The sequence below is a fragment of the Equus quagga genome, chromosome 13 (assembly GCF_021613505.1).
Source record: "Equus quagga isolate Etosha38 chromosome 13, UCLA_HA_Equagga_1.0, whole genome shotgun sequence".
NCBI lineage: Eukaryota > Metazoa > Chordata > Mammalia > Perissodactyla > Equidae > Equus > Equus quagga.
The window spans coordinates 84,431,629-84,503,403 of NC_060279.1; the positions used below are offsets into that span (position 1 = coordinate 84,431,629).

At 43.1% G+C, this 71,775-nt stretch overlaps 3 protein-coding genes across 3 annotated transcripts in view; 2 read left to right on the plus strand and 1 right to left on the minus strand.

Moving 5' to 3' along the window:
* RDH13 (retinol dehydrogenase 13) overlaps positions 1 to 4,046 on the plus strand; it is a 15,107-nt gene extending 11,061 nt beyond the window's left edge. Inside the window, exons 5-7 of the mRNA XM_046684172.1 lie at positions 42 to 254; positions 1,100 to 1,201; positions 2,660 to 4,046. Coding sequence (XP_046540128.1) covers positions 42 to 254; positions 1,100 to 1,201; positions 2,660 to 2,904 — 560 coding nt within the window. The 3' untranslated portion in view covers positions 2,905 to 4,046. The remainder of the gene's footprint in view (positions 1 to 41; positions 255 to 1,099; positions 1,202 to 2,659) is intronic.
* A 17,393-nt stretch (positions 4,047 to 21,439) lies between these two features.
* On the plus strand, positions 21,440 to 35,311 carry GP6 (glycoprotein VI platelet). The gene is made up of 8 exons (XM_046682097.1): positions 21,440 to 21,473; positions 23,704 to 23,739; positions 23,856 to 24,113; positions 29,686 to 29,970; positions 30,879 to 30,932; positions 33,573 to 33,632; positions 34,478 to 34,528; positions 35,076 to 35,311. Exons 1-8 carry the CDS (start codon positions 21,440 to 21,442, stop codon positions 35,309 to 35,311), a joined length of 1,014 nt encoding a protein of 337 aa, XP_046538053.1.
* Positions 35,312 to 39,110: 3,799 nt separating this feature from the next.
* On the minus strand, positions 39,111 to 59,534 carry NLRP2 (NLR family pyrin domain containing 2). Its single transcript, XM_046682098.1, has 11 exons — positions 59,255 to 59,534; positions 57,355 to 57,399; positions 55,581 to 55,658; positions 52,438 to 54,034; positions 51,545 to 51,715; positions 49,576 to 49,740; positions 47,795 to 47,965; positions 47,304 to 47,474; positions 45,430 to 45,600; positions 41,474 to 41,644; positions 39,111 to 39,246 (listed from the first exon to the last, which is right to left on the minus strand). Exons 1-11 carry the CDS (start codon positions 59,532 to 59,534, stop codon positions 39,111 to 39,113), a joined length of 3,156 nt encoding a protein of 1,051 aa, XP_046538054.1.
* Between the last annotated feature and the right edge of the window lie 12,241 nt (positions 59,535 to 71,775).

The following is a 71,775-nucleotide window of genomic DNA, read 5'->3' on the forward strand; positions in this document are numbered from 1 at the left end:
AGAGTTCAGTAAAAGTTATTTTTTTGTCATCCTTCACCCAGGTCACTTTCTTTTGACTAACTTACTGCTGGACAAGCTGAAAGCCTCGGCCCCCTCGCGGATCATCAACCTCTCATCCTTGGCCCATGTTGCTGGGCACATAGACTTTGATGACTTGAACTGGGAGAAGAGGAAGTATGACACCAAAGCAGCCTACTGCCAGAGTAAGCTGGCCATCGTCCTCTTCACCAAGGAGCTGAGTCGGCGGCTGCAAGGTGTGTGTGTGGTGAGCCTCGCTGGCCCCCCTATTCCTTTATGTCTGAACCTGGAACAGTCCTGATGTGACCCTGGGCCGATGGGAGGTCAAACATTGGCTCCAGGACGGAGTAGGCAAATGTATGACACACATACCACCATGCTTCCTCCTGGTGCCTGAGGCAGACATCACTAATCAATTATGGCATTAGCAGACATCACTAATCAATCATGACATTCTTCTCTGCTTATCCTGGACAGGCATCTGAGCCTTTGGTGCTGTAGGCTAGTGGACATTTGGCGATACCTGAAGGCATTTTTGGCTGTCACTTTGGGGAGTGGGGACAGGGTGGGTGTTGCTACTGGCATCTAGTGGGCAGAAGCCAGGGATGCTGCTCAACATCCTATAAAGCACAAGATAAAGAATGGTCTGACCTCAGGGTCCATAGAGGCAAAGTTGAAAAGTCTAGCCTTCACCCTTGCTTCTCAAAGAGGGTCTGTGGACCAGCAGTGTCAGCACACGTAGGAGCTTGTCATAACTGCAGCATCTCAGACCCCACCCAACCCACTGCTTCAGACTTGCTGGGGGGAGCCCAGTGGCCTGGGTTTCTCAAGCCCTCCAGGGGCTTTTCCTACACACTCTGGTTTGAGAGGCTCTGCTCTGGGCAGCCATGTGACGGAGCTGCCCTGCAAGATGAAACCACTTGACATGGAGGTTTCAGAGCAAGAGGGTGATGTGGATTCAGGGGTAGGAAACAGCACGGTACGGGGGAGCCCCAGAGCTTAGGGTGGGCAGCATCAGCCTTCTGGGTAAGGAATGAACCTGGCGCCTGCCCCTCCACCCCCATCTTCCCTTCTCTCTCAGGTACGGGGGTGACCGTCAATGCTCTGCACCCCGGTGTAGCCAGGACGGAGCTGGGCAGACACACAGGCCTGCACAGCTCTGCCTTCTCCAGTTTCATGCTCGGTAAGTCTCCCAGCCTGGGGTCCCTTAGCTGAACCCCTGGCCTCCCAGTTTGGGGCCCAGGACCCTTCCTCAGTGTGTTAGTCAGGGTTCTCCAAAGAAACAGAACGAATAGGATACATTTATATCTAGCTCTAGCCATAGGTATCTATAGATACAGATATAGATATTTAGATTAGGAGGGATTGGCTCACACATTTATGGGGGCTGAGAAGTCCCCTGATCCGCCATCTACAAGGTGGAGGCCCAGGCATATTGGTGGTGTAGTTCCTGTCCAAACCTCAAGGCCTGAGACCCAGGGAGCCCATGGTGTAAGTTCCAGGTCTGAGTCGAAGGCCAGGGGCTCCAGTGTCTGAGGGCTGGAGGAGGTGGACATCCCAGCTCAAGCGGAGAGAGAGTGAATTCGCCCTTCCTCCACCTTTTTGTTCTGTTCTGGCCCTCAACTGATTGCACGATGCCCACCCACAGTGGGGAGGGCACATTTTCTTTACTCAGTCTATCTATTCAAATGCTAATCTCTTCTGGTCACACCCTCACACACACACCCAGGCATAAGGTTTTACCAGCTTTCTGGAAATCCCTTAGCCTAGTCAAGTTGACACATAAAATTAACATCACACCCAGAGACTGTCTCAGGGGCTTTCCTTCTGCCCCCTCCCCGTATCTTCCTTGGTACTGAGAACAAGTCACTTTTCTGTGTCATTGTTGATCTGGCCTGCAGCCTCAGAATGCCCCCAGGAAACAGGCCAGAGCCCATTTGACTGATGAGAAAACCATGTCTCAGGGGAGCTCCCATGGAGCTGACTCCTGGAGTCCAGCTGTGTTCAGGGGAACTCCGGCTTCACCCAGAACTAACTGTGCCACCCAGGGGAGTGACTTCACCTCTTTGAGCCTCAGTTTCCTCATATGCAAAGTGAGTGCCAGAACAGTATCTTGTATCACATTCTTTGGGAGGATTAGATGTCCTTAAAAGGGACAGCACAGTGCCTGGTGCAGATTTAGGCTGAATAAATAATTAGAACTTTATAACTAGTATTTGTAACCATAAAAAACATTTAGTGGGTGGGTGCTGGGTATCAAGGATCTTAAGCTGAGGCTGGTGCCACAGACATTTAATAAATAAAAGTTATTTTAAAGAAAGATGGGCTAGGGTGAGGACTTGGGGCTGACAGAGGAGGGAGAGCTTCCATTTGCCTAGGAAAAGCCAAGAGGCTTCCTGGAGGAGGGAGCTTTTTTTGGGGGGGAGGGTGGTTCCTGCATCTGGAAGGGTTCAACTGGGCAGTACCAGGGAAGGGACCTCTTGGTGGAGGGAACCACAGGGGCACAGGCCTGGGTGTGGGCTCTGTGGGACTCCAGGCTCACTTCTGGCCTCAGTGGACCCTGAGACCCCTGGGGTGGAGTAGGCCTTTTTGTGTCCTCTCTGAATGTGTGTAGACTGAATCCTCTGTGGGCTGTTTGCAGGGCCCATCTTCTGGCTGCTGGTGAAGAGCCCCCAGCTGGCGGCCCAGCCCAGCACCTACCTGGCCGTTGCGGAAGAATTGGAGGGCGTTTCTGGAAAGTACTTTGATGGACTCAAAGAGAAGGCTCCAGCCCCTGAGGCTGAGGATGAGGAGGTAGCCCGGAGGCTTTGGGCTGAAAGTGCTCACCTGGTGGGCTTGGAGATGTCCCATGGGTCCTCTGTGAAGGGACAGCCCCTCCCTAAATAACCTCTGGGGTCAGGCTTGAAAGCCCCCAGGGAGAGGGAGTCATCAGGATGGAACAGCAAGACCAACCAAAGCTGGCTGCCATGCCCACATCACCCTCTCGGTGGTGGTATTGGCCGAGGATTTGCTGGCTGCCATGCCCACATCACCCTCTAGGTGGCAGTATTGGCACTGTATGAGCCTCAAGATCAAAGAATCTGGCTGTCATGCCCACATCCCCCTCTGGGTGGCGGTATTGGCCAAGAAATGCTGACTGTCATGCCCACACCATCCTCTAGGTGGCGGTATTGGCCAAGAAATGCTGACTGCCATGCTCACACTATCCTCTAGGTGGCAGTATTGGCAACGCATGAGCCTCAAGTCCAAGAAACACTGGCTGTCACACCTGCAGCACCCTCTAGGTGGCAGTATTGGCCCCCTCTTTCTGTCTCTTTCTCTCCCTTTTCTGGCCACAGTGGGTTGGACTGCAGTTGGGCACCTGCCTAGGGACTGGCTGGTGCAGTGTGCCCTGCTGCCAACAGGTGAGCTGGGCCAGCAGATCGTTCCCTTGGGAATCTAAACTGGGTGCTGCCGAGGGAGGGGTCAGCCCCCTCTGCTGTGGGCCATGTCAGGAAAGCCAATGGTGGCCGTGGTGGGGGACTGTATGGCCAGTAGGCAAGTTGCCTGACAGATGCCATGGAGTTCACGGCTCCCTGTGGGATCTTGTACACCTCCAGTCTCCTCTCTGAGCCTTGATTTCTCCAACTGGAAAATGTGCAGCGTGACTTGACTACCTCATAGGATGGCAGTGAATGTGTTATTCCCTGGCTCGGTGAACGGCAGCTGCGCATTCCGTGCCAGTGGATGTTTACTGTGGGTCTTCTGTGTGCCAGACTAGCAAGGTGCTGGGGAGACCCCGGAGAACCAGCTGGCACAGATCTGGCCTTGTTATCTCCAAGTCATGCTTGAGTCCAAGTCAAGCATGGAGTGAAAAACACACCAGCTGCTGCTGCTGAGGACCCAGGATGCTGGGATCACGCCCTTCCCTCCAACTCTTGTGGTAATTTAAACCGTGGACTCTCAAACTTGCTCTTTAATAGTAATAGTAAAACTGCTGGCTGAGTCACAGGTTTTATTTTCTTCCTCTGTGCATGCGCATGAGGAAGTGCCAGTGAGCTGAACAGAAGCAACTCATGTATTTCTTCTTTTTGGGAAACCAAGTCGTCAGTTTAAATATTACCAGGGCAAGAAACTAGTCAGAAGTCCAGACTTTTTAGGGGTGAAGGGTTCCCTTCCCCCCTTTCACCTGGCAACAGGCGCTGAAGTCTGGGCATCTTCTGTGTTAGAAATGGGGCTGGCACTCAGCTTGGGCATGGAATTGAGGGGGCACCAAAAAGCTCAGTGATCAAGATAAAAAGATTTTGAAATTAAAGAAATGTAATATTTGAGATAACTGTGGAGGTGTGTTCTATTGGTTGGAAGCACGTTGCTGACCTAGCCATCCCCAAAAGGAGGGGACTATGGACGAGTGTGAATACCAGGAGGCGGGAATCATGGTGGGGCCACCCTGAGAGCCCCTCCACCACTGGGAGATACGTAGACATATATGTATGTATGTATGTACATGTAGGGGAGGAAGACAATTCCTCTACCCTCTGGGTCCTCCTGGCCGGGCTATGAATTAAATTGACATGAGACAGAATAACCAGAGAAAATCAAATAAAGCTTTATGGCTTGTATTCGTGGGAGACACTCAGGAAAACTCAGGAACTCACCAAAACGGTGGAGCCTCTCATCTCAAATCCCACCTTCAGCTAAAGACAAAGGGTGTTGGGGGTGGGGGAGTCGGTTATGGGAGATCACCAGAAAAGCACAGTAAACACGAGTGAGGTTATTGTGCAGGTTTAAGTTCTTGCCTTCTGCACTGATGAGAGTTTCTAGAGATAAGGTCATCCCCCCTTCTTCCTGGTACAGACAGGGAGACACCTTTGCAGATGGAGATTTCCCTCACAAATGTAAATGTCTCTTACAGAGGGTGACTTCTGCTTTTCAGAGCTTCTCCTGTGTCTGCAGTTTTTAAAAGTAACCAGCCCAAAATAATCCTCATACCTAAGAGACACATTTTGGGGTGGCCGATTCTGATCCCTCACATATGTATTACCCTGGGATCATGGGAAAACAAGCTTGAAAAACTCCTACCAGATGGGTAGTCTGGGGACAACCTCAAAACCTCTGTTTCTCGAAATATCTGTATAGGACTCACCTGGGGGAGATGGTGGTCTTCTCTTTTTTTTTTTTAAATTATTTTTTATTGAGTTAATGATAGGTTACAATCTTGTGAAATTTCAGTTGTACATTATTGTTTGTCAGTCATGTTGTAGGTGCACCACTTCACCCTTTGTGCCCACCCCCCACCCCACCTTTCCCCCGGTAGCCACTAATCTGTTCTCTTTGTCCACATGTTTAAATTCTTCATATGAGTGGAGTCATACAGAGATTGTCCTTCTCTATCTGGCTTATTTCACTTAACATAATTCCCTCAAGGTCCATCCATGTTGTTGCAAATGGGACAATTTTGTTCTTTTTTATGGCTGAGTAGTATTCCATTGTATATATATAGCACATCTTCTCTATCTAGTCATCTGTTGATGGGCACTTAGGTTGCTTCCATGTCTTGGCTATTGTAAATAATGCTGCAGTGAACACTGGGGTACATAGGACTTTTGGGATTGCTGACTTCAAGCTCTTTGGATAAATACCCAGTAGTGGGATGGCTGGATCGTATGGTAGTTCTATTTTTAATTTTTTGAGGAATCTCCATACTGTTTTCCATAGTGGCTGCACCAGTTTGCATTCCCACCAGCAGTGTATGAGGGTTCCTTTTTCTCCACAACCTCTCCAACATTTGTTACTATTTGTTTTAGTTGTTTTTGTCATTCTCATGTGATATCTTAGTGTAGTTTTGATTTGCATTTCCCTGATGATCAGCGATGAGGAACATCTTTTCATGTGCCTATTGGCCATCGTATATCTTTTTTGGAGAAATGTCTGTTCATGTCTCCTGCCCATTTTTTGATCAGGTTGTTTGATCTTTTGTTGTTGAGTTCTTTATATATTATGGATATTAACCCTTTGTCAGATGTATTACTTGCAAATATTTTTTCCCAGTTAGTGGGTTGTTTTTTTGTTTCAATTCTGTTTTCCTTTGCCTTGAAGAAGCTCTTTAGTCTGATGAAGTCCCATTTGTTTATTCTTTCTATTGTTTCCCTTGTCTGAGAAGACATGGTGTCCAAAAAGATTCTTTTAATACTGATGTCAAAGAGTGTACTGCCTACATTTTCTTCTAGAAGCCTTATGGTTTCAGGTCTCAGCTTTAGGTCTTTGATCCATTTTGAGTTTATTTTGGTGAGTGGTGAAAAAGAATGGTCAATTTTCATTCTTTTACATGTGGCTTTCCAGTTTTCCCAGCACTGGTGGTCTTCTCTTATGTGACCACAATATGATGATCAACGTCAAGAAGATAATAGCAATAAAACTAGTATCTAATATCCAATCTCCAGATTTTCAAATTTTATCAACAGTAATGTTCTTTATAGCAAAATAAAAACTTTTTTTCCTGACTCAAGAACCAATCCAGGATCAAGCTTGCATTTGTTGCCGCGTGTCCTTAGTCTGCTTTAAACTGAACAGTCTTTATCTTTCATGACTTGGACCCTTCTGAAGAGTACTGGCCAGGTATTTTACAGAATGTCCTTCAGTTTGGGTCTGTCTGTTATTTCTTCATGATTAAAATCGGTTGCTGCATTTTTGGTAAGAATGTCACGGAAGCAATGCTCTAGCCTTCATGGTGCATTAATCAGGAGGCACGAGATGTCTTATTTGCCCCATTACTGGTGCTGTCAGCTAACTCAGCAACATCCAGATGGAAGAAGTGCACAGAGCAAGGTACATGGGGAGGGGTGAGGAGCCTCCATGCCTTCTCTGGGTGCGCCACTCTCCCCAAGTTCACCAACCTAGAAGCTTCTGCATAGACTCTTTCTGCTCCCCTCTTAGCTACAGTTTTGCTGCGTCTCTCAATCAAGGTTCCTTGTCCCCCCATGTCTGATGAGTGGGCATGTGAGTGTGACTCAGCAAGACCAGTCAGACCTTCTCCCTGACTTTAGATCTCGATGAGACTGACACTAAGACTAAACATGTTGGTAACAAAATGGCGGCCAAAGATGTCTCTGGGCTCCTGGCCCCTGCACCCTGGGTGTTTGCCTGTTCCTATCTGTGTTAGCTTCCTACGGCTGCTGTGACAAATGACCACAAACTGCGTGGCTTAGACAATGCACATTTATTCTCTTAGAGTTCTGGAGGTCTGAAATGGGTCTTTGGGCTAAAGTCAAGGTGTCGTAGGGCTGTGCTCCCTCCGGAGGCTCCAGGGAAGGATCGGTTCCTGTGCTTTTTCCAGCTTCTAGAGGTGCCGGCATCTTTTGGCTCGTGGCCCCTTCCTTCAAGCAGCAATGGCGGATCAAGCCCTCCTCATGCTGCCGTCTCTCTAGTTCTCTCTCTTCTGTTTGTAAGGACCCTTGCGATTCCATTCAGCCACCAGATAATCCAGAATCATCTTCCTTTAAAGTTAGCAGATTTGCAACTTCGATTCCATCTGCCACCTCAATCCCCTTTTGCCACGTAAAATAACGGTTCAGGGGATGAGGATGTGGACATCGCTGGGGGGGCCACTGTTCTGCCCTACACACTGTCCTTTTCAAAACCTCGTTTCTTAGCTGTTCTCCTGACTCTGGGAGCTTCCCTACATGCTTCCATCACTCCCTTTCTGCTGAAATTGAGCGGAATCAGTGTCACCAGTGTCACTTGCGAGTGAATCAACTGAAACGAGCAGATGTCATCACTAACTCTCCACTATCTGCTTTAAGAAGCCTCGGAGTGTCTCAGCAAGAAGGGGAGTTGGAATTCAAAGTCAGATTCTGGAGCCCACTCTTTTTGGGGTCATCATGGGTCTAAACGAAAGGAGAGAAGCCCATCCCACGAGGGCTGGCCACGCGGCGACTTGTCTGTTCTGAAGACTCGTGCAATGTGGCTTGGGGCTAATTCTAGCTGCAAACCCTCGTGGTTGACATCCGCTTCCTTTCCAAAATGGAGAAACCCCAAGGACCACAGACGCTGACTTGCAAATCAGTGCAACCCTACCTGCCTCCCCAAGGGCTTTGAGGTGGCTCACAAACCTCCCACACCCTTCAGAGAGATGAAAGATGATAAAAACCACTTAAAAAAACCCCCAAACCCACAGAAGCCCAGAGAGGAGATTGTGGCAAAGTAACAAGCAGACAGAGGAATCGACGTAAAGGATGGTGCCTTAGGGGATGGGCTCTTCACGAAAAGGAACCTAAGTCCGTGTCAAATCCTTCATCCCGCTCCCAGGGGCCCGGGTGTTCTGTTAGGGTGCTGTGGGCTGCCGGTGACGGGAAATACTTGAAGGGTGTAAGCTGGGCTGATATTCACCCCAGGCACAAGCAAGAAGGAACACTATTTCATGGACGTAGGAGTCCGGACGTAGGGCAGGCTTTGGGTTCGGTGACATTGTCAAGATTCCTTCCGCCTGACTGACCATTACCAGGGTCCACTTCATCCCAAGGCTGCGACTCTGTAGCGGGTTGAATGGTGGCCCCGTAGAAGGTACGTCCACGTCCTGCCCCCGGTAGCTGTGAATGTGAGCTAATTTGGAAAAAGCTTCTTTGCAGGTGTGAGGATCTCGAGATGAGGTCATCCTAGATTATCTGGGCCCTGAATCCAACCATAAATGTCCTTATAAGAGACAGAGAGGAGACAGAGAGAGAGCAGAGGAGTCAGGTGAAGACGGAGAGCAGAGTGGGAATGATGCGGCCTCAAACCGAGGGATGGCTGAGCCCCCGAAACTGCAGAAGGCGAGGAGCAGACTCCCCCTAGGGCCTCCGCAGGTTGCACGGCCCTCCGACATCTTGATGTTGGACTTCTGGCCTGTGGAACTGTGAGAGAATAAATTTATGTGGTTCTAAGCCACCGAGTTAGTGGTGATTTGTTACAACAGCCAAAGGAAACTGATACAATCTCTTTAGGGGGTCTTGAGATGGCTGCCAGCGCCAATCTGAGCCACTTGGCTTTTTTGATTTCTGTCCAGTGGGAGAGAGAAGCACGTGTCTTTCGTTTGTCTGATTGTGTTGTCTCAGGTCATGGGCTTCTGTTAAGACCCACAAAAGTTCCCCAGGGAACACCAAGAGGTGATGGACTTAAGGCAGAGTTTTCCAACACCAGCACTATTAACATTCAGGGCCCGATAATTCTTTGCGAGGGGCTGTCCTGTGCATTTTAGGATGTGGAGCTGCATCCCTGGTCTCCAGCCACTAGACGCCAGTAGCACCCTCCTCCCAGATGTGACAACCAAATTTGTCTCCAGACATTCCCAGACGTCCCCTGGGAGGGAAAAGTCGCCGTCAGTCGAGGAACACTGATGCAGATGGATTCGCATCCATTTTCGGGGCTGTAAGCATTAGGAACTGCAAACTGACAGCAGATGAGGTGGAGCTGATCACCGCACACGGTGGCAGCCCGATTACTTGTTTTCACCTGTGGTTAATTGGGATGGCGTGCAGGTGGAAGGCAAGGTGCTGGCAGATTAAGTGGCTTTAGAATTCAACAGATCATTATGGAAACAAAACATATAAGATGGTGTCTGCTTCTGAAGGTGACATAAGCCTCAGTAAAGAGGGTGACTGGCTCAGAGCAGCCAATTTCCTGTTGAAGATATGCCACAGGATCCAGAGGTCCTCCACAGCAGATTGAAAGGAGACCGCGATCTCCTGCAGCTGCAGGGTGGACTCTGCAGAAAATTGGGCAGGGGTCTTATTGGAACAGTGGCAGTGCTTCAAAGGAAATGAAATACGCAGCCTTGGGACCCATCTGAGATCTGGGATTGGGTCATTTGTGTGGACAAACCTGAGAATCTTGAACCCCCCAATTCCCCTGAGACTTCCCTGCAAGAAGAGACAGCACCCCCTTCATCAGGTGTCTCACAAGATGATGTTCATTCATCTGAAGACCCCCCTCCCCCAGCTCTCATCTCCTGTGGCAGGTCCCAGGTCATGTTGGGTGAGTTGCAGGGCCTGGCTAATGTGACCCTGGGGGATATGTGCGGGAGTGGATCTCGAGGGCGTTAGCCTGGGGGCACCAGTCTATGACAGCAGCTGGGCAGGATCCACGGACAGAATCTGGGACCACTCACTTACGACGAAGATTTTTTTTAAGTAATTTTATTGGGATTATAGTGGTTTATAACATTGTGTAATTTTGGGTGTACATTATTGTTTATCAATTCCTGAATACACTTCATTGTGCTCACCCTCAGTAGTCTAATTTTTATCCATCACCATACATATGTGCCACTTCGTCCTTTTCGCCCATCCCCAACCCCCTTCACCTCTGGTAACCACTAATCTGTTCTCTTTATCCATGTGTTTATCTTCCACATATGAGTGAAATAGGATGAAGATTTTATTTAATATTTTGGGCTTTCTGGGTAGCTGAAGGCTATGGCAACTGCCTATGTGTCTCTATTTAAGGTCTAAACACAGTGCGGAGCAGTATTAATGTCCTGGTTTTGATGATTGTGCTGTGGATAAGTAGGAGAATATCCTTGTTTGCAAGAAGTACAATCTGTATTTGGGTGATGGGGTGTCAGATCTGCAACATAGTCTCAGATGGTCCAGGGAGAAAGTTCTTTTGTACTGTGTGTGTAACTCTTCGTAAGTTTGTTTCAAAATAAATGAGTTAAACTGAAAACAATAAAAGTAGTGCAGAATAACAAATCAAACAGCACAAAAACCACATCCTCAGCATAGTGAGAAGATAGATGATGCCCAACTTCAAAACAATCCCAAGTAAAATGAAAAAGAAAAAACCTGCCAATTTCCAGTGAGCAACCCCTCGTGCTTTCTCTCTTTTCATATTTGTTATATTTGAGCCATGTGAAAGCATTTGTAGAATAAAATTAAGTTCAATAAATAAAAGCAAAGGAGTGCATACACATGGCAGCATACTCTAATAGACTCTGCGTCATGTTTTTTCGAACATGTAGCCATAGATCTTGAAGGTCTTCCTGTATCACTACTCGAAGTTCGACCACATTCTTTTGTAAAAATGTCTGCACGTGATTTCATCACATGGACGTACCACATGGATGCCACAAAGGCAGTTGGAAAAAAGCTGTGTGAAAGACAGAAGACAGGTGCTATTGGCAGGCCTAAAATTGTGTGAAAACCACCACCAGAAGGAGGATGGTGTGAAAATAGTAAAAAACCGTTCAGACAGATCAGGGCACTGACTGCTTTCTTGGAAAGGTGACTCTCGGGTGAGAGGAGGGAATTAAGTAGAGGAGAGGCACTTTCTGGGATCCTACATGGTGAAGGGAAAAAGTAGAAAGTGGGGGACATTCAAGATTTTTGCCGGAAAAAAGAAACTAAAAAATATCAAGAACCCTAATTTCCCCTTCCTTCCTAAGAGCCATGTGGTAAAAAGATGTACTTCACTGAACTGACACTAGAGGGCACTCTTGAACTAAAAGTTCTTTTCTTGAAGATTGGCGCCTGTGCTAACATCTGTTGCCATCTTTCCTTTTCCCCCTTCTTTTTTTCCCCAAAGCCCCCCAGTGCATAGTTGTATATTTTATACAACTTCTGGTTGTAGTATGTGGGACGCCGCCTCAGCATGGCCTGATGAGTGGTGCCATGTCTACGCTGGTGAAACCCTGGGCCACTGAAGCGGAGCGTGTGAACTTAACCACTCGGCCATGGGGCCAGCCTCTGCTGTTATTATTCTCAAACGTCATCTGGGGGAGATGTTCAAAGAGGACATTGTGAAATATGGACGGTGGGATGTATGTGCCCGGACCCCAGTTAGAGGGTGCACCATTGCTCCTGCAGAAATATAGTAGAAAGAGAGGGCAGATGAACACATTACTTCATCAGTAGGCACTATTTTCCCCACGTGGCCAGGACCAGCCATCATTAACACCTATGTCCAAGAGACAGCTGAAAATGAGAGAGTCCATCTTAGGAGTCCTTTGGGGCTGGAAATTCCGGAGTGGGAGTCATCTCCTTAGAGGTGAGTCTTGACACACTAGGAGGAGATGAGTTCTCCAGGGATGGAGAGAGTGGCAAGAGAGGACGTATAAGTTGAGGGCCAAGATTTGGTGGATTTGATGGCATGGAGCTGGGATGGAGAAAAGGGGATGGGGAGTGAGACAGAGGGAAGAAAACCTGTCTTGTATCATCAAAGCTGAGGATGGAAGAGTTCGGAAGAGTCTGGGGTCACAGGCGTCCGACACGGCAGGGAAGCACAGGGAGCTGCAGCGTGAGGAAAAGCTGTGGATTTGACCAAGGACTGATGCATCCCTCCTTCCCAACCTCCGTCGTTGTCTCAGCATCTTCCACTCCAGCATCTCCCCGAAGTGAACATGAGCAACGGCCAGAGCTGTGTGTTCAACTGAAGCATTGGGCAGAGGAGAATCTTGGGGGCGGGGGGTGTTTATGTTTCTGTGGACTTTGCCCTGGTTGGCTGAGAACAACAAGCTCTTGGCTTCCTCTCAGAAGCCTTTCTGCTGAGCCAGGCATCAGCCAGGAAGACTCCCAGGATCACCAGAAACCTTGCAGCCAGAGCCAACCAGATGATGTTCGCTGCATTGTAATCCCAAGGGGCAGACCGTGGGGACAGAGACACAGGGAGGTTGCTGCCATGGGAACTTGCCCAATCTCACACAAGAAGCCCCAAATTTGAAGGTCATCATGTCAGTTTGCTATGGCTGCTATAACAAATGACCACAAACTGAGTGACTTAAAACAACACAAATGTCTTATGGTTCTGGAGGTTAGACCTCCGAAATGGGTCTCACTGGGCTAAAATCAAGGGCTGACAGGGTTGCATTCATTCTCGAGGGTCTGAGGGTCAATCCAATTTCTTGCCTTTTCCAGCTTCTAGAGGACATCTGATGTCCTGGGCTCACGGCCCCTTCCACCATTGTCAAGGTCATCAATGGCCGGTTAAGTCCTTCTCACATTGCATCCATCTGGCACTAGGTCTTCTGACTCCTTCTTCTGAATTAAAAAACCCTTGTGATTACATTGGGTTGGTTAGCAACCTTAATTTCCCTTTGCTGCATAAGGTACCATGTTCATATGTTCTGGAGATGAGGATGTGGACATCTTTGGGGCACCATTATTCTGCCTCCCACAATCATTTTCTCTGCCTCCCAGTTTGATTATCCTCAGCCAGGTATCCCTGTTTGAATTGGAAACTCCTGGCTCCCAGAATTATAGCATAGAGTTGTTCAGGTTGTTAACTGCATAAAGGCAGTTGGCTAATGCGTAAATAGGAGCATAACTATTCTACCTCCTCTCACCAACCCATAAGCTTGAGGTGATGGTCACTTTGAGCAGCTAATTTTTCCTTCCAATTAGTGACTAATATCCTATGGGATAATGGCTTCTGGTGGGTTGAATTGTGGCTACCCCTCAAAAAAAAAACATCTGCCCCAAATATCAGAATGTCATCTTATTTGGAAAAAGAGTCTTGCAGATGCAATTAAGGTAAGGATCTTGAGATGAGATCATCCTGGATTAGAGTGAGTCCTGAATCCAATGGTGAGGGTCCTTATTAGAGACAGAAAAGGAGAAGACACATGAAGAACATGCAAAGGAGGCAGAGATTGGAGCGATGCATCTACAGGCCAAGGGACACCAAGGATGGCCAGCAGCCACCAGAAGCTGGGAGAGGGGCATGGAACGGATTTTCCCTCAGAGGCTCCAGAAGGAACCATCCTTGATTTTGAACTTCTGGCCTCCAGAACTGTGAGAGAATAATTTTCTGTTGTATTTTTTCCTAGTTAAAATGTTTTCCATTTTTTTTGTTGTGGTAAAATACATATAACAAATTTACCATCTTAATACTTTTTAAAGTACAATTCAGTGGTATTAAATATGTTCATATTGTTGTGCAACCATCACCACCATCCATCTCCAGAACTCTCTTCATCTTGCAAAACTGAAGCTTGGTACCCATTAAACACTAACCCCCCATTCCCCCTCCCCCAGCCCTTGGCAACCACCATTCTACTTTCTGACTCTATAATTTTGACTACTCTAGGCACCTTATGTAAGTGGATTCATACAGTGTTTGTCTTTTTGTAGCTGATTTATTTTACTTAGCATAATGGCCTGAAATTACTTAGCATGATGTCCATGTTGAGGCAAAGAATTGCCTTCCTTTTGAAGGCTGAATGATATTCCATTGTATGTATATATCACATTTTGTTTATCCATTCATCTGTTGATGGACACTTGCGTTGCTTCTATGTTTTAACTACGCGAATAATGGTGCTATGAACAGGTGTACTAACATCTCTCTGAGACACTTATTCAATTCTTTGGGATATGTATCCAGAAGTAGAATTACTGTATCATAGGGTAAAGTTATTTAACATATTTTAGGAGCTGCCATACTGTTTTTCACAGGGACTCTACCATTTTACATTCACACTAACAGTGCACAAGGGTTCCGATTTCTCCACCTCTTTGCCAACACTTGTTTTCTGTTTTTTTTTTTTTTTTGATAGTAGCCATCCTAATGGATAGGAGGTGGTATCTCATTGTGGCTTTTATTTGCATTCCCTAATGATTAGTGATGTTGAGCATCTTTTCATGTGCTTATCGGCCATTTGCATGTCTTCTTTGGAGAAATGTCTATCCAAGTCCTTTGCCCATTCTTGAATTGGGTTGTTTGTTTTTTTGTTCTTGAGTTTTAGTTCGCCGCATATTCTGGATATTAATTCCTTATCAGATGTACAGTTTGCAAATATGTTTTCCCATTCTTTGGGCTTGACATTCACTCTGTTGATAGTCTCCCTTGATGCACAAAAGTGTTTACTATGAATGAAGTCCAATTTGTCCATTTCCTATTTTATTACCTCTGTCTTTGATGTTGTATCTAAGAAATCATCGCCAACAGAAATGTTGTGAAGTTTTTGCCCTACATTTTCTTCTAAGTGTTTTATAGTTTTAGCTCTCTGATCCATTTTGAGTTAATTTTTGCATTCTGTGTTGGGTATATTATAGCCTCCTTTACAAATGACAACAGTAGATCTTAGAGACTGGATGTGCCTTCTCTGAAGTTGAACCTTTGCCACTCAGAATAAAAATCTTCCCAAGTAGAAAAACAACTCCAGCAAATCACAGTGGAAAAGCCAGGGATTCTCACTTGGTATGAAAACTACCCCTGATTCCACTTAGAAAATGTATCTCATCCTGTAAACTTTAAAAATCTGTAAAATTAATCAATCACACATTTTGAATTATAAACATAAAAAAACCTGTTGATTATTATGAAAATTATCTTACTATCAAAAAAATTTTAAGAGAAGTAAAGATATTTACTTTTCCTTCTATTAAAAAAGTCCTAGAGGCCAACCCCATGGCCTAGTGGTTAAGTTCGATGCGCTGCACTTCAGCGGCCCCAGGTTTGGTTCCTGGGCATGGACCTACACCACTTGTTGGCGGCCATGCTGTGATGGCAACCCCCATACCCACATACAAAATAGGACCTGAGGAGGAAATGACAGGTATAGAGTAGAGGAGGCGTTAGTGCATGACTGGAGAAATTGTGCATGATGAGCGCGCATGCAGGAATGCTGGGTCAACTAAAGACCATCTGCTTTAGTTGTCCAATATCTGCTGATGGCTCTCAAACTTATCACTCCAGTCCAAAACGTTCCCATGAGTTTCATATCCACTGTATTATTTGACATCCACTCAGAGATATAGTAAGCATCTCAGGAGAGCTGTTAACTGACGAATCTCTAAACCTTCTCCTCATATTGGTCTTCACATCTCAGTAGATGCCATCCCTCCTCTCCAATGTTCAAGTCACTGAGGATGATATTTGAAGCTCCTCTTTCCCTCTCAGTGCCCACATACTCCATCACCAAATCTCAAATCTCATCAACTCTATTGTCAAAAATCTTCTGAAATCCATTTCCTTCTTTTCTTCCTGGTCATGACATGATCACCTGTCACCTGGCTGCCTGCAGTATGTTCCCTAACTGTTTCTCCACTTTCTACTTGGCCCCTTAAATCCATTTATCACACAGACTATCCAGTGATTAAGAAAAATTGTGTATCTCATTACTTGCCAATCCCTTTGTGGGTCATTATTGCATTTAGACTTAAATCCGGACTCTTTCTCTACAGCTCCCAACATTCTTCAGTTTGGGACCTTTCCTGACCTCTCCTGACCTTTCCATCGTTATCAAGAGCCCCTCTTCCCATCATGCACCGTTTGTCCTTTCTGTGTGTGGGTCACACAAAGCACTTTTTCACCTCCAAGTTTACGTATGTTCTTCCCTCTGCCTGGAAGGCAGTTCCCCTTGCACTTCAGAGATCTGGGTGCTTCTTATCCTTCACGGCTCATCTGCCAAAGAAACCTTCTCTTATAATGCGGTGTAAATAGTTTTGTCATAGAATTTATCTCTATGAGTAACAACACTTCTATTTATTGGTTCACATGAGTAGACTCTGTTGTTGCGTAGGTTCACTACAGTTTCCCAGACATCCAATAACTTGCCTCGTATGTGGTAGGCACACAATAGATGTTTGTTGAACGGATGAATTAATCCAATAGGAACTCAATAAGAGATCTTTACTGTTTATTAATTCCTAGATCCACCTACTTCTGAAAATGGATGCTTTCCCATTGTGTTTGGGATCTTGGCTGTTGGTGTCTTCCTTCTCCTCTTCCTCTTCTTTCTCCTTTGCAGATGTTGGCATTTCGTCAATGCAATATAACCTGGAGATGGAAGGGTTAACCTGGGAAGAGTGTGGGGAGGGGCTTGGTGGGTCATCTACCAGGACTCTGATCACTGACTATTTGTAGGGGACATGAATGGTGAGACTAAGAGGCAGATGAAGAATAAGAGGTAGGAAAATTTTGACTCCCCCAACAAAAAAAACTCTACTTCTGCCTCATTTCTCAGACCTACCTTAATGCTTCTATCTCCTTTCTCTCAACTCCAGCCCAGGCACGGACTTTCAGGAAGAAAATCAATGTAAGGGGGAGTGAGAAGGAGGGGCAGCTGGCATGGGGAAAGCATGTGTTCAGGGGAAGATAGAAGGCATCCCGGAAGAAGTGGAAAAGGTGGGGGCACCACCTTACTGGCTGTGATGTCACTGCCCTTCCTTGACTTCAAGCATGGGGAAAAGGGGGAAAGATAGATTGTGGGACTGGGTAATTTGAAGGCCCTCCCTGGAGGCCTACCCCCTCATCTTTCCTTGGAGGTGATGTCTTGGAGGTCGTCAGTCCTGAGAAGGACAGAGGGGCGGACATGCAGGGGAACTTGCCTCACCCATCACCTCTCTTTCCCCAGTCTCCTCTCCCTCATGCTCTCTTATCACTGTATCTCCATGCTGACAGGTCCCCACAGGAGGTGACCTATGTTCAGCTACACCAGGAGACCCTTATGGACAGTGTGTCTCCACTGCTCTCCTGCACCTTTGAGGACTCCTCTAGACAGCCCTGTGTGTATGCCACCCTCACTTTGTCCTGAGCGCAGAGCCAGAACTGGCTGGTGGACTCCAGCGTTCAAGTGCTCCTTAAGGAATGTGTCCTACTCATGTCTCTCAACACCAGTCATCATCGTGGGGCTCCCCAAAGACTCAAGAGTAGAGAAGCCTCGTCAACTGTCTAAAAATTCCAAGATCCATCAAATATCTCTCGACAGATTCCTGGGTCTTTGTATGTTTATCCACTCACTTGTGTATTCAACAGATGTTTACAGAAGTTGACTCTTTCGTTGGACCTGTGCTGGGGATATACATATTGTAAGACATAGCTTCTAGTCTCAAGGAGCTCATGGTCTACTGAAAGAGGCAAGCCATGTGATCTGGCCCTTAGAAAGTAAAGAGGGAGTGACCTGCAGAGCAGAACTAAGGATGCTTTCGGTTACTGAGCAGACACAACTGTCCAGGTACATTTAAGGAGCACTCACTGGTACCAAATATGAGGACACGTCAAGAAGAAGTAAGAGTCAAACTGGGCAAGGAGGACATTCTTAATGGCATTTTGGTCCAACGTTCCGGGAGTTAAGAGCCAAAGACTTCAAAGTAGTGAAAAGTGAACAAGGTTCTTTGTGAAGGAACAAAAATGCAAAATAGAACAATTTGACCACAGGAGAGGTTACTCCTAGGGAGGGGAATGGTACAGAGGGGGTTTGAAGGGGATTTATGGTTTTCCTCCGGTTTTGATGAATTTCCCTTTTCAATTATGCAATTAAAATAAATAGCACATGGTAAAAAAAGGAGCTGTGAATGAGAGGAGATGAATTGGAGTTGGTATTAAAAATAACTCTTTCAATAAGTTTTGGTGAGAGGAAGTAGAGAAGGAAGCTGATGGTGGACTCAGTGACACAGGTACCAGAGACATGGAGATGTGGTCTGGAGTGAGGAGTAGAAGAAATAGAGGGGAACTGAACATGTATATTTACTGATGGAAATAAACCAGGGGAGAAAATAATGTGGGCGACATTGGAGAGTGAGAGATGATTGACACTTGGTGAGACAGCATATTCGTGAGAGCTCAGACTCTGGAACAGATGGGCTAACCTGGCTTCAAACTGCTTCTGCACACACTAGCTGCATGATGATGTATGCATTTCATAAATTATTCTATGAGCCAGAAAGACACTAGCAATTTATAGAGGGGAAAATACAAGCTCAGTTGAACATGTGATGAGATGCTTGACCTCATTAGGAATTAGAGAAATGAAAATTGCAACAATGACATGATATTGCTTGATACCCATCTGTTACAGGTTGAATTGTGTCCCCTCCATATGTTGAAGTCCTTAACCCCTACCTCACAAATGGGAACGTCTTTGGAAATAAGGTCACTGCAGATGTAGTTAGTTAGGATAAGATGAGGTCATACTGGAGTAGGGTGGGCTCCTGATCCAATATGACTTGCATCCTTATAAAAAAAAAAAGGAAATTTGGACACAGACACACACACATAGGGAGAATGCTACATGAACCTGAAGGCAGAGATCGAGGCGATGCATCTACAAGCCAAGGAACGCCAAAGATTGTTGGCAAATCCCCAGAAGCCAAGAGAGAGGCATGGACCAGGTTTTCCCTTGCCGGTTCCCAGAAGAAACCAACCCTGCTGGCACCTTGATCTCAGACTTCCACCTTCCAGAAGTGTGACACAACAAATTTCTGTTGTTTTAGACACCCAGTTTGTGATGCTTTTTTATGGCAGCCCTAGCAGGCTAATATACCAGCAGACTGGCAGAGATTATAAGGCTGGATAACCCCAGGTTTTGGGTGTATTGGGAGGTATGGGGACCCTCTTGCTCTGCTGTGGAAGAGGAACCTGGTGCAGTGAATCTGAAGTGCAATTTGGCAGTGAGTAAATTAAAGACACACCTAACTTAAGATACGGTAATTTCCTGTTGGGTATATATTTTAAAGGGACATGTCTGTAGGGAGTGCCCGTAGAATGACATTTAGCTCGGAATCGCTTACAGTAGAGATATTTGGATGTAATATGGCTGTCCATCACTGAGACAGGAGAGGGATAAATGCATTGGAAGCAAATAAATGTTTTACAGGTATACAAATGGACTGTAAAAGCTCAGTGTGCAGTGGAAAAATGAATGACTTCCACAGCATTATACAATTGATGATACAATATACATTTTGCAAGACACAAAATAATGTTTTGTAGAAATGAGCTAATTCACGTGGAATATTTTACAGCTGTTCCTTTGAGGTGGAGAAAAGAAATGAGAACTAGAGGGCACAGATCAATCAAACAGGAGAGATTCTGCCTAGTTCCATGTGAACACGTGCTAAGCCAGAGGAAAATGATTTACTCAGCTTCCAGCACCTAAGCGTCAACTAGAATAAGAAATTTTCTCCTAAGCTCAAGTTTTCTTATCAGAATGGACCTAAAGCAGCACCTGTTTCTCAGTGCTGTGTGAAGGTCAAATGAAATAATTCATGAGAAGTGAGTGACAATGTAAAGACACTTGTGCACGCGAGTTTACCTGGCCCTTTAAGTCCCTGAATGGTCTAACCCAGTGGTTCTTGACTGGAGGTGATTTTGCTCCCCAAAGGACATCTGGCAATGTCTAGAGACATTTTGGTTGTCACAACTGGAGGGGGTGTTGTGCTAGTGACATCTAGTGGATGGAGGCTAGAGATGCTGCTAAACCTCCTCTAAGGCACAGGACAGCTATCGCCCACTCCAGCAATCACCTGGTCCCTAGTGCCAACAGTGCCGAGGCTGAGACACCCTCATCTGACCCCTATCTTCTCTTCCGTCTCAGCTTCATGCTCACTCAATTCTAGCCTCGCTAATCACTTCCCAGTTACATGAAAATGCCAAACTCTTCACTTCATTAAGGCTTTCGGGTACACTGAACGTGGTACTTTTCTTCCCTGAATATTTCTTATCATCGGGCATAACCTCAGACGTCACCACTCCAAAGGAAAGTTCCATGGAAGAATCCTATTAAGGAGATGCACCAGATAATATTCCATCTCAGCACCTTGTTCAAAACACTTATCAAAATTTCCATGCATTTTACTGTTGATGGAATGTAAGATGGTGCAATAATTCCCCATTCTCCCTCCCCATGGCCCCTGGTGACTTCTAATCTATTTTCTGTCTTTATGAATTTGCATGCTCTGGGTATTTCATATAAATGGAATCATACACTATGTGGCCTTTTGTGTCTGGCTTATTTCACTTAGCATAATGTCTTCAAGGTTCTTCCGTGGCATACTGTTTACTAGAATTTCATACCTTTTTAAGGCTGAATAATATTCCATTGGATGTATAGACCACAGTTTTTTTATTCATCCTTCAATGGACCTTTGAGTTGTTTCCATGTTTTGACTTCTGTGAACACGGGTGTACAAATATCTGTTCAATTCCTGCTTTCAGTTCTCTTGGGTATGTACCCAGAAGTGGAGCTGCTGGATCTTATGGCAATTCAGTGTTTCACGTTTTGAGGAACCGCACAAGTTTTCCACAGCGGCTGCACCGTTTCCCATTCCCACCGTCAATGCATGAGGATTCCAACTTCTCCACATCCTCCTCAACATTTGTTATTACCTATCTTCTTGATTATAGCCATCCTCGTGGTGTGAAGTGATACCTCACAGCGTTTTGATTTGGATGTCCCCAACGAATATGAGGGAGCCTATGGGAGTGTGGGAACACAGACAAAGCCTCAACAGGCAGATGTGGTGCGACACCCAGCTGGTGACAGGAGATAAGCGAGGCTCCCTGGAGCTTGTTTGCAAGTCATTCCATTGAGGGGATGGCTCCAGCTGGATGAGTCTCAATTAGGAAAAGCCAGGGCTGATGGAGTAAGGGAAGGCAGGCTTCTTCAACTTCATCACACCCTGTGTCTCTGCTCCAGCCCCCACGGCTTCCCTCCCGGGCTGCAGAGCTCAGGAGGGGCTGAGGAACCATGTCCCCAACGCTGCCTGCCCTCTTCTGCCTTGGTGAGTCCTGAGGGTCCATCCGGGAAATGCTGAGAGACAGACAGTGGGCTACGAGGCAAAGAATTTTTAAAAAACTGAATCAGCGATGAATTTCAGGGCAAGAGGGGACCTCTGAGGGCCCCTTCGTCTGTTGGGTGGGAAAATTGGGACCCAGGGAGGTGAAGTGTTTGTCTGAGTTACTCTAGTCTATTCACGGCTGGGACAGGAAATGAACACGGGTCTCCCAGTTCCGGCTGCAACTTTCTCCCACAAACCACCTTTTATTTTTTTTTAATGTGGACTCGGTGATATTAGGACTAGATTATATAGACTTAATTTGTCAGAATCTCTCATGATACTGGAGGAAATAATCCTGCCATTTTCGACGACATGGATGAAACTGGAGGGCATTAAGCTAAAGTGAAATAGGCCAGACAGGGAAAGGCAAGTCTTGTACGATGTCACTTCTGAGTGGAATCTAAAAAAACTGAACTCACAGAAGCAGACAGTAGAGTGGTGTTTGCCCGGGGCTGAGCGGTGGGAGAAATGGGGAGATGTTGGTCCTGGGGTTCAAACTTCCAGTTATCAGAGGAATAAGTTCTAGCAATCTCATGACAGCATGGTGACTATGGTTGACATGACTGTATTTTATACCTGAAATTTGCTGACAGAGTAAATCTTGTGTTCTCACAAAAATAAGGTAATTATGTGAGGTGATGGGGGCGTTCGTTAGCTTGATTGTAGGGATCATTCCACTCTGTATAAGAATATTGAATCATCACGTTGTGCCCCTTAGATATAGAAATTTTTATTTGTCAGTTATAGCTCCATAAAGCTGGAAAAAGGGAGAGTCCCCCATAACGGGGTTGGCGGTGGGGTCAGGTGCATTTCTACGGCCTGCTCTTCATCGGGGTTTGTGCCAGCTGTGTCGTATGCATGATTTCCTTATTTCTTTAAAAGAACTTTATCACTAAAGGGATAGAGGCTTCAAGGGACCAAGCAGGAAGGAAATAGTTGTGTTACTGGGGATAAGAGGGCAGACTGTGAACGCAAACAGTCTCTCATTCATTCATTCTTTAACACACACTTATGTAGCACTTACTATGGGCTAGATATTATTCTGTTTTTTTTTTTTAACAGACACTTACTCATTTAATCCCCCAAATAGTCCAACGAAGTAGGGCCTATTATCATCCCCATTTTACAGGTGAGAAAGCTGAGGCCCAGAGAGCTTAAGGAACTTGTTTAAGGTCACACAGCTAGGGCTCGAATACAGACTAAGGAATTTTGGCACCAAGTCCACATTATTTTGAACTAAAATATGCTGCCAATGTTTGAATATACCTCTTACCAGCTGCAGGACCGTGGACAAGATACCATCTCAATAGCCTGATCTATAAAATATGGCTTATAATGGTACCTAACCAGTAGGATTGTGGTGATCCTGAGTCTATTCACAAAGCTCTCAGAACAGCACCTGGAATATTTCCAGTCACATTGGCGGGTTGCATGGAAACCACGGAAGGACTGAGGTGGGGTTGTGTTGGGCAGTGGGCAAAGATATGGGTGGAGCTTGGGCACATGGTACAGAAGAACCTGGTGTGGACAGATGATGGGGCTCAGATGGGGCTGGTGACAAGTGCGTCACCCCCTGAGCTCTTGAGTCACGGATGATCTGGGTTCACCACTTCATAGCTGTGTGTGCTACAAGAAATGGCTTAGCCTCTCTGTCCAGTTTCCTAATGTTTATAACGGAAACAGTAAGAGTCCTTTCTTCCTGTTTGTGTGTGTGTGTGAGGGGGATAAGGATGGGGTTACCAGATGGAACACAGGATGCCCAGTTAAATTTAATTTCACATAAACAGCAAATACTTGTTTAAGCCTAAGTATATCCCATATATCTCATGGAACACACTATGCAAAAAAAATTTATTCGTTGTTTATCTGATGTTTAAATTTAACTGAGAGTCTTATATTTTTATTTGCCGAATCTGGCAACCCTAGTGAGACAAACAGATAATGCTACCAACTCCTTCTGTCTCTGTCTCTGGATAGATTTGCCTATTCTGGACGTTTTGTATAAATGAAATCATGCCATCCGTGGCCTTCTTTGACTTATGTGCATGGGTGTCTTTGAAAAAAAATAATTATGACAGAAGAAAACAAACGCACCCACATATCTTATCACCGTGCCCAGCGACGAGGGAAGTGTGGGTTCAAGTGACGTTTGGTCCTTTCCTTCTGTCCTCAGGACTGTGTCTGGGGAAGGCGATGCAAGCTCAGAACGGTGAGTCCGGATCCCTCCTGGGGTTTAGCCAGTGCGAGGGCAGGAGGGGGCGTGAGGGCCCGGGGGGAGGGGCCTGTGGGGAAGCTGGCCTCGGCTAGGCTCTGCTTCCCTTCCAGGCCCACTGCCCAAGCCCTCCCTCCAGGCCCTGCCCAGCTCCCTTGTGCCCCTGGGGAAGCCGGTGACCATCCGCTGCCTGGGGCCTCTGGGTGTGGACTTGTACCGCCTGGAGAAACTGAGATCCGGGAAGTATATGGACCAGGCCGTCCTCGTCATTCCGGCCATGACGAGAGAGCACGCCGCACGCTACCGCTGCTCCTACCAGAATGGGAGCCTCTGGTCACCCCCCAGCGACCAGCTGGAGCTGATTGCTACTGGTAACAGGAGGGGAGGAGGCGGGGCGTGGCCGGATGTGCGGCCTCAGGGCTACGTGGTCCTCAGCTCTGGGCCTGAAGAGGGTGTGGATGGGGATGAGAATGACAGTAAATCTAAAAATCCCAGGGGCCAGGGATTAGGGTAGGGCAAGAGAGGCACTGGCCTTGAGTGCCAGATTTACGGGTGATTCTAAAAAAACCTCGTTAATCAACATAAATAATATGCTAAGGCGATGCCTTAAAAAAAAAATTGAAATTAATGCAAGAACACCCACAATGAACAAGTGTCAGGATTTTCAGTGAAGACGGGATCCAACAGTGCTGTGCCGAGCCACATCTGAGCCTGATGCAAAAGGAAAAATGTGCATTTTCCTATCCATGTTCTATTGCATTTTTGTTTTTTATTTTTTGATGTAATAAGATGTTCTCAGCTTATGCCTTTCATTTCTAAGGCATTTTAATTTTAATTAATGAATTTCTTCTTTTTTTTGTGTGTGTGAGGAAGATTGGCCCTGAGCTAACATCTGTGCCCATCTTCCTTTATTTTATGTGGGATGCTGCCACAGCGTGGCTTGACGAGCGATGCCAGGTCCGTGCCTCAGATCCGGGCTGAGAGCCCCAGCTGCCGAAGTGGAGGCTGTGAACTTAACCACTATGCCACCAGGCTGGCCCCTAAAGCATTTTTAAATGGTTATTTTCCGAAGTAGGTTTTGAAAATATCATTTTGGAGTTTGCTTCCATGAAAGCTAGGAGAGTAAAATGATGATAAATTCTGGTTTTGTTGATGTAAATAAAATATTTAAACTTAAAATAATGTTTTAAGTTTTAATGTGTTTTCAAAACCTTCTTTAAAATTTTTCAATAGTTTTTTCAACAATGTTAATAGTGTGGAAAAAATTAACCATAAAAAATACATGAAAACGTGTGTAGAGAGGCCCACATTTCCCCTTTTGCCTCAAGCCCCTTTGCTGGGCACAGCTAGATCTGTTTTCATTTAAAATTTTGATATTTTGTTTATTGTGAATGTGTTTGCGTTGATTTTGATTTAAAAGTTACGTTAAAATATTATCTTGATTACTGAGGGTTTTCTTTTCACCCGTTTACATTTTGCATCCAAGGAGGGTGTCTCACTCATCTCACCCTAGTTCCTGACCCAGCATACGATGGTCCCCCAGGCCTTATGTGCGCCTTGGGGATTGACTCAAACCCTAGCTCTTCTTTTTGTAAATTTAATTATTTTATTGAGGTCATATTGGCTTATAACATTGTGTAATTTCAGATGTACATTATTATATATCAGTTTCCATATAGACTGCTTCGTGTTCACCACCAACAGTCTAATTTTTATCTATCACCATAAATACGTGCCCTTTTACCCCTTTCACTGCCCCCCCTTCCCCTCTGGTAACCACCAAGCCGTTCTCTTGGTCCATGTGTTTGTTTATCTTCCACATATGAGTGAAATCATACAGTGGTTGTCTTTCTCTGTCTGGCTTATTTTGCTTAACATAATACCCTCAAAGTCCGTCCACGTTGTTGCAAATGGCACAATTTTGGTTTTTTTATGGTTGAGCAGTATTCTGTTGTGTATATGTACCATATCTTCCTTAGCCATTCATCAGTTGATGGAAACTTGGGTCGTTTCCACATCTTGGCTATTGTGAACAACGCTGCAATGAACGTAGGGATGCTTCAGTCTCTTTGTACTGTTGCATTCATGTTCTTTGGATAGATACCCAGTAGTGTGATATCTGGATCATATGGTATTTCTATTTTTAATTTTTTGAGAAATTTTTTTTTAAAAGATTTTATTTTTTTCCTTTTTCTCCCCAAAGCTCCCCAGTACATAGTTGTATATTCTTCGTTGTGGGTCCTTCTAGTTGTGGCATGTGGGACGCTGCCTCAGCGTGGTTTGATGAGCAGTGCCATGTCGGTGCCCAGGATTCGAACCAGTGAAACACTGGGCCTGCAGTGGAGCGCGCGAACTTAACCACTCGGCCACGGGGCCAGCCCCCGCTTTTTTTTTTTTTTTTAATATTTTATTTTTTTCTGAGAAATCTTCGTATTGTTTTCCATAGTGGCTGCACCAGTTTGCACACCTAACAGCAGTGTATGAGGGTTGCCTTCTCTCCACATCCTCTCCAACATGTGTTATTTCTTGTCTTGTTAGTTATAGCCATTCTGATGGTTGTGAGGTGATATCTCATTGTAGTTTTGATTTGCATTTCCCTGATAATTAGTGATGTTGAACATCTTTTCATGTACCTGTTGGCCATCTGTATATCTTCTTTGGAAAACGTCTATTCATATCCTCTGCTCATTTTTTGATCAGGTTGTTTATTTTCTTGTCATTGAGTTGTATGAGTTCTTCATATATTTTGGAAATTAACCCCTTGTAGGATACATGATTTGCAAATATTTTCTCCCAGTTGGTGGTTTGTCTTTTCATTGTGTTCATAGTGTCCTTAGCCATGCAGAGCTCGTTAGTCTGATGTAGTCCTATTTGTTTATTTTTTCTTTTGTTTCCCTTGCCTGAGGAGACATAGAATTCAAAAAGACACTGCTAAGACCGATGTCAAAGAGTGTACTTCCTATATTTTCTTCTAGGAGTTTTATGTTTTCAGGTCTTACATTCAAGTCTTTAATCCTTTTTTTTTTTTTTAAAGATTGGAACTTGAGCTAACAACTGTTGCATATCTTATTTTTGCTTTTTCTCCCCCAATCCCCCCAGTACATAGTTGTATTTTTTTTTCAATTGTGGGTACTTCTAGTTGTGGCATCATCTGGCCTGATGAGCGGTGCCATGTCTGTGCCCAGGATCCGAACCAGCGAAACCCTGGGCTGCTGAAGTGGGGTGCGTAATTTAACCACTCGGCCACAGGGCCAGCCCCACTTTAATCCATTTTGAGTTAATTTTTGTGTATGGTGTAAGATAATGGTCTACTTTCATTCTTTTGCATGTGGCTGTCCAGTTTTCTCAATGCCATTCATTGAAGAGACTGTCTTTTCTATATTGTATGTTCTTGTCTCCTTTGTTCAAGATTAACTCTCCATAGATGTGTGGTTTTATTTCTGGGCTTTCAATTCTGTTCCATTGATCTGTGTGTCTGTTTATGTGCTAGGACCATGCTGGTTTGACTACTACAGCTTTGTAGTATATTTTAAATTCAGGGATTGTGATGTCTCCAGCTTTGTGCTTTTTTTCCTCAGGATTACTTTGGCTATTTGGGGTCCTTTGTTGTTCCATCTAAATTTTAGGATTCTTTGTTCTATTTCTGTGAAGAATGTCTTTGGGATTCTGATTGGGATTGCCTTAAATCTATAGATTGCTTTAGGTAATATGGACATTTCAACTATGTTTATTTTTCCAACCCATGGGCATGAAATATCTTTCTATTTCTTTATGTATTCTTTGATTTCTTTCAATAATGTCTTCTGGTTTTCAGTGTGTAGGTCTTTCATCCCCTTGGTTAAATTTATTCCTAGATATTTTATTCTTTTTGCTGTGATTGTAAGAAGGACTATATTCTTGACTTCTTTTTCTGCAAACTCATTATTAGTGCATAGAAATGCAACTGATTTTTGTATGTTGATTTTGTACCTTGCGACTTTGCTGTAGTTAATTATTTCTATTAGTTTTCAAGTGGATTCTTTAGGGTTTTCTGTATATAGAATCATGTCATCCACAAACAGTGAGAGTTTTACATCTTCCTTTCCAATTTGGATTCCTTTTATTTCTTTTTCTTGCCTAATTGCTCTGGCTAAAACTTTCAGTACTATGTTGAACAAAAGTGGCGAGAGTGGGTACCCTTGTCTTGTTCTTGTCATCAGAAGATTGTCATATATGGCCTTTATTATGTTGAGGTACTTTCCTTTTATACCCATTTTACTGAGAGGTTTTTTTTTTTTTTAAATCATAAATGGATGTTGGATCTTGTCAAATGTTTTCTCTGCATCTATTGAGATGATTGTGTGATTTTTATTCTTCATTTTGTAAATGAGGTGTATTTCATTGATTGATTTGTGGATGTCGAACCATCCTTGCATCCCTGGTATAAATCCAACTTGATCATGGTGTATGATCCTTTTAATGTATTGTTGTATTCAATTTCCAATATTTGTTGAGAGTTTTTGCATCTATGTTCATCAGTGATATTGGCCTGTAATTTTCATTTTTTGTGTTGTCTTTGTCTGGTTTTGGTATCAGGATGATGTTGGCCTCATAGAAAAAGTTAGGAAACATCCTGTCCTCTTCGATATTTCAGAGTAGGTTGAGAAGGATAAGTATCAACTCTTCTTTGAAGGTTTGGTAGAATTCACCAAAAAAGCCATCTGGTCCTGGACTTTTGTTTTCTGGGAGGTTTTTGATAACTGTTTCAATCTCTTCACTTGCGATTGCACTATTCATATTGTCTATTTCTTCTTGATTCAGTTTTGGAAGTTTGTGTGATTCTAAGAATTTATTGGCTTCTTCTAGGTTTTCCAGTTTGTGGGCATATGGCTTTTCATAGTATCCTCTTATAATCCTTTATTTTTCTGTGGTATCTGTTGTAATATCTCCTCTTTCATTTTTGATTTTGTTTATTTGGGTCGTCTTTCTTTTTTTCCTAATAAGTCTGACTAAGCGTTTGTCAACTCAAGTGCTATCTTCTCTTTAAGCTTGTCTCTCACAACCCTACTTAAAATTACACCTAGATTTAAAATGGCTATCTGATATGCCATACATTTACTAATTCATCTTAGTTATTGTCTATTCTTTCTTCCCAATGGGATTTTTATTTCTTAGAGCAGAGAATGACACATCATAGTTGCTCAAGAAAAAAATTGTTAAATGAATGAGCCTTAGTTATGAGGCAACTTTTGTTGTTGCGAGTACTGTGTGGCAGGCGATGATAATGATATCACATTACATAGTTATAGGTTCACATTTAGGAGTGGAGAGTCTGCAGTCAAACTCTGCGATTGCAAATTTCAGCTCTGCCACTTACTATCTTATGACCTCAGATGAGTTATTTAGCGCTGTGCACCTTAGTTACATTTATAAAATAGGGGTATTCGTAGTGATGAATTCATAGGTCTTTGAGAGGATTCAATGAATTGATATATGTAATGAGCTTGGAACAGCACCTAGAAGCTAGCACTTGGATACAAGTTTACAATATAGCTATTAAGTTCCCTAATATAAGCTTATGGTACACTATAAGGTTAAGCTGTTTTGTTACTACCACCATATTTTGAGTGCTTACTATGCATTAGATACTCTGCTAAATGCTTAATACATATTGTTTCATTCAATCATTCCCATTTTGTAAGAGAGAACACTGAGGCACAGATATTGGGGGGAGATTTATCTTGAGGATCACACAGCCCCTGAGCAGCAGAAGCTGGATGTGAGCTTGGGGCACTTTGATGTGACCACTCCACCATTTTGTGAGCTGGTGATGGGGAGAGTGGGCCCTCTAGGATGGACTCAGCTGGAAAGTTCCCTAGCTCTTAAGGAGGCTGGGGGAGCTTCCCACTCCCCAGCTGAGGCACCACCCACCATCTTTAACACCAGAGTTCTCTTCTCTCCCAGGAGTTTTCGCCAAGCCCTCGCTCTCAGCCCAGCCCAGCCCAGCGGTGTCCCCAGGAGGGGACGTGACCCTGCAGTGTCAGAGCCAATACGGTTTTGACCAATTTGCTCTGTACAAGGAGGGGGACACTGGGCCCTACAAGGGACCAGAGCGGTGGTACCGGGCTGATTTCCCCATCGTCACAGTGACTGCTGCCCACAGCGGAACCTACCGATGCTACAGCTTTTCCAGTGCATCCCCGTACCTGTGGTCAGCCCCCAGCAATCCCTTGGACCTTGTGGTCACAGGTAAGGGGGATGCAGACCAAACCTTTTTTCCTCAGCCTTCACAGGCCCTGAGGGAAATTCCAAGAGGAGGGACTGATAGGTGTGAAGGATGTATGCTACATGATTCCACTCAATATGCAGCATATTTTTCCATTACACATACACACATGCATATACACGTGAGACATAACAGATAAATATAGTAATTAGTAGAGCAAACAGTCTTAAGTCAAAGATGCATCCAGCACAAGTATAATTGTGACTGCGGTAAGCAGTATGGATTAGAAGTACACAGTGCTGTTAGAACCTGGAAGGGGAGGCAGATTCGGAAGGCTTCTCTGAGCAATCCATCTTTGATCTGGCTCTTAGGGCAGAATAAGAGCTGACTAGGAGGGTGGAGTAGGTGGGGTGGGCTGCAAGTGGGTGGAATTGTGTGAACAAATGCCCTGTGGGGGGAAGGAGGTTGACAGATTGGTGTAGCTGCAAGGCCAGTGTGGCAGGAGGGTGGTGGGATGTGGGGATGGGCCATGTTTTATTTTTTATTAGGTATCCCCTTTCCCTCACATGGAATGCCTCCTCCTTTCTCCAGATATATCCCATGGTTCCTGTCTCCTCATCTGGTTCCTGGGAGACAGGAGCCGGTTTTGCTTCCAGGCCCAAACAAGGGGGCAGGTCACCGAGAACCAGAAGGAACAGAACTGAGGCTCGAAAAGCCAGGAAGCCGGCTATAGGGACTGTCATTATTAATTAGCCCCAAAATGTGCTAAGTGTGCTTTCCCAATGCTATTAACCCCAGGACAATCCAGTGATGTAAATGTCCTTATATTCATTTTTCCAGGTGAGGAGACTGCGGCGCAGAAATGTTTTATTATCTGCTCAGGACCTACAGCTTACAGAACACAGAATTCTCTCCTTTTCTGATTTCTCAGGGACCTCTGTGACCTCCACCCGGTTGCCCACAAAACCACCTTCCTCCATAACAGGTATGTTCTGGAGGCTTCCCTCGGTGTCTGGGGTACAGGCACATGGATCCCTTCTCTTTTTTCTCCTCTTTGTCTAGATTTCTCAATTTATTTCACTTGTCTCTTTCACAAATTTGCTTTAGTAAAAAAATCCCTGGGGCCAGCCTGGTGGTGTAGTGGTTAAGTTTGCATGGTCTGCTTTGGCAGCCCAGGGTTTTCAGGTTCAGATCCTGGGTGCGAACCTATATACCGCTTGTGAGGCCATGCTGTGGCAGGTGTCCCACATAAAATAGGGGAAGACCGGCGTAGATGTTAGCACAGGGCCAATCTTCCTAAAACAAAAAAACCCTTATTTCTTCCTGTTAAGAAGGTAGATACAACCAATAGTTAGATGTTACTCTGCTGTTCCACATCCCCAGCTCTATCCAGCCTTAGTGGGGTGCTTTATAAATGTCTAATGTGTAGAAGAGGAATCTGAAGGGCTTGTAAAATTGTAGATTCCGGACTCCATTTCTGAGTCTCAATGCCATTGGTCAGGGGTTCTCAAACTTTAGTGGGCCCAAGAATCTCCCAGAGGGCTTACGAAGGACAGGTTTCTGGACCCCTCAGAATCTCTGACAGGTCCGGAAAGTCTGGGGTTGGGTCCAATAATTTTCATTTCTTACAAGTTCCCAGGTGATGCTGATGCTGATGCCCTGGGGATGTCACTTTGAGAAACACTGCACTAAATTTTGTGTGAGTCATCGTGTTTCCCCATTTTCAAAGGCGTCTCAGCTGATTCTGTCTTATTTGATGACAGCCTGTGCCTTAAGAAATAACGTGCTAGGCTGTGGCATCTCTAATGTTTCCTATGTCTCAGTGTAGACTCAAATCCCAAGGAACAAGAAGCATGTTGAAAAGATCCAGGGTTGACAAAAATGTGCTGACCTGTGAGGTTGAGGGCAGTATGGGGCTCTCATGGCAAATGAGCTGCAGTGTGTGTGTGTTTCTGATTGGAATTTTTTAACTTTTTATTTTGAGATATAGATTCAGAAGAAGTTGCAAAGATAGTACAGAATGATCCCAGGTACCCTTTTCCTAGATTTCCCCAGTGGTTACATCTTACATAATTATAGTACAAGAGAAAAACCAGGAATCTGACATTGGCACAATATATGTGTATAGTTCTATGTCAATTTATCACACATGTAGATTCATGGAACCACCACTGCTCCAAAGATCCTATTCCAAGAAAAAAAACATACTATTGCATTCCCACAAAGATATTCCTCAGGCTACCCATTTATAGTTACCCCTCCCCTCCCACCATCCTTAACCCCTGGAAAATACTGATTTGTTCTTCGTCCTTTTAATTTTGTCATTTTGAGGATGTTATATAAAAATGGAATCATATAGAATGGAGTCTTCTGAGATTGCCTTTTTTTTTTTTAAAGATTTTATTTTTTTCCCCTTTTCTCCCCAAAGCCCCCTAGTACATAGTTGTATGTTCTTCGTTGTGGGTCCTTCTAATTGTGGCATGTGGGATGCCGCCTCAGCGTGGCTTGATGAGCAGTGCCATGTCCGCGCCCAGGATTCGAACCAACGAAACACTGGGCCGCCTGCAGCGGAGTGCGCGAACTTAACCACTCGGCCACGGGGCCAGCCCCTGAGATTGCCTTTTTTTACTCAGCATAATGCCCTTGAGATCCATCCAAGTTGTGGCATGTTTCAAGAGTGTGTCCCTTTTCCGTGGCTGAGTAGTATTCCATGGTACCACACCATGTTTAAACCTAAATTCAAAAATTTATTAATGAAACTCACAGGAAGAGAAACAACAGAGAACAAACAACATTCAAGCTCTGATCCTACCATGGATAGGTGAGCATATGCTAGGCTTTGAGGAGTTGGTTACACCATAAAAAGGCCCTCAGAGACTGTCCCCACACTAAATAAGAGCCACATATATATAGGCTGAGGGGGTTCAGGAAGTATTTTCGTGGTCATGTAAACATCATAGGAGGTCTCAGGTTAAGAAAATGGCCTTAGTCGGGAGGGAGGCTCTTATGCTCAGAGGCTGGTATCAGCTTGTTCTTCCAGTGAGCTCACACAGACCTCCTGATCTACTTCATATTTAAAAATTGAGATACAAGCCACATACCGTGATTTCACCATACTCACTAGAATAGCTAAAATTATAATAAAAATAAGCACAACTACAAGTGTTGGTGAGGATTTGGAGAAATTGGAACGCTCATACATTACTGGTGGGAATGAAAAATGGTGTAACTGTGTGGAAAATGATTCAGTGATTCCTTAAAAAGCAAAACAGAATTACCACATGACCCAGCAATGCCACTCCTAGGTATATACTCAAGAAAATTAAAAAATGTATATTCGCACAAAAACTTGTGCATGAACGTTCATAGCATTATTCATAGCCAAAAATTTGGAAATAACCTAGTGTCCATCAACGGATGAATGGATCCATTTCTTATTAAGCCACTGAGAGACAGAAGACAACACGTCTTAGGACCTTTTGAGTTTGTCTCTCCTTAGTGTCTGTGCAGTGTGTGTTAGAAAAATGGGTTCCAGGGAGCCCAGATATCTCAGAAGGGGTATGGAGAGTAGGGGCTCGCTGAGCAGGTCTGACATTATTTACTTCTTTGTAATCCTTCTGCTTAGAATTCCCAGAAGCCTCCAGGAAACTGAACATCTCATTCGTAAACAAAGTCTCCACAACGAGTGAGTAACCAGGCACTTAATGCTCAGCAGAAGTGAGTATGAGGGTTGGGAGTTCTCTTCCATCATCTGAGGCTATCTCTGCTTCACAAAACCACCTGACTCTTCCCAGGAAAGTCTTTGCTTTTAGGATGAGGATGGGATGGAGCTGGGCTCTGAGCTTTGGCACAGAGCAGCATTCTGGGTAATGTGGCTATTTCCAAGATGGTGGAGCCAAAGCTGTCATGGGAAGACCATCACACTCATCCCTACACAGTGCTCTTCTGCCTGGGCTCTGTAGATCAGACCAATCTTGCTCCCATTGCCTCCATGCACAGCCTGTGCTTCAGCCCCACGTAGATCATAGGCTCCTGGACACAATGCATCCTCTTACCAGTCCAGTGCAATGCAAATATGCTTCCTTCATCCAGAAGTTCACTTTGACCTTGATTTTCCTGGGAAAAGTCTCAATTTCCCTCAAGACAGAAAACCTCGACAGATCCCCTGAGGATGTGTTAGATATCTCCACTGGGCCTGCACAAGTCTAGCTGTCTTTAAGCTGCTGATGCTGGCAGATTCTAAGGCCCTGATGGGATTCTTCCAAATCTTCTCTTCAAATTCTTTCTGGGTTCCCAGTCACCTTCAGGACAGATGGGAAAACTGGCTCATAGATGTTAAGTCATTTGATGGAGGCCCCACACCTAATAAGTGATGGGTCTGGGATTCATATCTGGGCAGCCTGACTCTGTACTGCATGCTCTTCTTATAGCCCTGAAATTGCTTCCCAAGTGCATGTGTTCAGGGTAGGGGCAGGAAGATGGGTAGGAGAGATGGTCCCATCCCTTTACTCTTACCTTTTTGATTCTCAGAGCCTTCTAGGAATATCACCGTCTCCCCAAAGGGGTCAGACTCTCCAACTGGTGAGTAAGTGGTCTTCTCTGGACAACCTCCCTTCCCACCCCTGTGTCTTTACCCAAAGCTGGCTGATCTCCCTCTACAGAAGCGACAGCTCTATGATGTTAGGTCCTGGTGTGCAAAGTATTAAAGTGAGAGGGATTATTAGCATGTGGAGATCAGAATTGGGCAAAGATCAGGTGTGAAGGTTGAGATTTTCTAAAGGGTCGAGAAAGACAAATTCCATCTCTCTCCCCACCCCTTTAACAGTCTTCTCTTCCACAATTAGCCAAATGACCTGGTAGTGTTTGTGTGTGGTAAGGGGTTGTGTCAGAGGCCTGTGAGGGGGTGTATGGAGGAGGTTATAGTTAGAGAATTGGATTTATCTAGTCTTGACCTTTGGAGGGGTGAGGAGGGGAGGGACCTTCTAGGAAGGAGATTGGCATCCTAGCTAGCATAGAATAATCAGATCTCAGATGAGGGATACAGCTATGAGAAACCCAAGATGTGGCTTGGAGTGGGTCCTTGGGATAAGCTTTTATCACCTGCTTCTGTCTCTCTTAATCTCTCCAGGTCTTGCCCACCAGCACTACACTAAGGGCAATCTGGTCCGGATATGCCTTGGGGTGGTGATTCTAATACTCTTGGTGGGGTTTCTGGCAGAAGATTGGCACAGCCGAAGGAAACCCCTGGTGCACCGGGTCAGAGCTGTCCACAGGCCACTCCCACCCCTCCCACGGACACAGAAATCACTTGGTTGTCAGGAATGGGGTCGACCAGATGGTCATAAACCTGGGTGCCACCATTAGAATCCCAAGGCTTGGTTATATCTAAGGGATAGGTCATGGGAGTGGGAAGAGGACTTGTATGGCATGTGAGAGAAAGAGGCTAGAGGCTACAGCTGTGGCAAAGGAGGGCCAGTGGCCCTTTCTTGGAGCTCCATCAAGAAGCTGGTGACTCAGTGTCTCTTTGGCTCTGTGCCGGAAACTGCTTTTGTTTGGGATGGAAGGAATGTCGTGGATGCCAAAGTCTCTTCACCGTTATCTTGCATGCTGTGGATTTTGTGGTACCCTAACTGGGCCATCATCCTTACTCTTCTGTCAGCCTTCTCTAAAAAGGGTTCCAGATTGACCTCTCATATTCTTAACTCTCATAGCTGACCTTGTTCTATTCTCTGCACAAAACCCTCCCACATTCTCCCCTTGCCCACCTGTGCTCTTTTCTGGTTATCCCCAAGCTACCCTTCACTCCAACCCTATCCTCAAAGGCAGACTGATAAATCTCCTTTTGTTTCTTGGAATGGGCCTGCTGCTTTCAGGCTTTTGGGCATTCTGTTCTTTTCCCTAGAATATGATAGCTATAATTAACCTGTCAATGGCTTCTCTTCATATTAGAAAGAGAGTCCAAAGTCCTAAACTTGTCCTACAGACCAGAATAGGTAAATCCACAGAGACAGAAAACAGACTGGTGGTTGCCAGGGTTGAGGGGAGGAAAGAATAGGGAGTAATTACTTAATCAATATATATATATATATATAATCTTGGGATGGTGGAAATTTTTGGAACTAGATGGAGATGGTGGTTCCACAACATTGTGACGGTGCAAAATGCCACTGAGTTGTTCACTTTAAAGTGGCTAGCTTTATGTAATCTGAATTTCACCTCAATAAAAAGAAAAAAATCATTCTCCCTGACATGTATTCATCTCTGTGTGGGGTCACTTGTCCTAGGGAGCTATGTGGAACATGTCAGATATACTTTCCCTTCCCTGTTACCAGCCTCCAGCCACCTGTTGGGGGCTGTCCCCTCCTGCAAAACTGAAGCCTCTCTGTTGGTGACACGCACAGTCCTTAGATGGAATCCAGCCTGGCTCCTCCATGGGTGTGACTCTTGTACACACATGGGGTCCCAGCTCCTATTAGAGTGAACCTCAGACGCTGACCTCGGATGATAACTTTCTCCCAGGGACCATCTTAAAGATTGGCCGTGATGATATTCTGGGCTTGGCCATGAGATTTTCTAGAGAAAAAGAAATAGGTATATTTTTAATCGGTTAGAATAGTATCTCCACTTTTCACTGACAAATTCTGTGCCTGAATGTGATGCTGGGGGAGAGGAATCTTACTCCAATCTTAAAACCTTGAGGAACTCAAGCAAATACACTAAAATGTGGATAATTCACATATTACATGATCTCATTTATATCAAGAATCTAAAATAGTCAAACTCATAGAAACAGAGAGTAGAATGGTGGTACCAGGGGCTAGGCAGAGGGGGAATGGGAGAGATATTGGTCAAAGGGTACATAGTTTGAGTTATGCAAAAAGAATAAGTCCTAGAAATCTGCTGTACAGCATAGTGCATACGGTTAACCATATTATCGTATATGCTTAAAAATTTGTTGAGAGGGTAGATCTTATGTTAAATGTTCTGATCACAAAAAGAGAGGGGGAGGAAACTTTTACAGGTGATGGTTATGTTTATGGTGATAGTTTTACAAGTGTATGCTTATCTTCAAACTCATCAAGATGTAAACATTAAATACATACAGTTTTTTTGTCAATCATACCTCAGTAAAAAAAGATAGCAGCAGCAGCAGCAGCAAGATTAAAGAATGAGATAGTCGTCTAATCTACCTTGGTCAATCACTTTCCATGATAATTCAGCCATACAAGCTGGGATTCCATCTCCAAAAATGAAGGGAAAGAGCAAAAGAAGAAAGTGAAGTGGTATCTGGTGTTCAAAGAACAGGGGCAGGAGGAGGTATGAGCATCTGAGCTGTGCACAGCTACTCAAATGTCATATTTGATGCTACATGTCTGGTGAATGAGTTTTTCAATCCTGGCAATGTATATCTCTATGATAGAGGAATAAACAAATCCTAAGGTAATGATGAAAGTAAAACAACAACAAACCAGATTGTCAAATTACAATGAAGATTTGTCCATTTTACAGATGAGGAAAGTGAGACTTGGACACATTAAATGATCTACCTGAAGCTATTCAGGTCTGGAGCTTGGTTTAATCTAGTTCTGCCAGTTGACTCTGAGTCTTCCTACAGGGAATTTTTTTTTGATGGGGGGTGGTGGTTGATTAAAAGGAAAATAAACCAGAAAGGGGATAATTGGAATTTCTAAAAGTAGGGCTTATGGTCTGTGGCATATAAAATGCTACAAGGCATCAGGCAAGATAGGGAAACTTGTAGATTTGCCAGTGTGAACTACAGTGATTGTGAATTGGATGTCAATCTGCTCAGTATTGCGGGTTTAGAAGGGAGTAAATGCAGAGAAACTTTTTGGATGAGGTTGAAGCTGGGAGGAAGAAGGGTGGGCTGGATTATAGTGGTTCTCAGCCTAGGGGCATTTTGCACCCCAGGGGATATTTGCTGGTGCCTGGAGACATTTTTGGTTGTCACAATTGTGAAGGATGTCCTGGTAGCTAGCGGGTAGATGGTGGAGATGCCGCTAACACCCTACAAATGCACAGACAGTGTCTCTCTCACAAGAGTATCTTCTCTTGAGATAACAGGAATTATCTGCCCCAAATGATGATAGTGTAGAGGTCAAGAAATCCATGGCTAGAAGACATCTAAATTCTTTTCAAGCTTTTTAAGAGGAATTGTGTGCCTCTATTTCTTTTAACAACCCCACACACTACCACTAAAGGCATTCACCCCTTAGAATCTTAGAAGGAAGATTCTCTAGGAATGACCTACATCCAGCTGAACAAGAGGCCTTGAGACGAGGACAGAAGGAAACTTACAGGAAACTCCAGGAGCCCACAGTGTGTGCAATGACATCGCTGAAATGATGGAGCTTGTTATAGGATGGTTTAAAGGTGATGTGTGGGAATGTGGTGTATTTGGTGAGAGTGATGAACTAATGGATCCCAATGAAGAAATAGGAGAAAGGAGGAGAATTGGAAGAAAAGTTTAAAAATTAGTACTTAGAAAAGGTAATTCTTACTTACACTATTTCCTTAAGGAATTTTGGGATTCTGTCTGTCACAAAGACATATTGGGGACTCTATCAGGAAGAGCTATGCATACCATGATGTTTTCTGTAAGAATAGTTGGAATTATTAGAAAGCTAATCAGAGCAACGACATGATAATATATGTGCTTCATTGAAGCACCTAAGAGTGCTACAGAATATTGTGAGACTTGTAGGAGTAATAATCTGATGAGGAAAATTTCTCAGACAGTTATCCATGCAGGTCAAGAAATACCACAACAGGGCAATGACCGGCAAGGTAAACAGAAATCAAAGTGATCACAGACATTTCCATCCCTAACCTCCCCACACCACCCCCTCGACTAAGTTCCCTTCAAATAAAATATCTTTTTTCTAAGTTTGGTCAGAATCCATTAATAAATACAATGACACTCATGAATGCTCCTACCTTTATTTCTCTCAATATACTCAAGATACAGACACTTCATTCATAACAGAGTTAAGTGACTTGTGCATGTTTACGTAAGCCACAGGCACAACCATGGCTAAAATAACGTCTGGCCCAGAAATTAGGACCACTGAGAAGGCTCATAGGAAGTTCACCACCACCTTGAAGATTCATAACTTTATTGGAGAAGGAATAACTCCAAGGGGATTCAGAAAATGAAGTCACGGGAAGAAGGTCTGTTATTTTCTGGGTCTTGATCACTCTCAATAGTCAGTTGTGGGTTGCTGTCTTTGATTTCTTTTAGTAGCTTGTGGATTCGAGCATCAGATTCATCTATCTTCAACCTGGGGGTACAATGGAAAAAAAATGTTTGTTGCTTCAAGGAGATTCATTCCAAACACCCAGGTGCCTGCAAATCTCATGCTTTAGGGATTTGCAGAGCAGGGGCCATCTTTGTTGATTATTCTATGCTGCAAAGTAGAGTTCCGTATTGACTTGGTAGGGAAAAAAGATATCAGGTTAACACTGTAATGGTATAAAGCCATTTTGGATGTAGTAGTTTTGGATGCTTGAATGGTCTTGGGTGATTATCAAATCATAGTTGGTGTGCAATATGGGATTGCACTATGCAATAGGGAATTGCAATATGGAATCTGTGATATAGCTCCATATTTGTAATACAGCTCCAGTTATATGATACCTACTCCACAACTCACTTTGACAACTTCTCCTACTACTTGGTGGACTCAGGATGAGACATACACACTTGAACCAAGTCAGTTGGATGAGCTTTTTATCCCCCTTGGCTATATGATACTAGCTAACTACCATGCTTTATTTGACCTACGTTGATAGACAGCAGCCTCATTTCTAGGATTCACCTTTTAGTAACCTTATTCAGCCACGTGCATGTGGAAATGGGGATCAAGACAGGAGAGGGAATAATTAAAGCAAAATATGTATAAAAATAAGAGACTAAGGATATTAGCTGCCATGTTTCTTGCTGGCACTGTAGTCCTGGTTTTACTAGCATATTAGTTGATTTTTGTTCTGTTGCTCGAGACTCACAATACATCCATGCAACAAACTTTCAGTTATAAGATGAATAAGTTCTGGAGATCTAATGTACAGCCTAATGACAGTTAACAATACTGTATTATATACTTGAAATTTGCAGAGATCTTAAGTGTTCTCACCACACACACAAAAGCTAACTATGAGAGATGATGGGTGTATTAATTAGCTTGATTGTTGTAATCATTTCACAATGGCTATGTATATCAAAACAGCCAACAAAATAGCTTTGGCTAAAGTAAGAGCTAACTAGCTTCAAAATAGCTTAAACATGACCCTCCAAGGTCAAACATAAGTGTGTTTATTCACGATTGTCAGAGGTTGGTCATGGTCTACGGTAGAAGCACAAAACTAGTTCCTGCAGCAGATCTGTGTCTGGACAAAAGTGTTGAAGGAATCAGAAATGGAAGGTGCACACCAGAAGATATAAATGTGTTGCTCTGAGATTGAGGTGCGCCGTTAGGTTTCTTTCTCTGCAAGCAAGAGAAAATGACAATAGTTAACTTAAAAGAGCTTCTCAGAAGGATATGGGGTAGCTTATAGAATGAAAGAACAAAAATCCAAATTCTGAAATGGCAGGTCCAGGGGCTCCGTGACTTTCTAGGATCTATGATTCAGGAAGAAGCCGTCCTCCCCTTGAATCACTCATCCTGAAATTCAAAGACCAGTAAAGAACGTCTGACTGGCTGGTCTAAAGAAACAGCTCCAATGTTTTCTTTGTGGGGATTTTACCTCGATTGAAACTCACCAATATTATCTAAAGTGAGAGGGCTAACTCACAAGAAAGGGGTCAGGAAAAGAAAAAACTTTAGTGTCCACATATCTCTTCTTTTGATCATCAAGTTATCTTAGGGCCTGAGATTGATGTTAAATAAATATATAATCTGCTTCTTCTACATAATTATCGTTTTAAGCCATCAGTTGTCATGTTGCATCTGAGAATTTAAAGGAGTTTCCACACTGCTAGGAAGAGTTTTCTGGTTCTTTGTTGCCATGCTAGCAAGTAAGCAACAGAACTCAATGACAACTTGCTCCAATGAGCATGGAGATGAGAGCCAATTGGTGATAGCTCCCAGACTAGTCTGCTCACAGACTAATCTCATCAGACAGCAGGTTCATTCCAGAAAACATGTTTCTAAGGCTGACGTCGACCTGCTAGACCTCTGTAACCAACACAGCCTGAAAACAGACTCTTTCCAAAAATATCATGGGAGAGCTGCAGTTTGATTTCCTTAACACGACTGTGGCTGGCTGCCATAACTCTCCTTCACTTAGAAAAGCTGCCAATCCAGCTTCTTGGTTTCAGGTTGAGTTTTAGACTCATCTTACCTGTCAAAGCAACAGAAGGAATCAATGGGTGGGCTACCTGGTGACAAAACATCAATGGATGACAGCTGAACGTAAGCCATAGATGTCGACAACAAATTCCTGTCATTTGTGCTTCTTCCAAACCTTCTATCATGGAAAGAACACTGTAGGGGTGTAGGAGGATCATACCTGAGTGTCTGGAGGGGGCAGCTTTGAAGTTTCAAGGCATCACACAGCACCTTAACTCCACTGTACCCCAAGGAATTCTGGCCCAGGTCCAGAGTGGTCAGGTTCTGGTTGCTGCTGAGGGCAGACGAGAGGTCTTCACAACTGAAAGGAGTGATGGCGCATCCCCACAACCTATAGGTGAAACACAAAAATTAATTCATTTATTCAAACAACGCTTATGGATACCATCCTATATGCCAGGCACACTCTTGGGTTTGAGGATCCAACAGTGAACAACACTTCTGCCCTCAGAGCTCATCTAGTAATAGGAAACAGATGCCATACCCAATAAACAGTGTGCCATATCCAATAAAGGTTATGAAGGGCAAGAGGTAAAGGGAGTAGCTAGGGGTGCCCACTACAATGGTCAAGACGACCTGAGAGGGTGAAGAGAATGAACGATAGAGAGACCAGGGTAGAGGATTTCACAAAGGAACAGACTCAATATTTGAAAGGAAAAAGGAAGAAAAGATGACACACGAAGGATTTTGTTCTGAGTAAATAAAATAATCTTTTTTTTTGAGCTGCAGAAGCAGCAGCTTTAGGCAGGGAAAAAGAGCAACTCAGTTTTGGACAGACATCGAGATTCCGCCTATCTGAATTCCAAGGGAAGTGTCAAGTTGGATGTTAGATGAGTGCACTATCGAGGACAAAGCTTTCTTCCACCTGGAGTTGTCAAATGGGCAGAAGACAGACAAATAAGGGTCATACAAATGTTGACAATTCTTGCATATATATGCATATATATGCACACACACCCATACACACACACACACATAGGAGAAGGGAAGAGGTCATATATTTGCATTCACTCCAGGATTTAGAAGAGGCTAAATATAATACCAAGCATTGAGCATACCCCCTGGCACATTGTTGAATAACATGCATACATATTTCATTATTATAACAAACTTTTCTGATGGACGCAACTAACTCTATTCCCTAGAATGTATAGCTGAGATCATACAGTCAGGAAGTCATAGCTGGCTGGATAAAGGGCAGCCGTCCTTCCCTATGCCAGTAGTGCACTTGATTAAGAGAGCCCCCATCACCATTAACACTACCACTCTCCTGCAAACACGTACGTACCATGGATGGTAACAACCAGTGGTCCTCTACCTGCGATTCCGAGGATTGCTCACTTGGCATCCTCACCATCACAAATTTCAGTCATGCCGGGAGCTTGAAAAATGTCGTTGTCTGGGTATTACATTTGGAGATCTTGATTTGAGTGGTCTGGAGTACAGCCCGGGCATAGGGATTTTCAAAGCTACCAGCATTTCTACAATGCAAGAGACACTGACCTCTACTCCTCCGCTATAACTTCTTGTACTGTAGAGGGCAGAAAACCAGTTATTCTTTGAGAGTCCTTCACAGGTAGGGTTCCAGATTCAAGTGCATCTGACTGATGGAACCTAACTCACACGGCATTGTGAGACAGAACTGAGGTGAGGCCATTTATCTGCTCGTGGAGGCAGCCTTTTCTGGTTCAGCGTCTAATTCCTACCTCTCTGAAGCTGGGGAGCTGGGACATCAGTGGCTTCTTCTGGTTGCCTTGTGGCATTTCATCCTCAAAATTTTTCACTGCTGGTCTTTGGATGACCCAGACTAGAAGCTATTCCTTTAACCGTTGCAGTGAATTTTTTCCCCCAGCTTTATGGAGGTATAATTGACAAATGAAAATTATATGTATTTGAGCTATAAAATGTGATGATTTAATATACATATACATTGTGAAATGATTACCACAATCAAGTTAATTAACACATCCATCACCTCACACAGTTACCATTTTTTATTTGTGGTGAGAACACTTGAGATCTACTCTTTTAGCAAATTTTCCTTATTTTTTGTTGTTGAAAAATAGAGGTTGCTGGAGTTTTTCTTTAATCTTTACTGAGATATAATTGACACATAAGATTGTGTGAATTCAAAGTGTGTGTTGAATTGATACGATTATATATTGTAAAATGATTGCCACCACACCATTAGTTAATACCTCCAACCCAACGCATAATTACCTTTTTTTTTTTGTGGTGAGAAGATTTAATATCTATTCTTTTAGCAAGTAGATAACACAGTATTATTAACTATAATCACCATGCTGTACATTAGATCCCCAGAACTTGTTAATCTTCTATCTGGAACTTTGTTCCCTTTGGCCAGTGTCTCCCCATTTCTCCCATCTCCCAGGCCTTGGTAACCACCATTCTACTCTCTGCTTCTGTAAGTTCAGCTTTTTTAGATTCCACATATTGGTGATATCCTACAGCATTTGTCTTTCTCTGACTGTCTTATTTCACTTAGAATAATGCCATCAAGTTTTACCCATGTTGTCGCAAATAGAAGGATTTTCTTCTGTCTCATGGTTGAATAATATTCTCTTGTATGTGTATATCACATCTTCTTTATCCATTCATCTGTTGATGGATGCTTGGGTTGTTTCCATATCTTGACTACTGTAAATAACGCTGCAATGAACAGGGGAGTGCAGATATCTTTTTGAGATCCTGCTTTCATTTCCTTTGGATAAATACCCAGAAGTGGAATTGCTGGATCATATGGTGTTTCTACTTTCAATTTCTTGAGGAATTCCATACTGTTTTTCTTAGTGGTTGCACCAATTTTCCTTCTCACCAACAGTACACAACACCAACACTTGTTATCTCTTGTCTTTTTGACAATAACCATTCCAGCTGGTGTGAGGTGATATCTCACTGTGGTTTTGATTTGCATTTCCCTGATGATCAGTGATGCTGAGCACCTTTTCATGTACATTTTGGCCACTTGTTTATATACTTTAGAAAAAAGTCTTTTCAGGTCCTCTTCCCATTAATTTGATTTTTTTGCTATTTTTTTTTTTTAAGATTGGCAACAGTTGTTAGCTCAGGTGCCAATCTTCTTTTTTTTCCCTTGATTTTTCTCCCACAATTCCCCCAGTACATAGTTGTATATTTTTAGTTGTGGGTTCTTCTAGTTGTGGCATGTGGGACACTGCCTCACCATGGCCTGATGAGCAGTGCCATGTCCGCGCCCAGGATGCGAACCAGTGAAACCTTGGGCTACTGAAGGCGGAGCGTATGAACTTAACCACTCAGCCACGGGGTCAGTCCCTATTTTTTTTGCTATTGAGTTGTGTAAATTCCTTATATATTTTGGGTATTAACTCCTTATCAGATATATGGTTTGAAAATATTTTCACCCATACCGTAGGTTGTCTTTTCATTTTTTGTTTCCTTTGGTATAAGAAGATATTTAGATTGATGAAATCCCACTTGTTTATTTTTGCTTTTGTTGCCTGTGCTTCTGGTTTCACTTCCAAAAAGAATCATTGCCAAGGCCAACATCAAGGAGCTTTTGCCCTGTGTTTTCTTTCAGGAGTTCTAAGGTTTTAGGTCTTATGTTTAAGTACCTTAATCCATTTTGAGTTAATTTTTGTGTATGGTGTAAGGGTTCAATTACAATCTTTTGCATGTGGAGAGTTCTTTTCCATTTATTGAAGAGACTGTCTATCCCCAGTGAGTATTCTTGATACCCTTACCAAAAAGTAGTTGACCATATATGTGGGGGTTTATTTCTGGGCTCTCTATTCTGTTCCACTGGTCTGTTTGTCTGTTTCTATGCCAGTACCACACTGTTTTGATTACTATAGTTTTGTAATATAGTTTGAAGTCAGGAAGTGCGATGCCTCCAGCTTTGTTGTTTTTTGTCGGGGTTGATTTGGCTATTTGAGGTCTTTTGTGGTTCCCTAGGAATTTGGGGATCTTGAAAAAAAACTTTTTGAAAAATGCCATCCTAGTGGATTTTTAAAATACTCCACTGAATTTATTCCCATCCTTGGTATTAGAGCTGGAGAGATTTGCTCCAATAACATTTCATTTCAGATACAGATTAAAGTTCAGAAAAACATAACTTACCATAGACATCTTAAATTACACAGTGGTTTCTTCAAAGCCTCGCACAGAAACTTAAGTCCAATAATTCCTATGTGATTCAGCCCCAGATCCAAGTGCATAAGGCTTGAATTTTGTTGGAGAAGCGTTGAGAGATGATTGCAACCATCACTGGTTATGTTGCAGTACCATAGCCTAGAAATCAATCACGTGGAGAAAAAAAAACCTTGTTAGTCCCTCACTGGTGAGATGCACCAAAACCATGATCGTTGACCTCAAGCCACAGGTTTTAGATAAGCCTGGAGACATGGAAATGAAATCATGAGATGAGGCTGGCTCTCAGTTTGCAGCCAAGGGCACAGGGACCTCAGTCCTACAACCACAGAGAACCAAATTCTGCCAACAACCTGAACGAATAAATGAATGGATTCCTTCTTACAGTCTTCAGAAAGGACCACAGCCTTGCTGACACCTTGGTTTTATCCCAGTAAGATGTGTATTGGTCTTCTGACTTACGGAACTATAAAATTGTGTTAAGCCAGTAAGTTTACATTAATTTGTTACAGCAGCAATAGAAGACCAACACAGCTGCCTTTTAATTTTCATGAGCTCTAAGTGATTATATAGGCCTTGGCTTCCACAAATGTCCCTGTGACATGGCCAGACCCTAGGGAGTGGTGGTCATGTGATGTATTTAGGGATATGGGACCACAGGCAGCCTCAGCACCCGTGTTCCCCAAGATGAGGACCATAGGACCTGGAGGGACAATAGGAATGGACAACAGATTTGAGGGTGACCCACATGGTCTGAGAGGAGCCAGCATACATGCCTATGGTTTGGTAGTTTGTAAATTTATCGAAACTTTGATGACTACGGGGTAATAGAGGAAGGCCCCAGCAAATTAAGTTTTGACAATTTAGCAAAATAGGGGCATAGATTTAAAAAACTGAGTTGAGGTTTAGAAAGAAAAGGACTTGACCTATGTTTCCTGAGATTCACACTGTCTACAGGGATGCCAGTTGGTGAGGTTCACTGTCTAAGTCTCAGTTTTCTTATCTGCAAACTGGGAGAGATGAGGGTTTTATAAGTCTGGGAGGATTCAATGAAATAATCTTGGCAAGACTTTAGTGTAGTGTCTGGCACATATTAGGGGCTTAATAGGTGTTGACCATCACTATTTTGTTTTTCTTTTTTGATGCCTTGGATGGCAGCAACTTCTAACGTAAATTGATGTGAATTTAGGGCTAGTGGCTGGGGAGCATCTTATTCCATAGGGAACCGTATATTATTTTAGTGTTTGGGGGCTTAGCCAGTGGGGAAAAGCCTTTCCTTTTACCTCTCTTCAACCATGAACTAAATACGTCATGAAATTTTAAGTGAGTGAGTGGTTTTCAGAGACTGGGTGCCTTAAGGCATATCCTAGATTAAAACTAGTTTATAGGAAAAGCAGACAATTACTAACCATCGAAGGCAATTTTGTAAGCAAGACCACCAGAGATTTTAACGCTGAATAGGATCTATGAATAGAAACCCTCAGTGAAGCCCCATTCCTTTCTAAAAATCTGTCCTATGATTTTAGTATTAACAGGAGGATTATACTGAGCTCGTTGGCGAATATTAACTCCACGCATACTGAAATACACGTAGAGTTTGTTACATAGTTCCCAGAACACACGTTAAAAATATCAAACCTGGAAACCAGCTACACCCCCCAAATGCCTATAGAATATTGACACCACTTCTTGTATTTGTTCTATCACCCTCTCCCAGGTCTCATCAGATCTAACCATCAGTATCACATTTGGTATATTCAGAGGGATTATTAAATGCTTGCAGCTGTCCTACTTGAATCCAGTATGTGTGCACGTGCACACACACAGAGCCAGCAGGGACTTACACCAGGGTCTGTAGTTGACATTCGGGGTAACTCAAACCCTCACACAGAAGTTTCACCCCTCCATCTCCGAGAGCATTCTTTGCCAAGCACAGGTGTGTCAGCCTCTGGTTGACAATCAAAGCAGAAGACAGTTCCTTGCAAGAGGCTTCTGTAAGGTGACAGTTTTCTAACCTGCAAAAGCACCACACAAGTGGTAAGATGGTGAGAACCCAACTTTCTTGGTTGTTTGCAATTGCTAGAGTCTGCCCCTACAGCCTTTCTTGTTATGTGCTCAGTCATGTGCTAGTGTTTACAGTCATGAAGGACCAAGGATGAGAGAAGAATAAGATGAATGAGACATCTGCTTGGGACCAAAAATGGGAACCAAGTGTCAACATCCGTAAGATCTTCCAGACAAGTTGCCCAGAAAATCCAGGAGTTATCGTTGCTTTTCTCTATGTGGCCCCAGGTAAAAAAACGGAGATGCTCCAGGGAAGAGAGGAGACACTTACGACAACCTCTGCAGGAAGCACTTTGGGTGTCTCAGAGTCATGTACAGCAACTTGGCATCCTCATCCAGAAGCTCGTTTGCTGTGAGGTTCAGGCATGTGAGGGACTGGTTGATTTCGAGGGAGGAGGAGAGATCAGCCCATTGATGGGTGGTGGCAGAGCAAGATACCAAACTGCAGGAGAAATTGGAACAAGTCATTGTTGAGAACAAACAATGGAGAATCGTCTCTAGTTTCATCTCTCACTCCTCTCCATTATGCTACTCCCGGGACCAAATTATCTGGAGCAGTGGTTGCCAAAGTGTGGTCCCTGGACCAGCTGCATTGGCATCCTCTGGCAACCAGCTAGAAATGCAAATCCTCAGGAGCTCCAGATGTAGAGTCTAGTGATCTAGTTTGAAGGTGTCCTGCGATCTTTTGGAAGATGTGTTAAATTCCTGGACCATACACCAAAAGTTTGATTCAGAAGATCCTGGTGAGACCCAGAAATTTGAATTTTAACAAGTTCCCAGGTGGTGCAGCCACTGCTGGTCTGGAGACCACATGTTGAGAACTACTTATTTAGAAATCCAGTCAATCAAGCCTAGCATGCAACATGGCACCCATATTCTATTCCTGGAGATAGAAGTTCTTATCATGGGAAAATGGAACTTCATGGAATATTATGTATATCATCTTGGCCTTTGGGGTGAGGTTTCTAAAACAACCCTGATTTTGCCATTTACTATATATGAAAATGTAGTCAAGTTACTTAACTTTGTTAAACCTCATTTCCATCTTTAAGTTGGAAATAAGTCATATCCTCACGTTGAGTGTTTAAAGTTGATAACTCACATGAAGCGCCAAGTGGGATATGTGCCACATAGCTAAAATTCAGCTAAAACACTTTCTTCTCTTAGAGTCTAAACAATAATTGGGGAACCAAAATTAACTAGCGATTGGGGCACGAAGTAGAATGTTAATTGCTTCCAATGAAATAAGCCAAACTCATATGGAGCCTACTCCTCCCATTTTTGGTGTTCACTGAGAAACAAATTAGTAACCCAAATCTTCAAATCACACAGTTTATTTTCCCCACATGCATCCCCACAGGAAGAAGAAAGGAAGGTCATTAGGAATTGTCGACAAGGATAGCAGCTACTATTGAATCCATATGTGCTCAGACTTGGTTTCATTCAATCCTCAAGTCCTTTGAGATGTGCGTTATTCCATTCAACTGGTGGAGAGGAGAGCTAGTTAAATAGTCCAAGATTGTATCAGTAGAGGCAGAGCCACAATTTGAGACCAACTGATCACCTTAAACTGTGTTCCTGTTAGTACTCAAATGTGGTCAAGTGAGGAGTGAGGATAATCATCACCAGAGCAACCATGAGGAGAATTTCCCAAGGGGAGATCTCTCAACCCAGAGGGAGTACAAGGAAAGGGAAAACCTGATGCTCCTGAAGTGTCCTTGCCTGGAAAGATGAGGCCAGTAGCTGGTATTCTGAATCACGATAGAGGAGAAACATGAACTATACACAAAATGTCTCTGATAGAAGATGATATCCAATTTCTGGGAGTTTCTTTGGATTCAGGGCTGTTATGTTTGGTTGTCCAGGTTGTTCATTGATCAACATAAGTGGAAACTAAACTCCAGCCCATTTTCTATTCTGGGACATGTGCCCTGAACAGTACTATTTCCAGCAGAGTAAGGGATTATTTTTTCTAATTTACACAGAATTGTTGTATAGGCTTGTGGCAGATCTGTTTATATGCTGAAGGTTTTCAGTGATGGTGAGATATACCTGAGATATTGTAGGTGACATTTTGGGTGCCTCAAGACGCTACACAATGAGGGGAACATATCATCCTGGTCATTTCCTTGAAGTGTGAGATGCGTCAGAGTCTTGTGACCACCAAAAGTGATGCAGAAGTTTTGATAAACATCAGCTGGGGAAATATTTTTGAGGCTAGGGAAAAGAAAACAAAGGTGAGATCTTGAGTTTCTATTTCTATATTGCATGTAAGTAGAAACATAGGACTGAGATATATTTAAACTTTACAGACTAATTTTTCATCTTTATTGAGGTATTACTGACAAGTAAAAACTGTATATATTTAAGGTGTATGACAATGTTTTGATATATGGTTACCTTGTGACATCATCGCCACAATCAAGTGAATTAACATGTCTATTACCTCACATATTTTTCTTTTTTTTCTTTTGGGTTAAGAACACTTAAGATCAACTCTGCAAATTTGAAGTGCACACTACAGTGTTGTTAACTGTAGTCACATTGCCCTACATTAGGTCTCCAGACCTTGTTCATCTTGCATAAGTGAAACTTTGTACCGCTTGGCCAACACCTCACCTCAGAAACTATTAGAAGCCCCAATCTCTAGTCATCTCAGACTTTCACAGAAGCGAAGTTGGTCATCAACAGTTGTTTCAGACAAAAGCTGTTCTTCTATGGCTTTTTGTGAAAAATAAGGAAGGGTGGTAACTCTCTTCCCTGAAGTGTCACCCATGGACACATTTCACTGGCACTATTTCCTGCTGAATGCTTTGACTCTAAGGAATGCTCTTGCATTTAGAGTGGGGATCACATGTATCCCTAAGTGGGCAAGAGCTCTTATTTCTCTACGTTGAGAAAGAAGAGATATCTGCAGTTTGAGAAGGTCTCCTTGAAATAAAAACTCACTTAGCTGATGAATCGTGTTTATTCTTCTCCCCGCATTCCAACTTGCTCAAATTTAAGCTTGCAGGTCTTTCTCAGCACACTATCCACATAAACGAGCCTCAGGTCCAGGAAGACTCTGACATACTGTCTTACATGGCAAAAGCACACTCTGTTCTGAATATAAGCATTTAAGTTATGTAAATTACCTTTTTCTGGTGTTTCTTAGCCTCAGCTTTTCTTTCCAACTTTATTCAACTACATATTATTTTTAAAATCATATCCAAACAGACACATATCCAGCCCAAGTGAATTTTACTGCTCAGTTCTCAGGCCTGTCTTGGCACATTGCTACCATTTCTACGTAAGTGGTGCCCAGTCAGGGGTGATTTTGTACCCCCTGGGGACACTTGGCAATGTCTGAGACGTTTTTGGTTCTCACATCTGGGGGTGTGTGGCTGCTACTGGCATCAGAAGGTAAAGGCCAGGGATGCCCCTAAACATCCTACAATGCACAGGTCAGGCACCCCTCCAACAAAGAAATATACAGCCCAAAATGTCAGCACAGGTTGAGAAATCCTGCTCTACGCAAGCCCTATGTTTGTCATAATAGTATTAAAACTGCCTCCAGGATCTTCATTTTCTTCGTGGTACTTTGTAGACATCCAAACCATATTTCACATTGTATGAAAATCACTTTATAAAAAAAATAGAATGGTAGTTGCCAGGGGCTAGGCAGAAAGTGTCATGGGGAATTATTGTTTAATGGGGACAAAGTTTCAGTTTTGCAAGATGAAAAGAGTTATGGAGATGGATGGTGGTGATGGTTGTACAACAATGTGAATGTAAAATATGTCAATGAAAATGGTTAAGATGGTTTTATGTTATGCATATTTTTCAAACAATAAAAAATTGGAAAAATTACTTTATGTGATTCTCTCAGTAGACAAATTTAAGGACTGGACCATTTCAGTTCCTTGTGTTGAGCACCTGGTTGGAGTCTGGAACAGGAATTCAAATATCGCTCCAATATTAAAAACGTCAGCAGCTTTGTCATGCCCTTGGGGTTTTAATCCAGGGGTTAGCTTCTACTTACACCACTTTCTGGAGATTACAGGTAGCAGAGGCAATTTTTTCACAAAGAATCTTCACTGATGAGGTACTAAGAAAGCTCTGACTGATGTCCAGAAATATCAGATTCTTGTTGGAACCAAATATGGAACAAAGACCCATCCAGAAAGGAAGTACGTGTTCATCATTCTGGAACCTACAGGGAAGAGACAAAGGAGGGAATTTACCAAATATTGCTGGAGAGAAAACTAACATTTGTCCCTCATCATGAAGGTATTTAGAGTTCTTATGGGCATACACCCCTAATAAATAAGTTTAACTTTAAACATTGGATGATTTACTCACTTAGCACCACTATCAGAAAACTCATTTCCCAAGTCATATCACTGGATAAAGAACTTAAACTTCCTCCACAACAGTCTAATGAAAGGGTTAGAATAAGTTAAAATTCTAAGCATATCGGGGCTGGCCCCGTGGCCGAGTGGTTAAGTTCGCGCGCTCCGCTGCAGGCGGCCCAGTGTTTCGTTAGTTCGAATCCTGGGCACGGACATGGCACTGCTCATCAGACCACCCTGAGGCAGCGTCCCACATGCCACAACTAGAAGAACCCACAACGAAGAATACACAACTATGTACCGGGGGGCTTTGGGGAGAAAAAGGAAAAAATAAAAAAATCTTTAAAAAAAAAAATTCTAAGCATGTCATTGGTAAAACATTGAGAGCAGTATACATCATCGGTATACCTCCTGCCTTGAGTGTTAAGTTGGCAGAATGAAAGTTCTCACGAGGGATAATACTGACTTTAAGCAGGAGGGGACAGGAGACTCTGTCCTCTTCCTAATGGAGCATGGAGTGAGGCTGAAGATAGGCAGAGCTAGTAGAGTAAAAAAAAAAAGAAAAAAAAATCAGAGTTCTTACCTCTCAACCTGAGTGTCTGATTCCGATGCAGTATCATTCTCCAGGAATACTCCCTTTTCTACCTGCAGTGAAATTTTCTGCAAGTTTCGACAGTGCTGGAGGCAGAATGATGCATGTATGATGTCCATTTTATTTTTCAAATGCAAGGATGTTTCCTTGATGTGGGCCATTGCATCCTTTACAAGCTGCTCCTCTTGAGATTCGTAAAGACAGTACAAAACCTCCTGCATTTCTGTCACTGATAAGGGTTTATTCTCAGTGGACTTCACTCTGCATTCGAGTAATTCCTGCTTGATCTTCAATGACACGTGGCAGCCAAAAGTTGTCTCCAGCTCCCTGGCTCTCTTTTCATTCAATAGGCCGAATAAGAAGTACCCCATGTGGGTCAGGCTGGGGTTCTTGAGTCTTTCTTCCTTGGAGAGCAGCTTCTGCACACCCCCAATGTCCCACCTGCAGCTATTCCCATCTTCTTCCTCCTCTCTCTCCAGAACATAGAACAAGGCAGCAAGAAACTGCTGGATGCTGAGGTGGATGAAGGAGTAGCAGCCCTCACAGTCTTTGCCCTTCTGGAGGATATTCTTGTCCAGGAAAGGATGGAAGTCAGACTCCTTTACCCCAAGTCTCTCGAGGTCTTCTCCATCAAACATAGATGTCTGTGTCCATATGCCCTCAGCAGCCAGGAGACACAGAGCTGTCACTGGAACTTGGAGGAATGGACCGGGGCAGCTGCCAGGAGGTGATGTGAATTGGCTGCAGAGGAAATGCAGGAACAGTGATGTGATGGTTTGGCAAGTTGGGGCGGGGTCTTCTCCCTTCTCCATCTGCAGTTTCATACAGGTGCAGACGATCCAGCACACAGCAGGAGCTGAGCCCAGGTGGAATAAAGCTGCATTGCTCTTCATCAAGTCAAAAGCTCTCAGTGCTTGGACCTCCTCTTCAAAGTGTTTCAAGAAATAGGCCTTTCTGTCCAGCTCTAAGAACCCCTCTATTTCTATGAAGAGTGGCTGTTCAACCAAGAGCCGGAGCTCTCTCAGAGTCCCGGGTCGAGTAGTGATCAGCAAAGTGGCCTTGGGTAATATTTTTCTCTTCAGCAAACTCCCCAAGAGGACAGGCACTGGCTTCTGCTTCTGCCAGTCACAACACATGTCATGGATGAGTGCCCCCGAGGGGACTCTCAGCTCATCGAAACCATCGATGATGAACAGGACTTTCTGAGCTTGGGCAAAGATCTCCGGAATGGCATCCTGCAAATCTGGCCAGTTCTTAGATATCAGCTCTGCAAAAGTGCACGCCCCCTTGTGGTTGAGTTCCTTACAGCTGAGATAGAAGGCAGCATTAAATGTTTCTGCGAGGTTGTCCTGTGTCCAGTCCAGCAGCAACTTCTTTGCCAGTGTGGTTTTCCCAATGCCTGCAGGACCATGTAGCACCACCGTGTGTGGAAATGGCCCTGTAAGCATTTTAGGATTACAGAATGGGATCAGAGTCTCATATCTCTGGGTGACAATATGGACGTTTTCACTGGCTCCAGGCCAAAAGTTCTTCTCCCAAATTTGACAGAACTTCTTCTTCATTATACTTCTATATTTATCTTGTTTACCTTCAGTGATATGAGGTAGGAAATAGACAGGATAGAGTCGGTTATTCAATAGGAAAAAAATACTTTAAGTAGGAAAGGAAAAAAAGAAGTGAGGTTTATGAAGAATCAGCTGACAGCAAACTCACTCCAGGAAGATATGATACAGACCTGGATTTTCTCCTTCCAACCCTTCTTTTGCTTCTCCTGAGTTTGTGATGTCCTCTTTCTGTACTGGTGTAAGCTCTGCATAATACAAATTAAAGTGAGCTTGACGCAAAAATAGGTGTACTTCTTTTATCAGAAATATGATGTGAAAGCAGGCTCTGAGGTGTCCAAGAATCTAATCTGAGTTCTTTGACCACAATATGTGCTGGGAAGTGCAATGGCTGGGTTTATAGAGATGAACAGAGCAAATGACTCCTGAAATCAAGTTACATGTCTCTATCCTATAGAGTCATCACAAGAAGTACTTGCTCTATCTAAACTCAAATGATTTATCGAAACTACTTGTCTATCTTTTCCACTGGACTAGAACAAGCACCAGGAGGTCAGGGCATAGATCTTCACCATAATAGTCTCAACACATTACAGTCACCCAAGTGTTTGAGTAAACAAGTAGTGGAGTGCCAACTGTCTGGAATACCAGACAACTCTAAGTATCTACCCAAGATAAATAAAAATATGTCTACACAAAGACTTGCACATGAACGCTCATGGCAGCATCATTCAAGACAGTCAAAAAGTAGAAACAATTCAATGTCTATCCATTGATGAATGGGCAACCCAAATGCGGTATATCCATACAATGAAATATTATTCAGTATTAAAAAGGAATGAATTCATGATACATGCAACAACATGGATGAACCTCAAAAACAATACGCTAAGTGAAAGAAGACAGACACAAAGACCACGTATGTCCAGAAAAGGCAAATCTAGAGGACAAAGTAGATTAATGATTTCCTGGAAGTGGGGGACAGAGATCAGGGAGTGACTACATATGAACGTGAGGGATCTTTTGGGAAGTGTTGTAAAATTGATAGTGGTGATAGTTACAAAACTCTGTAAATTTACTAAAAGTTATTAACAGTACACTTAAAATGAGTGAAGTTTATAATACATAAATTGTACTTCAACAAAACCATTTAAAAAATACTACCAGGAAGACTTGAGAGAAAGACTAATGTTAAACTAACCACAACATCAGTCAAGGCGAGTCACCTACCTACAACAGGTCTCAATTTTCTCATCTGTGAGTTGATATTGTTAAAGTCGTCTGAGTATCTGAAATTGAAAAATCTAAGAGAAACTCTATACAATGTACTCCTAATTTTTAAGAACTAGTTTCATATGAAGTTCTATGAACTGAATTCTCTCCAATGTTCATTTTCCCCCTTTATTCTTACATAAAGGAGGAAGGCATTCTCCATGAGACAATTGGTGATTATTAAGTAGTGGAGAAAATGAGGTTTTAGAGAGATGGAGTTCCCAAAAGGAGTGGGAGAGCACAACAAGGAAGAGTATGCTCCACTTAGCTTTCTCCAACAGTGGATGTTCTAAGACCAACCTGGCTCCTCCTTTTCTTTTAAATGCTGTTGTATTTCTTCCAGGTTTTCACGTTTTGATTCCTGAGTCCATGTGATCCCTGAAGAAAAGAGAGGACATTATGGGTTTGTCACTGTGCTAGTATTGAACCTTCTGTTTAGGAGAGAGTAGGACATCAAGACAGTTCAAGTTCAACAATTGGGTCTCAATATTTAAGCCCAGATTACACAAATAGGATGTTAACGAGGTACTGCAGATAAAATTAAAGTGTGTCAGGCCACGATCCCAGGCTCACATGCCTTTTCTGGCAAGTGAATTCCTATGAAGTTCAGAACACATGGTGAGAGAAATGGATGCATAAACACAATCACTCTTTCCTAAGGGCATCAGAAAGATTTCATGGATCAATTCCCTGGTTTCTGATGAGGTAGATGAAGTTACATTGTCTTGGGAAGGAATAGAGGAACAGAGTGGAGTCGTAATGGGAGAAGAAATATTTCAAGCTCAACATTGGATAATGAAGAGGTGAGTCTGTGGAACTTCTGAAAAGATATCCAGGAGGCAACTGGATATGAGCACCTGAAGTTCAGGGAAAATGCCGGTCTGAAGATATCTTTTGGAAAGTCTTCAGGATATAAATAGCCGGTAAGACTCCAAGTGATATCAACTAGGAGCAGTGTGCTGAGTGAAAAAAAATGGCCAACCAGTCATCCATTTTGAAGATTAGGTGAGAGAAGAGGGGCTCTGAAAGAATTGAGGAAAAATGATCATAGGCAAGTAACAGAATACAAGAAGCAATGTCATGTTGCCAAGAGTAAGGTTTTAAACAAAGAACTCTCCAGTGCTAGTTCACTCAGAACATTTGATTGAATATCAGCCTCGTGGCAGGTGCTATTCCTTAAAGCTTTGTCAAATGTCACATCTACTAGACCACCAATTGATGTTTGACATTTAGGTCATCATTGTAGGACATTTATGTATTGTAGGACATCATTGTAGGATGTCATTGTAGGGTATTTGTGTATTTACATATTGACAGATGTAGTCAGATCCTCTGGGGTTTAGGTGAATGGTGGTGGCTTCACTTTTCAAACCACCCCCCAGTCTACTACTGCCTTGAGCCCGAGTCATATTTTTAAGGATATTGGTGATGTCAAGAGAAGAGAATGTTGGAAAATCACTAACTCAAAAATCTTTTTGACCAGGATTAACAAACTTGTTTTTCCCCTGCAGAGGGCTAGATAGTAAATATTTTTTGCTTTGTGGCCATACTGTCTGTTGTAACTACTAATCTCTGCCTTGTAGGGTGAAAGCAGTCATAGGTATTATAAAAGCAAGTAAGTATGCTGTGTGCAAATAAAACTTTGTGTTTACTGAAATTTGAATTTTGTATGATTTTCATAGGCATAAAATATTCTTTTGTTTTTTCCCAACCATTTAAAAAATGTGAAAACCATTTTTAGCTTGTGGGGTTACAAACACATGTGGCAGGCTACATTTGGTTTGGGAGCCACGGTTTGCTAACACTTGACTTAGATTAAAATCCAGCTTATCCAGATTCCAAGGGAAAGCTCATTTTCTTTCCCACATTTGCATGTATTTACTGATGTCTAGTATAAATACTGCCTCATTTTAGCTTTATTTATCTTACTACTGCCCACCTGGATGACAGCAGAGATAGGGACTTAAATTTCTTTGCATTCCTAGTGCTCAGCACCATATCTTGTGTAATTAAAACCAGTCCTTGGATTCCAAAGTCTCATATGAAAAAAAAGGCTGTAAATGAAGTAACTTACCTAATGATGGAGGCTTATTTTCCTGAAGTGACTTCAAAGCTGCTTCTGAAAAAGGAGAAGGTGGAAGAAATTTTCACTTTTCAGAGCCAAGACCTTTGTAGGTGTACAACTCTGAGTTTCTTCATGCTATTTTCAAATTTGTAATCTCCAGAGGCCAGCTAGGGGCTAAAACCCTCACCTGTCCATGGAAGACAGGGAAAAGAAAGCTAAAAACTGACCCCTGGCTGGAATAAAACTGGCAATTAAAAAATCATAGGATAGGAAGTAGAGATGTTTTAAATATCCTTGTTGAGGAGCAAAAGACAGAGAAAAAGAACTCTGTAGAGCAGTGCTCTCCAAGACAAATATAATGCCTGCTGCAAAAGTAAGCTGCCTATGTCATTAAAAATTTTCTAGTAAGCACATTATAAAGGTAAAAAAAAAGATGAAACTATTTTTCATAAGTTTTCAGTAACTATCTCAAATGTTATCACTCCAATGTGTAATCAATACAAGAGTTATTGATGAGATAGTAATACAACAATGCAGTTAAAAGCTAGTGCCTATTTTAGTCTTATGGCACACCTGAATTCAAACGAGGCACGTTTCAAAAGCTCATAGCCACATGCAGCTACTGTATTGGCAGCAGAGCCCTAGACGACATTCTAAAACCTTGGAAGCACATTGGCATCATTTGGGAAGCCTTTAAGAATCCCATGGCCAGGCGGCATACAGATCAGTTAGCTAAATCAGTATCTCCAGTGAGAGGTCCTGGATGTCAGTGCCTTTAAAGCTGCCCAGGAGATTCCCAAGAACAGCAAAGTTGAGAACCACTGGCCTAAAACATGCTTCTCCACTTGGTGATTTTGCTCCCAAGGGGACATTTGGTCATGTCTACAGACATTTTTGGTTGTCACAGTGGAGGGAGTGTGCTGCTAGCATCTAATGGGTAGAGGTGCTGGGATGCTGCTAAGTATCCTGCAGTGCAAAGGATGCCCCTTCCCTACCAAATAAGGATCATCCAGCCCGAAGTGTTATTAGTGCTGCTGAACTAAAGGAAGGAAGGAGTTTGAATGTGTGTGTGTGTGAGAGAGAGAGAGAGAGAGACAGAGAGAGAGAGAGAGAGAGAGAGAGAGAGAGAGACAGAGAGAGAGAGACAGAGAGAGAGAGACAGAGAGAGAGACAGAGAGAGAGACAGAGAGAGAGACAGAGAGAGAGACAGAGAGAGAGACAGAGAGAGAGACAGAGAGACAGAGAGACAGAGAGACAGAGAGAGACAGAGAGACAGAGAGAGACAGAGAGACAGAGAGACAGAGATGTTTACAGACATAGCATATGGGGAAAGGAAACTTGATAAGTGGGAATTGAAAACAAAACAGAGGGTCTATAATAATTTAACATCTTGGAGGACATACGAAAGAATGGGATCGTGAATACATTTCAGAAACTGTCCTGGGGGCTGGCCCCGTGGCCGAGTGGTTAAGTTCGCGCACTCTGCTGCAGGCGGCCCAGTGTTTCCTTGGTTTGAATCCTGGGCGCGGACATGGCACTGCTCATCAAACCACGCTGAGGCAGCGTCCCACATGCCACAACTAGAAGGACCCACAACGAAGAATATACAACTATGTACCGGGGAGCTTTGGGGAGAAAAAGGAAAAAAATACAATCTTTGAAAAAAAAAAGAAACTGTCCTGAACAGGAGAAGGGATGCATGGTGAGGAGGACAGGGTAGATATACAACACTTGGAAGGAGCAGAAGTAGCTAGAATATAAGAACCAGGAAAGACACCACTGGACTTTATGAGGATCTAGCATTTGTGTTCAGGACAGGTGGCTTCTCCAAGGCTCAATGTATTTCTGTGTTTCTAAAACCATGGAGAGCTTTCCTCCCAGGACACAGTGTGGACTTGTTTCTGCTTACCCTTGAGTTCATCCTTTGCTCTCTCAGACAGGTCTGTTCGGTTCATTTTGTCAAAGACCTGGATGGTCACCATCTCTACCCAGTTTCTGGGACATCGGTTGGTGAGAATTTCTGCCAGTTGCTTCCCACTGGCCTCTTCTACCTCTGTCTGGGGGATGTGCTGTAACTCATCTTGCAGGGAAAGGGTCCTCAACAAGGACTTGAACTGGCTCAACTCCTCCTGGTCTAGCCGTTCCAGAAGAGGCTGCAAGTTGAAATCCAGCTGTCCAGAAGTTACCATCTTGTCCTATACGTGGGATCTGAGCTTTCAACATTAAAGAAGAATTAAGGAAGAAATGGAAAGAGACAGTGAATCCCTACTCCTATCTCAAATGTTGGCTGCCTCTGTGCCAGTAACTGGGCTATTCTCACTGCCTAACTTGCTACTTTAAGAACAAACTCTCCAACAGAGGTAAAACTCACACAGAACTCTCTTACTTCTTGGCTCGACATAGCAGTTCCCATTTGAGAGTCTAGGGCCTTTTTGAGAATATGAAAATCTCTGAGGGTAGGTAGGAAGTCCGTGCTGATGGATCTCCCAGACCTAGCAGATCATCTGTTAGTTTTCAGTAAATTTGATGGACAAATGAGCTAATGACAACCATGACTTTAGCTCTCAGGAATGACTTGATGTGTAGCTATCTCAGGATGTTCATGGAGCTTGAGTACTAGACAAAGATCTTGAGTTGAAAATATCTGAACAGATACTCACTATACGGTTGAGTAGTACACTTTCCCAATTCACTGTTGCTTAAAAAGAGTCGTTTCCTGACCTCAACAGACGTAGATCTGAAATCCTATTCACTTAACAGCTGAGTATTTGAGCCAAGGGTCCTAAGCCTGAATTTCCAGTTGTAAAAACAAGTATGCCATCACTCACCTCATTAGGTGGGTGTGGGCATTCCTTTATTCAAATAAAAGGTCCCATTGGATGCCAGGAACAATTTTAGAACTAAAGTGATAGCTGTAAAGATGGGTCAGAACCCTGCCCAGTTGGGGTTTTTACTCAATTTGACTACACATATGGGGTGGGAGGAGAGGAAACATTTCATAAATGAATGCAAACAGAAGCAGGTGACATAAAAATATGAAGATAATGATATAGGGAAGTAGGATGAGGGTTATTTTACCTCATGTGGCCATGGACATTTTCTCAGAGGAAATATCATTTCAACTGAAAACATGAAGAGTGGGAGCCACCAGTTGTGGGCATTCATGGGGGATAAAAATTCTGAGCAGAGTGGACAACCAATATCAAGGCCTGGGGCTGAAATGAGTTCAGTGTGTTTGAGGCAAAGAACATAAGGTGTGTATTGGCTGGAGCAGATGGACACAAAATGCTATTCACACCCAAGGATCAGCCATCCTATCAAGGTGGCAGTTGCAGGTAAAATTAGGATTTTTGATTTGACTCTAAGTGCAGCTCTAAGGTTTCCAGCAGGGATACCACACGATCTGATCCATATCAGAAGCACTTTCTCATGCTGCTTAGGGAGAATGGAGACTCACACCAAGGAGCTGGTAAAGAAAAATTTCTCAGGACACTCATTGAAGAAGGTAAAGAAGATGTTATTCGAGAGGAACTACTACAACAGGGGGTTTGAAGTAGGGTAGAGGGATGGAACTCAACCACGAATACAATAAGAACAAGTGGAGATTGATAGCCAAGGAGCAGGGTTAGGGTCAGTGGATGGAAAACTACTAAGAGGAAACATCAAGGCTAGGGGGATTCTTGCCAAATCGACTCAACAGGATTCTTGCTGAGGGCAGGCCAGGTGATCAGCTATCACCCTGGGGGATGAGGAATTTGATCCGATATTGATCATGATCTAATACCAATGGTAGAGGATTTGTGCTAAACTGACTCAACAGGACTCTTGCTCAAACTGGACTATGTGGGCCAAGGAGAGAGCCCAAGGATGAGGTCTAGTGAAAAGAGGACTCAGAGCACTGGTTCAAGTTTGGTCAAGGAGAGTCTTTGTCAGTACCTACTTAGGATCTGAATTCTTCCAGGTGAGAGTGGGCTCAGGGACACCTTGATAGTCTCTGTGAGGTGCCATGCCCTGCAATCAGCCCTTTAGGCTTGCCTTATTTCATCCTTACAGTATTCCAGGTGCTATACTCTCCAGGATCAGATATTGATCCTGAGGTACCAGAGAAGTTAGACAGATCATCTAAGTTTATGTGGCCACAAAGGGGCAGAACTGGGCTCTGAAGCAGGTAAAATAAATAGCTCCAGAGTCCATGTTTCAGCTGATCACTCTGCTATCATGGCTGTTTGATCTCGGGCATAGTCATGGAGAACTAATTCAGGTTACATCTTCAGAGAGAAATCAATAGTTTGTGATTGATTGGACATGGAGGGAGTGAGAACGCAATAAGCCTCCATTTGAGCCCGGTTCCTTACTCCTCTGGCTGCTTCCCAGATACCCTTCACAGTGAGGAAGTGGTTGGGTTTAGGGTTAGGGTCAAGAACAGTCCCCTCTGCTGTGTGTCTGAGGTGCACGCCCACTCTACTTGATTTTTGTCACCAGCTCCATCACAAAACCATGTTTCAGCCAAGGGTGGGCATGGGACATTGCTGCCCAATGAAGTTAGCCAAAGTCTTTTTGGTGGGGGTTTTGAGAATGTTGTTGCTGTCTTGATAAAAAGGGGCAGAAACAGCTGTGTACCCTTTGACCTTTCACCCTGCCTGGTAAGCAGAGATGATACTTGCAATCTTAAAGGTAAAAGGCCCTGCTCAGGGCAGCAGAGCTGCAAGAGGGACGCTGGACCCTGTGGGGGTTAGGCTGCTGCACCTGAGTATACTCCAGACATGGATTGAGGGATAAAGTCAGCTGAAGCTTCCTTATATCTGAAACCTCAGGTGTGAACATCCTACCCTAAGAACAGGAGGCTCATCCCAACTTCCACACTCCCCAAGCCTGCTGGACTGCATACCTCATAATTCTGTTTGCACTGGGCTTTGAAACAAATCCTGTGGACCACCCAACATGTAAGCATATACATTGTTTTCATTTTTCCTAAAATTCACATAATGAAATTAACCATTAACCATTTTAAGTTCAGTGGCATTTAGTGCACTCACAATGTTGTGCAACTGTCACCTCTGTCTAGTTCCAGACATTTTCAGCACCCCAAAAGGAAATCTCATACCTATTAAGCAGTCACTCCCCCTCCTCCCCTCTCCCAGCACCTGACAACCACCAGTCTGCTTCCCGTCTCTATGGAGTTCCCTATTCTGGAAGTTTCGCATAAATGGAGTCTCACATTATATACGAAAGCTAACTCAAAATGGACCAAAGACTTAAATGTAAGAGGAAAAACCTAACGTTCGAAGGTATTCATGAGCCGCCTAAAGTTTTATGCAGGCTTAAGAGAAAGGACATTTCCTCACAAGTGTGTCTTCTCATATTAACAGAGGCAGCTGTGCTTCTCCCTTCCTCCCTCAAAAGGCAAAGAACCTCTGTGCAGGATCCTCAATACCCTCATTTTTTTCTAGTTTGCAGAGTCTCTTTTGGTCCTATGATCTCCTCAAATTTGTCTTCAGGTCACATTTACCAGCAGATTTCATATTTCTTCCCTTTTTAAAAGAAATGATGGTGACTACTCCTTCCCCAGTGCCATTTATACACCAATCAGGTGTTCAGTGTACAATTTAGCCCTTGTTGAAAGGGTCGAATGAGGTCATTGTGTAAAGATGATCCTCTAAAACATGGAGAAGGGAAATTTAGAGAGGTTAAGTGATTGCCAATTTTTATCCATATGTTGTTTTGAGCCAATATTGTAATCAAAGCAGTCTTATTCCAGGACCTGTGATCTCAATTCCTCTGCTAATTGATTCAAATAGATACCATCCCAACATCCCCAGTAATCATATGGAAAAATAAGGACAATTCAGAAGAGAAAATTCAACTGATTAAACACAGAATAAAGTATTCTGCTAAACTAGAAGGCAAATTAAGTAAAACTTGTCAAAACCTAATGAGTTTTCAAGGCCGGTAATCATTATCCGATACTCATTGTATGATTACAGTGGAAAATAGAAAAATTATACATGTAACATGATTCCAATTGCGTCAATGAAAAGAATCTTACATGGAAATAGTATATAAACATCCAAAAGTTCTGTGATTGCATTTACATTGCAATGCAGTGGAAGATTCTTATTACTAGTCTTGAGCTTTCTGTCTTTAATTAGCATATATTTTATTTGTATGAGGACATATTTAATAGAACAATGATTCAGCTACATTATGGAGAACTGTCAGAGAAAGACCAAAAAATATCCTTTGTATTTAGAAGCTAGATTGCAGAGGATAGAAACATGCCTGAGATGTCTTGAGTTGGAGGCATGGGCCTAGAATGCTACTTCTAGGAACTTGGCTAAAAAGAGAAACAGGAGATGAGACACCAGCTTCAGGAAAAATGAGAGACTGGATACCAGCCACACACGGCAACACATTAACCCATTGACTAGCAAGGGTCCCTTCACCCTTGATAGCGTGAGATATTTACACACAAAACATGTTATTCTATGTTGTTCTATTTGGGCAAAGTTAATCCAATTTACGTTCATGTTTCAGTGACCTTAGGAAGCTGAGGTTCAGCGAGAGAAAAAAAAGCTGTTCAAAGTTAGGGAAGGAGTCATCTGCGGAGGCTCCCTTCCAAGATTGTTTCCACATTTGCACAGAGGGGAGGTTAACTTGAAACCTCAGTAACCCTTTGAAGGCATGACACCCAAACATTCCAAGAAAGAGAGAAGGAATTCTCATTCCAGAGATTTAACAATTGAATGAAGAAATAGATAAATGAAGTAAAGAAGCAGGGATGTTACTCACCTCTCCAGCACCAGGACCTGCTCCCTGACGGTGTGTGCCATAGGTATAGAAAGCCTCCTATAAAAGAGTTTCCCCTTCTTCCCAAGCTCTGTGATTGGCCCTTGGGACCCAATCCCATTGCTGAGAAATTCCTGCATCCACCATGATGACTAACAGGTGGAGACCGTTTCCTCAACCTGAGCGTCGTGTTCTTCCTAGACTAGCTGTTCTCAACCTTGGCTCATCTACCTCTGGCATCATTCCAAAGTATCAATGCTCAGAGATTCTGATTTATAGGTCAGATTGGGGCTGCCCAGGCGCTGGGGTTCTTTAAAGATTCCCAGATGATTGTAATTGCAGCCAAGCTTGGGAACCACTGCTTAGAACCTTCAGCTGTGATTAGCTACTGCCTCATGTCATACCAGGTACGTTAAAATCCATCCACATTTCATGTTAAATACAAGTGATGCATTAAATATAAGAGGTACATCTGGAGCCACGTTCATCAGTTTTACACTGACAATATTAACTTTTGTAGATATATAAGTAACACTTCAAAATTTTGGATTTTGAAGTTTCCCTGTTTTAGAACCAATATATCTGTGTCTACATCTCTTTCCCTCCTCTTCAGATGCTCAAACTTGAAGAGTCTCTAGACCAACACAGTATACTATACAATACATTGAATACAGTAAAATAATACAATAAGCATGTACTATAAGTCACATATGTAATTCTAAATTTTCTCATAGGTACATTAAACAAGTAAAAAGAACAAAGTAAAATTAATTTTTACAATATATTGAATCCAATATATCTAAGATATTTCAACATGTAGTCAATATAAAAATAATTCAGATATTTTACATTCAACGTTTCGTACTAAGGCTTCAAAATCTGGTCTGTACTTCACACTTATAAAAATCTGGTCTGTATTTCACATTTCATTTAGATTAGCCAAATTTCTGGTATTTGATAGCCAGATGTCGCTCGGGGCTACCATATGGGTTAAGTCTAGACCCAAGGACAGGAAAGTGCTCTTTGGCTTTAAAAGGGAGGAGAGTCAAGGGATGCAAAGGGCTGGGCTCCTGGCATGGGGCTGTTTCTTTGAGACTCTTGATATGGAGTCCCCCAGTAAGAGGGAGGTGAGCCATGAGCCCTCAGACCTGAGAATCAACCCACCAAGAGCTGCTCTTCAGGTCACGGTACTCAGAGAAGGACGGTCATCCCTCCAAACCTTTCTAGGCTGTGCAAACTTGGTCAAGTTCCTAACCTCTGTGCCTCAGTTTCTTTATTTGTAAGATGGGAATGAGAATAGCACCTGCCTCACAGGACTAGACTATTTTCAATGAGTTACCACTTGTAATGGATTTAAACAGTATGTGGAAGAAAGGAACTGTTATCAATTTCCGTTTGAAGATAAACATTTTGCCACATGCCTCAGAGGAGATGAGATGTTGGCAAACATCCTGCTGAAAGAAAAGTAAGTAAACTAAAGAGAAGGAAAGCAGACAAGTTTACTCTTCTTTACTCAGGGATGTTAGGAGAAAGATATATTGGCCTGGGATGACTGGGGTATCCTCAACAGAACAAGGGGAACAAAGAATGAATTTGAGAGGAAATGTTCAAAGGCTCTGCTTTCAGGTCAGTGTTTCATAAACTCAGGAATCTTCAACTTCAAAGACATTTTTATTTATGTTTTCATGTTGGTAATGACACAACACATCATCTATGCAGTAGGTATGTTGGGGTCATCTGGTTGACTGCCTTATACCCAAGGACTGGGGAGCAACATTCGTCCACACTGGGAGTCTTGGGAAAATGCTTTCTGTTAAAAGAAATCGGTACATGGATCACACATGACAATATTTGCTCTTGAGAGTAAAGATGCTCCTTACCCTAGGAGTGTGTGGTTTACAAGGGAAATTGAGATGGCTCGTCCAGTGTTCAAAGCTTATATCCCTCACATGAAACCAGAGTGGCAACCCACTGAAAGATATTATAACTGGGTTTGGGTTGGCAAACTTTAATTTTCCTGGAAGAAGAGCTTTCTTTACATAGAACCCCAAATGTTCTATGTCCGAAACATACTTTTGTGAAGTGGGCATTCCCTTTACCTTAAATCTAGAAGAGGAAATATGTGATCTTCTCCCTGTGCACACTCTGAAACACTGAGAGCAGAGGCCGTTCCACACAGGTGCCAGGGAAGCCATATTAGTAATGTTATACATAGTAATCATTTTAATGACTAAATATTTTAGCTCTTATAGACTGAGAATTAGCCATCCTTCAAAAAAATGTTTTTCGGGTTCTTATGTAAATTTTCATAGACATGCAAAAATGAGGCAATGAATATTTTAAAGTAGATTTATTTTTATAGAAATATTACATCCTCCTGATTCAAAAGACAGAGGTTAGTATTAAGAACAAAGTAAACATGTCCTTTCCTGCCATCCAGAAGTAATCATTGAACATGCTCATCTGCATCCTGTTGTTTCCCCTTAAAATTATATCTTGAACATTTTCACTCCTTTCTCTCTGTCTCTAATGTAAATGAACATGAATTATATATATAATTATGTACATGACCAAGTAGAAAACCATTCAGTCATTTAAATCATGCATATAGTATAATAGATAACAGTATATATATTACGTCTAATATGTTATACATATATAAATATATAAATATGCACATATAAATATATCTGCATAATTATATTACATATTACAATGTTAATATATTTAACATGTATAATATATAGTTTATTAAATATTATATAAATATATAAATACATAAATATGCCTGATATAAATGACTGAATAGTTTTCCATTTGGTCATGTACATAATTGTCTTTATCATTCTCACAGTTTACTTTTATATATTTTTTGTGTTTGTGTGTTTATGTGCACATGTGTGTGCCTGTGTTTGTGTGTGTGTGTGTTTGTGCGGCTATTTAAAGAACACTGAACTGAGAATTCCTGAGAAAAGGAGTTCCGCATTGTGTAACCATCTCTTGATGTCAAGTTTCTGGAATGGGTTTGTTGAGTCAAACGTAACCCACATCTGATATTTTGAGACATGTTGCAAACTGCCCTCTAGAAATTCTGCACCAACTGACGCTTCCGCCAACTTCTTCCTCTGACTCAACCACAGAAGCGAGTCAGGCACCGCAGACTCTGCGTTGCTACCTTCTGTGCAGCTCTAAAATCTGCTCCTGCTTTCCACACCAATGACCTTATTAGGCTCAGACCTGACCTTCTGTAATGTAGATTCTTTTGCCAGTCTTATGATGGACTCTTGTCTTCAGTCTCCTCCCTTGTAGTCCAATCTCCACGGTGGCCTCCAGGAAGATCTTTCTCAAACATAGTTTTGATCCTGTCCCTGCTCCATTCAAAACTCCTCCTTGATTCTCAATCCCTTTTCCATAAAATCCAGACTTAATGTGATTTTCAAGACTTGTTTAAATCTGGCCTCAGCTGATTCCCAACTGTCTTATCTCTTTTCACATTTTTCCTCCACTTGGTGCTCAATCCAAGCTAAAGGTTCGTGGTTCCTAACACATGAGGTAATACTTATTTACAGCGTCTCTTTATCAAAAGTGATGGTAGGCTTTTTAATTTTATTTTTTAAATAAAAATTGTGTATGTTTAAGGTGTACATGATGACGACTATAGTTAATAATACTGTTTTGAACTCTGGAATTGCATCTTATAGACGTGGGTCCTTTGCTATCTGGGTCCTTTGCTATCGCCTCTGTGGTTGATTTCTCCCCATCCTGTTAACTCCCACTGGTTAACACCCCATTGGTTATCACCTCCAGATAACTTGACCAACTGCATTGTTACAGAATATTCTACCTAACTTTCTTCACCTGCTAGACCAGGGGTTGGCAATGTTTTCTGTAAAGGGCCAGATAGTAAATATTTCAGGCTTTGTGAACGCTAATTCCTATCTCAGAGACTCAGCTTTGCCATGGTAGTGCAAAAGTAGCCACGGGCAATATGTAAATGAGCATGGCAGTGTTCTAATAAAGGTTTATTTACAAAGACAGGTGATGGGCCAAATTTGGCCCATGAAGGGTGGTTTGCCAATCTCTGGTCTGGTGTAAAGTTCACCAAAACTGCAGGCTGAGGGTCAGTGTCTTGTTTCTGTAAATAGAGTTTTACTGGAACATAGTCGCTCCAACCATTCATTTACATATGAAGTTTGCTGACTTCTGCACTATATCACTGGTTCTCAACCTTGGCTGCACGTTAGAATAACCTGGGAAACCTTAAGAAGTTTTACTGCCTGCAAGAGATTCTTATCTAATCAAAATGGTGGAAGGTGGAAATCTTTGTTTCCAGGATTTAAAGATTCTTTAGTTGATTTAAATATGCAACCAAGATTGAAAATCACAGTACTCGAGCCATATCTCTTAAGTTGTTGTCTCTTAATTGTCTGAATTTGAAACAGTGGGATTTTATACTTTTCCCGAGCCATAGAATCAATCTTCAACTCTCCTTCTCTATCTCCTTCCCCAACAATTCTCATCCAAACTAAAGTTTGGGAACCATTACACTAGACCAGGTGTAGGCAAATGTTTTCTGTCAAGTGTGGAATAGTAAATATCTTAGGCTTTGAGAGTCACCTGTTCTCTGTTGCATCTCTTTAACTCTGCCATCACAGTGTGAAAGCAACCACAGGTAATATGTAATGTGCAAATGAAAGTGCATGACTCTGTGCCAATAAACCTTTACTTATAGACACTGAAATTTAAGTTTTGTATAATTTTTACAAGTTGGAAAATATTATTCTTTTTTCATATACTTCCATCCTATTTGGGGTCCTTTGGTCTTCATGAATATGGCTATGCCTATTAGCTTGATTGTGGTGATGGTACCACAGGTGTTTGCATGTGTCCAAACTCATCAAATTGCACACATTAAATATGTGCAGTTCTTTGTGTATCAATCAACCTCAATAAAACTGTTAAAATAGTAGTCTTCTTTTGATTTTTTCAACCATATAAAATGTAGTGATGGCTGTACAACAGTGTGAGCGTACTTTATTCCACTGAACTTTACACTGAGAAATGATTAAGATGGTAAATTTTATGTTATGTACACTTTACCATTAAAATGAAGCAAAAAAAGGGAAAAAATATAAAAATGTAAAATATATGGGCTGTACAAAAACAGGTCACTTGCTAGATTTGGCCCTTGGGCCATAATTTGTTGACCTCTACACTACACAAGAAACTCTTTGGCAAGTGGGATGGTTTTAGGATCTTTTCCATGCGTCTAGGTTGTAACACAAAACCTCACACTCAAGAGGATTTAAGTATATGTGTTTAATCGATGAATAATGAAAACTTATGAAAAGTTACTGCGTCATTCTTTTGATAACTTTGGAGGGTTGAGGAATTGCTGGGCAATGACAGTAGAGATTCTGGAACTGATTGGGTGATAATCTTGAGGTCTCTAGATTCAGAGGGGGTGGCAGGACTTCTGAGTGAGAGGGGTCCCCTCAACCGGGCTGATGGCCTCAGATTTAGCATCAGCGATTCCAGAGGAGGGACCTTCCAATGGGCAGCTGTAAGTCCTATTGCCCATGAAATGCTGGCACCAGTGTGTGGCTTATTTTAGGGCAAGTGTTGCATACTCGCTAGTCTGGGTCTGTTTGGGCAACGAGGGTGTGGCAGCTGTCCCCTGTGTGGGGACACTGCAGGTCACCTGGGAATAGGTGACCTCCTGAGGGTCTACAGCTTCAGAGGCCTGAGGAAGAAAGGGAGAATATGAAAAGCGGGTGTGACATGGGGGATTTTTGGGGGCAGCGTAGAGGAAGAAACTCTTACTTGTCCATCCATTGGTCCATCCTTGAGCTGTCTCTCTTTCCTAGCAGCATCTAGAGGGAAGAGGAGATTGTCACGGACTGCATATTTGTGTCCCCTCAAAATTCATCTGCTGAAACCCTGACTCCCAATGTGATGGTATTTGGAGGTGGTGCCTTTGGGAGTTAATTCAGTTTGGATGACATCATGAGGGTGAAATTCTCATGCTGGGATTCGAGTCCTTCTAAGAAGAGGCCAGAGGTCTAGATGCCTGTCTCTCCACTGTGTGAAGACACAGCAAGACGGTGGCCATCTGCAATCGAACTCTCACCAGGAACCGAATTGTCAGCACCTTCATCTTGGACCTCCCAGCCTCCAGAACTGTGAGAAATGAATGTTGTTTGAGCCTCCCAGTCTACGGTATTCTATTATAGCTGCCAGAATGCACTAAGATGGAGGTGGTCATGTTTTCAGAGAGGGCTGTAGTGGATTCCCCCAGCTCTCTGTTCTGGTTTCCCAGATGGGAGCCGGGTTGCTAGAAGTGATGGTAATCACAGCAGGAGGCAACAAAACAGCCCACACCTCCTTGCCTCTGGACTCCTTCAACCGCCTCCCCTGCCTCCAGCAAATTCCCCTCCCCATTTCTTCTGTACAATTTGCACCACCAGGGTCTCTGTGTGGGCTCCCCTCCCCCTTTCAAGAACATACTGTTTTTGGCCTTGCAACGGTGGAAGATGAATAGGAGGAGGAGGAGAAGGAGCAGGAGAGTAATGGCCACTGGGACTCCAATCAGAATGTTCTGGTATTTCTCCCAGGAGTTTTGGTTGTCAGGTGAGGCTACAAAAGAGACAATAGCTTTGGAGCAGCTGCCCTTTATAAGGTACCTTCACACAAGGCACAGTTTCTGGGTGCCGTCTCAGATCCCATCACAGTCTCAAAGCACAGAACTGTTGACCCCATTTCTTGGAAAAGAGGAATGAGCTTTGACCACCTCACAGTCATAGATGAGGAAGCACTTGGAAACGGAAATTTGTGTCAATATAGAGATCAGCACGTGACGCAGATCAAACCTGGCACATCGCTGTTACTGTGTGGCCCATGAGCTCAGAATAGATTTTACATTTTTAAACTGTTGACACAAAGCGAAAGAGGAACAATATTTTGCAACACGTGAAAGCTATCTGAAATCCAAACTTCAGTGACCGTTCGTACCGTTTCGTGGGAACATGACCTTGCTCCCTGGCTTTTGTATATTATCTGTGGTGGCTTTGGTGCTACAAAGTCAGAGTTGAGTAGTTGGGGAGACCAGATGCCCACAAAGCCCAAAACATCTACTATGTGGCCGATTATGGAAAATATTTGCCCACCCCTGAAGTAGAGGAAGAATAGCTCAGGAAAGAGCCAGCAGAGAAATACAGAGTGTGATGATAGCAAAGCTGAGGGGAGAGCTCATTTCAAGAATTAAGAATTCAGCAGTTATATCGAAATTTGTATGGAAAAAGTATGCATTTGCACTTTGAAAAAGCAGCCACAGACAAGACATAAAGAATTCTTTATGTGTTGGCTAGATTCCAATAAAGCTTTTTCTTTTTTTTAACCAAACGAGCACCGAGCTGGATTTAGCCCTCAGACCATAGGTCTACCAATCTCTGTTCTGTCAATCTCTTAGGTATTTTGACCCCAATAGCTTTTGTTTGTGAGCGTATTTGTCTTTTCCTTTAGGATTCTCTTCTCCCACTACCCACAGTGCCTGGATTATTTTATCTACTTGCTTTGTGATCTTCATGCTCAGCAATTCCACACTCGTGTCTCCAGTCCTTCATCCTTCTGGCTCAAGATTTATAA

Coding starts and splice junctions, on each gene's coding strand:
- GP6 (XM_046682097.1), top strand. CDS start 21,440: ATGTCCCCAACGCTGCCTGCCCTCTTCTGCCTTG. Junction 21,474..23,703: donor GCCTGCCCTCTTCTGCCTTG/GTGAGTCCTGAG, acceptor TTCTGTCCTCAG/GACTGTGTCTGGGGAAGGCG. Junction 23,740..23,855: donor GGCGATGCAAGCTCAGAACG/GTGAGTCCGGAT, acceptor CTTCCCTTCCAG/GCCCACTGCCCAAGCCCTCC.
- NLRP2 (XM_046682098.1), bottom strand. CDS start 59,534: ATGGTAACTTCTGGACAGCTGGATTTCAACTTGCAGCCTCTTCTGGAA. Junction 55,659..57,354: donor AAATAAGCCTCCATCATTAG/GTAAGTTACTTC, acceptor TCTTTTCTTCAG/GGATCACATGGACTCAGGAA. Junction 47,966..49,575: donor TGTCACCTACAATATCTCAG/GTATATCTCACC, acceptor TTTCTCCTGCAG/TTTGGTATCTTGCTCTGCCA.